This window comes from Brachyistius frenatus, unplaced genomic scaffold, assembly GCF_029030835.1.
Source record: "Brachyistius frenatus isolate BFR_SWC_R1_liver_20210118 unplaced genomic scaffold, ASM2903083v1 Contig_77, whole genome shotgun sequence".
In the NCBI taxonomy this organism is placed as follows: domain Eukaryota; kingdom Metazoa; phylum Chordata; class Actinopteri; family Embiotocidae; genus Brachyistius; species Brachyistius frenatus.
This window is the reverse complement of record NW_027210676.1, coordinates 1,189,521-1,261,353: the sequence shown is the minus strand read 5'-3', so window position 1 is coordinate 1,261,353 and position 71,833 is coordinate 1,189,521. Positions and strand designations below refer to the sequence as shown.

General features: G+C 40.3%; 4 protein-coding genes across 4 annotated transcripts; 2 read left to right on the top strand and 2 right to left on the bottom strand.

The window, feature by feature from the left end:
- Positions 1-28,403: 28,403 nt before the first annotated feature.
- On the top strand, positions 28,404-35,663 carry znf710a (zinc finger protein 710a). Its single transcript, XM_069708690.1, has 5 exons — positions 28,404-28,465; positions 30,700-32,190; positions 33,005-33,196; positions 33,287-33,461; positions 33,860-35,663. The coding sequence occupies exons 1-5, from the start codon at positions 28,421-28,423 to the stop codon at positions 34,027-34,029; spliced, it is 2,073 nt and encodes a 690-aa protein (XP_069564791.1). The 5' UTR covers positions 28,404-28,420; the 3' UTR covers positions 34,030-35,663.
- Positions 35,664-35,720: 57 nt separating this feature from the next.
- idh2 (isocitrate dehydrogenase (NADP(+)) 2) lies at positions 35,721-49,195 on the bottom strand. Its single transcript, XM_069708692.1, has 11 exons — positions 49,006-49,195; positions 42,712-42,803; positions 42,091-42,256; positions 41,361-41,521; positions 41,064-41,207; positions 39,635-39,771; positions 39,256-39,407; positions 38,993-39,105; positions 38,642-38,739; positions 38,467-38,559; positions 35,721-36,130 (listed from the first exon to the last, which is right to left on the bottom strand). The coding sequence occupies exons 1-11, from the start codon at positions 49,121-49,123 to the stop codon at positions 36,046-36,048; spliced, it is 1,359 nt and encodes a 452-aa protein (XP_069564793.1). The 5' UTR covers positions 49,124-49,195; the 3' UTR covers positions 35,721-36,045.
- Positions 49,196-53,465: 4,270 nt separating this feature from the next.
- On the top strand, positions 53,466-58,535 carry LOC138626785 (retinol dehydrogenase 13-like). Its single transcript, XM_069708693.1, has 7 exons — positions 53,466-53,715; positions 54,796-54,936; positions 55,021-55,212; positions 55,346-55,507; positions 55,661-55,777; positions 55,936-56,140; positions 57,943-58,535. Exons 1-7 carry the CDS (start codon positions 53,631-53,633, stop codon positions 58,037-58,039), a joined length of 999 nt encoding a protein of 332 aa, XP_069564794.1. The 5' UTR covers positions 53,466-53,630; the 3' UTR covers positions 58,040-58,535.
- A 93-nt stretch (positions 58,536-58,628) lies between these two features.
- On the bottom strand, positions 58,629-62,085 carry ankrd34c (ankyrin repeat domain 34C). The gene is made up of 2 exons (XM_069708691.1): positions 61,755-62,085; positions 58,629-60,850 (listed from the first exon to the last, which is right to left on the bottom strand). Exon 2 carries the CDS (start codon positions 60,800-60,802, stop codon positions 59,219-59,221), a length of 1,584 nt encoding a protein of 527 aa, XP_069564792.1. The 5' UTR covers positions 60,803-60,850; positions 61,755-62,085; the 3' UTR covers positions 58,629-59,218.
- Positions 62,086-71,833: the final 9,748 nt, after the last annotated feature.

Here is a 71,833-nt window from a genome sequence, read left to right as displayed (position 1 = left end):
GTTACAATTTTGTATTTTCCACTAACAGACTATAGGTTCTGTGTTGTTTGAAAATTTCGAAATACTATGAGCGGCTTGAATATGTTGGTAAGATACAGAAAACCATCCATATATCCTATCCATATAAGTATTCATCAGCTATTATTTCCTTAACCTTAGTTCTATATTATACCCTTTTAAAAACATTGGAGATTAATTTGTTATTCACACAACTCGTAATTTTAAGCATATACAATAGCACTTGTTTTACTATTTATACTTTTCATGTCATGGTCTGACAAACAAGCTAAGCTGGAAGAGACTAGAGTGATGCAGCTTTTGATTATCCATATATCTATTCTATACTATTTTAAGAAAGAAATAGGCAAAAAGTCGTGGCCACCCTTGGAGCACAGATTACTGAGTGCAAGCAGTGATAGCATCAAATTTTGCATCAGAGTGTGAGACACACACGCACACACACACACACACACACTCACGCACACCCCTATATCAAAGAGCCCTTCTTGAGGCTTTGCATAGCAAACAGGTGCTAGATTAAATCAGAAGGGTAGACAAAAGCTTAGTGTCTTTTACTTGCCTTGTCACCGCAGGAGTCAAGTTAAAGCCAGAAAGGATAAATCTAGTCTCATGTTAAACGTAAATCGACTTAAAAGACAAATATGAGTTCCAAATAAAATAAAATAAATCATATTAACTGCCTGCACAAAGGCCAAGAAAGGGAGGTACTGTAGAAAAGGTGAAATCCAAAACTCCACACAATGAGCTGGGTAACATAGTTTTGTTTTGTTTTTGGCAGACACCACACAAACAGGAGTAAATGGTGAAGTTAGGAAAAAATGTCTGCTTTAGATTAAAACACATTAGAGGTGTTAGTAAGTATTTAAGACAGCAGGACAATGTAGCATGTGATTAATTCAAAATAAAGCTACAGTGTCCACCAGAGTTCATGGTATCATAGGAGCATGTTATGCGGTGCAGTATTGTGGCCCACTGATGTGTTTTTTAATATTTCTTTTAACAAAAATAGAGGTATGTGGTGCAGAAGAATTAGAATTCTTTTGGCAGTAAAAAAAAAAAGAAAAAAGAATATTGCAGCTTTATGAGCTGGTCTGTACTACAGGCGACTCTATTAGGGATCTATTAATGTAGGCATATAATGTTTATATTGTTATATGTAAGTGTATGATTTAGCATTAAAATATAAAAAAAAAATTATAGTTATATGTGAATGTATGTGACACACAAGGACAACCGATGACGAAATTACCTTTGTTATACCTGGTGTAATACAGTTATTGCGTACAGTCTCTTTTTCAAAGGAACCACATAAAAAAGGAAAAAAAGGGCCTTAAAATGTATTTCCTCAGTCAGCATCTTATTATCATGTCCTCCATGAATACACTGTTTTCTGCTAAAGTTAGAACAGTCTGGCTATTGAACAAGAGACATTTCTGTATTTGTGTTTCTTTCTGTGCTCTTTTAACTGGTATGAAAGCAGGCAGTGCTTAGCTGGAAAAAATATCAACTATAACTGATGTCAAATGCAATAAATAATCCAGCACTACCCATCAAATCTGATCAAGTCACTGCTACACTGTCCGGATGAGGGAAGCTGAGTGTTATATTCTTAATTTTTTTTTTTTTTTAAAAAGGGACGGTTTAACAGGTTCATAGTTTTGTCTTTGAACTGAAAATATAAATAAATACAATAAATATAAAGCACTATAGTCAAAACAATCCAAAATCCACAGATATTTAGTTTACTATCTGCAGTATGTGACAAAGAAAATGTATAAGCTGAAACTAAATCTATAGTGTGCAAATGTGTAAATGTATTGGGGTGCATCAGTGTAAATGGGTATCGACACATTGGCAAAGCTCAGGGTACAAAACGTGAAGGTAGCAGCTTCTCCTTTCCGACGCTGATGCTGGTTAAAATAAATATTAGGTTACATCAGCTGACGGTAACTAACATTAAATCCATGACTAACTTGATGATAGGCTAAAATGAAACTTTGGTGGTGACGTTGTTGTGCTCTCTGTAAGCCTGTGAGAAAACAGGCTTCGACACAACACAGCTGTCTGCACTCAGACAAAGATTGTTTGAGGTAAAAGAAGTATCATTCACTCTGTAACACTCCTGCACAAACAGAGAATACTCAGTGTTTCTGTTTTACTACAACAATGCGGCATCCTCTCAAGTAAAACCATCAACTTTCAAGTGTTTCTTTGTGAATCATTTAAATATAAATAAAAATGAATGAGAATATGGACTTTCAATATTTGGTGTCAATAGCTATTGGAAAAAAAAGGTTTTCTAAAGTCAGGAGGTGACTGTTGTTACAGTGTGTAAGTATATCAACATTTGATATTGTGTGTTCTCTCACCTTATTTTCAGGTTGTAGCTGCAGGTTGTGAACGTTAATCAAGCTGCCACATATCATTGCCCCTAAAAATATAAGAAAGCACGGAGCCCTGTTAATCAATCATTAAAGTATTTTTAATAACAAAATGAATGTGCACATGGCCTTCCCAATAACTTAACTTCTTTTGATTTCGGCAGGGCTCTTTAGCCCTTTTACCTCCATGTGCACACTTAGAAGAAAGTCCCCGACATTGTGATCGTAAAAATATATGTATTAAGCTTTATGGCACTGACTTCTCCAAGAACAAAAGGAGTAAATCAAGAACAAAGTCATGGGCAAGACAGGTCTGCACCTGTACAGCTGCGCTGCAGGCCGTGACATCATGTAGAGTAATACAATCCCCAGACAGCACTGTTGTGAGCAATATCAGCCCCAACAGACATTGCCCAAACCAGCAATAGTAGATAAAAAGATTTGTGTAACAAAACAAAATTAAAACTGCAAGCAGTGATATGTGGCCCCTCGCACGCTGCACGTCGGGGATCCAGCGGGTCGGGGCCGCCGGCTCCCTGAAGTGCAGCACGCGAGGGTCCGCATATTCCCGCTTGCAGTTTTAATTTTTTTCTCGATCTCATTCCTTAGTCTTCAAAAATACTACATACAAAAATTCATTTTGGTCACTTTTTGGACGACATGCTATAGTATGACTCTTTTTTTCAATATTTTGGACGACATACTACGGTATGACTTTTTTTTTTATCATATTTTGGACAACATGCTATAGTATGACTTTCCTTTGAATATTTTGGATGACTTTTTTATCACTTTTTGGAGTATGACCTTTATCTGAACTGACATGCATGCCTCAAGTTACTTCTCACTGAGGCAACTGCTCTAACCAGTGCACCACTGTCACGCTGTCCGAAATATGAAAAAAAAAAGTCTCTTTTTAATTTTTATTTGAGTTTTGTATTGTTGTTGACCTTCGGTTTGGTATTAGTATGACCGCATGTACAAACCCGAACCCGTGTGGCTTACCCTTAGAGGGACTCGCCCTCCGTGAGCCATGTGTGATACCTGAGCGGGGCTCAAACCTGTGTCTTCATGAGGTCGTTTCCAGCTCTGAAGCGGTGTCATAGACTGATATGCCGCCGCCGGGGCATCTGTTTAGGGGGTGCTAGTGAGCCATTTGGCCACGCCCACTCGCGACTCCACTAGAATACGAAATTTTTCGCCGGGACAGATGTGTTTTCCAACTTTCATGGGTTTTTCAATATGGTAAAGCCTCCGAAAAGGCAATTCATTTGTAAGAACAAGGACCGAAAAGAAAAGTAATTACTTGGATAACAATAAGGCTTTCGCACCATTGGTACTCGGGCCCTAAAAAAACAGCTCTGTAGTTTTTAAGTCTTTCATCCTTTTCCTCTAATACTACATTTTCAAGCGGCAGCACAAAGTGTGGGCTGTTTCCTTGTGTCCAGTGGTTTTCTGTCAAGGTTATTGTCCCACTTTCATGCAGAGCTGCATCTTGAAAGTAGCCAGACCAATGAATTTTCTACTTCTATCCTGCCTCATCTGTTCAGTGTCAGTCTCAGCAGTGTCTCATGTATACCAAAGCCTCCCTAAACACATCAATCATGAAAGCACACAGAGTTTATCTGTGACTCCCTAGATTTGTACAAGCGGCTGGAGAAAATTTGAATTATTTACCCTTGGTTTCTGGATAATATGATTAAGACGTTTCACTTCTTAAAAGATGATGTGAATCGCAGCCTGTCTAAAACAATATCAATAACATTTGAAAAAAATTGGGCTTCATAAAGGTTAGTGTTCATAGCATAGCTCTTGCATTTGATCATTCTGTATTGTACAAAGGTTGCCTCTATTGTGTCCACCCCTGCAAGATACGGTCTTACATCTGATGCTGCACCCACATTTCAAAGCAGACTGCAGTGAATTATGTCATGTGATGATGGATTGGGTTCCCCCTAGTGGCCTCCTGAACATACCTCTGACAACCGCCTGGATATTTTATTTACAAATGGATCCGATCATGCTGTGATATGCGCTGCAGAAAAATATTTTAAATCAATGTGTGATGCAATCTTGGGCAGACCAGGATGAGAGCATTGTGGCAATTGAGGAGGCGGCTGGCTCCTCCACAGGTGAAGCTGTTCATTTTCCATTCCTCAAATTATGATATTTTTTTCTAAATCACAGCAATTTCCGCAAAAATAAATTAAAACCAGTAACATGAGAAACATAGTAAAAGAACATTTAGCTGCCTTGTTTACAGTAATTGTCTCTGAGCACAGACAAATAAACACCAGTTAAACTGAAGCCTAAAAAAACAACCTTGTCTTGTAGTAGTGAATATATGCAATAATAAATATGATCGGTCCAAACCTTTACCATGACACAATGTTCCTGTTAACGGATCCGAGGCTTTAAGGCAAACAATGGCACACTGAAGGCACTGCTCGGGCTCTGTGGACTGCATTATTGTTGGTAGATTTAAAGGTTAAACACTTCTGCCTGAATTATACTTCTCTTTGCAGCACATACAACTATGTGCGTGGCTCACTCAGTTACATTTGAGTGGCAGTTTCTCATGCACTTGAAGAGTTTTTATCACTGTTTGGAGTCCAAGTCTTTGCCGAAGTCAGATCAACCAATAAGCTTTATTTGCGTGCAGGTCTACACGATGTAACTGTGAGCCTCTGCAACCTGGTTGCCCTTCTGCGTTTAGGTCTGCAGAGATTTAATGTGCATCTTCGGAGAAGCCTTTATTGCTATCACGTGAAAAAGTAATTAAGAGATTAATCAATAATAATGCATGTCACTTTGAATATTTCTTCACATGAAATAAATTCTCAACTGTTCTGTAATTAAAAGGACTATGAAGCTGTTAAAGTTAATTACACACCAGATCTGATGTATTAGTTTGTAGTAAAAAGACCAACTGACTGCACCACTTACCATCATTTAATTAGCCTAAGATAAAAGTAAGGAGGAGGGCAAGCAGCTGAACTCCCTGTCACACACAGAAAAACACACAGGTTCAGTGTTTTGTGTGTGTGAGATGTGTGTGTGAAATTCTGAATGCCCTAGACACTGTCTCTCAGATAAGACCAGCACCGCCATCTCACTAATTCCTCCCCGAAACACTTAAAAGATGATTGTGGGCTATTCTTAACCGTCAGGCTGAAATTATTAGCGGATTAGTTGAATTGATGGAAAGTTAACAGTCATTTATTTTTTATAATTGATTAATCACTTGTATTACAAGCAAAAATGTCAAACATTATCAACTTCTTAAATGTGGGAATTTTCCCACTTATCATTGGGAACTGCGTTTTGGAAACCCTTTTCTAACATTTTACAGATATAAGGCATTTATTGAGAAAGTGATCCTCAAAAATAGACTTTGCTAACGATCTAACATAGTACTTCTCACTGACTCAGTTAGTCTTAGTTTCACCACACCAACAGGTGTAAGCAAAGTTCCTGTCCGTCACTACAGAGACCCGGGTGCAGTTTTCACCAAGGGAAGCTGGTTAGGGGCCATGTCCTTGACACTGCACTAGCTGATTAGAGTGCCTACAAGGAGGGGGTGGTGTCTGGGGGGGAGGGGGGGGTTATCAGGGGATAGACCTTTGCCTGTATGTGTGAGTTACTCGCCCCCTGCTGACCCCCTCGCTGGCAGGTGAAAAGAAGCATCTGGCATGTGTAAAGGACGGTGTAGCAGGTGTTCAAGTGTGTGTTCAGACCGAAACTCGAGCTAATTTCAGAGGCAGTGGAATCGAATGAAAGGTGGGAATTGAGGTGAAAACACATCTTCTTGAACTGCAAAGTTTCTTTGGGCAAAAAATGTACACTTTTTTCAAGTTGTATGACTGACACCTTGAAATTAGCAGATATATTAAATGGAAGTCTGGTGGCAAGTTAGTTTAGTGCTGAATGGTTAAGAATCTGCACTAGTGAAACAAAAAAGGAACGTCACTGGGAAAATGCTGATGAATTTGAGTTCACCATAACAGTGATGAATAAACCTTTCGGAAAACGATGTCAGGGGAAACAATATTATATTATTGCTCAGGACTAGCCTCCCTGCCATTAATCTTTTTGTACTACTCAGGTTCTTGTGCAACTCTTTCAGTTAAGCTGATATTTAAAGAATAAAGCTAAAAAATTCACCTGTGAAGAAGTGTGTATTAACTATTATTTTAAACCCGTCACTGTTGATATACTTTCGATTATAAGGTGTATGTTTTTCCATACTGACATCTCATGTTACAGATAAAAAAAAATATCATATCCTATATATAGTATCAAGTGTTTGTCATATTTTTCAGCAAGAAAAACATGGACAGTGTCTTTACAAGTTGGCTGCTTCATGCAAAGACAAAAGGACAAAATATTTCCTGGGTTAACTTGCTGGGTTAAGTTGGGTGTCGGGTTGGTTTTAACTGGGTGTGATATTAAATACCTTACATATAGTTTTTATTATTTATGTTCAAAGTGCAACTGAATATTTCTTTGAATTGACCCATTCTTACTCAAACAAGACCTCAAAGATGGATAACAATTCAAAGAAACTAGACAGAAAGACCCAATTGCTGTCCACCAATAGCTTTCATATTTACGTGCAATATTGAATGCACCGCGGTGAAGTTGGATATTCTGACTTTCATTTCAAAAGACGTCCAGAAACATTAAGTTAGGGGTCATTTGTAAATTAATGTCTCACTGAAATGTTACATATGATAGTTATCAATCCAGATATGATGACTGGCACAACATCTAACATAAAAGTATCCACTCATTTTCAAATTAGTCTCTCTGTTAATTTACTTAAACATTAAACTGGAAAGTTAATACATAACTAATGGTATCGGTGCTCTGATTCTGTATTAAGTGAATTAAAATTAAAACGTTTCTTTTATTATTAGTAAGTTTCTGCATTGGTATCCCCAGTTTGGTGCGTTCAAAGGGATTAACATTCACACTAACATGACATACATGTAGCAATGTAAGCTAATGTTTGCTTTCTGTTTATAAATACAAGACAAATGTATAAAAACCTCAAACTAAAAGACACTCACCGCAGACCCACAATCTTTGTAGGTGCATTTGGTTGATGGCCGTTACGTCGCAGACCCCTCTATTTAACGGGAAAGAAAAATGTCCCGGTTTGAGAAGATTTTAAGAAAGTTGTCAGTGCACTTTGTTCAACCAACCACGTTTCCTCCTTCAACCGAAAAAAAAACATGGCAACTGGAAGTGACATCTGTCTTTGCTCATTCACAATCACACGTTTGTGAGTCTTTTCTTTGCCTTTTTATTTATTTATTTTTTATGTTGATTCCATACCTCAAGCCGTCTTTCCACTGTTATTGAAAAGATAAACCCCTTTTATTTTCGAATTTGTAAAGTAAAAAAGAAGAACAAAAAAAGTTTGTGAGAGTCATAAGTATCTAACAAACTCTTATTTTATACTTCTAGTTTATAATCAATGATTGCAGTACCGAAACATATGCGAGTGTTTTTTTTTTAATGTTAAGATTATCCTGCCTCGTGATATCAATAAAGGGGGGAAAGTAGCCTATTTGGTATCAACAAGAAGGCAAGAAAAACATACTATAATGATTTTTCATCGTTTATGAAACGTAAAAGTGAATTGATCTTGTATTTGTCAATTTTTTTTAAAAAAAATTTGTTATCTCGATCCATCAATCCATTCATCTATCTATGTAGTTTCTGATCCTTTCCCCAGTACTGCAGTCAAAAGCAAACTCCCACTGAGCCATGTGCAGTTTTGTGTTAAACAGAGCACCAGTGCCACCCACTGGCATATTTTTGAAAACACATGTTGTCTGTTGCCTTCAGCACAGTCAACAGCAACTGGGAACAATGTTTGTTCCACCATCTTTTGTCAAATCAAAGACAACTCAATAATATTTTGGCCCTAATCAATGGAATACAGATTGAAATGTGCTTACATGTATATATTGACGTTCTGATGTGAAGCTGCTGTTAGATAATTGGCCATTGTGCTTGAAAAGCCTGCATAATCTTTATTATGGTTAGATTTGGCCTAAAATAAACAGAATCCCAGTCATTGTAAGGCATAATTTTTGTCGGGGTTGAGATCTTACTTACAGGGAAAATCCCTTCATGCTCAAACTGAAAACCTGAGGCGGAAAACATTGTCAGGGACATAAAAAATATAGATTTGCATTGTTAAAAATTAAACTAACTCAAAATACAGTTGTAATTATACAGGAGATAATGCAATAAGGCTTTAAATTAAAAAAAAAAAAATCATAGTGCCTGTTGAATGAAATAGATATTTTTTGTTCTTCAATTCAGACTGCTTTGATGCATAGCCTGAGCACAAGACCTGGGAAGGTAGAATTACTAATTTAAAAAAAAAAGCAGATGAACAGAGAGGTGTGTTGAATTTCAAGAAGCTACTTTTAAACTAGGCAAGCTGAGCAGGATTCAAGATCTACAGGATAAGCAGCCTTTTTCTTTTAAAGTCTAATCCTATAGTTACGCAATAGTATTTTACAGCTCTTAAAAATCTCAGACAAAACCAGTGAGTCCCATACAACAAATAATCATTCAAAGCCTGTCTGTTTTATCTTGAGGGGGAAGTATGTCTCCAGCCCTTCAAAGAACTAATCTACCACCTCCCTTCATCATTACTTTACAGGGAATGGCAACACCTACAATGAAAATGGCAAAAGATGCACATTACCTCCTGGAAACAGAAATAATGCACACTGTCTTATTGCATACAGATTCAAAACCCATTTTGTTCCCCTGTGCACCCATTTTTTGATAACCAATGAAATATCGCTTTCTGTACATAAATGTCATGGATTAAGTCATTTATAAAAAATGACACCAAAATAATGAGATAAGTAATTCTTGATATATTAGGGCATCGTGGCTCATAAGGAAAGAGGAAAATTCATAACAAAACAAGACTCCGCTATGCAATTTCATTCACTGCAAACATAGTTCTATGTTTTTTTCAAATGAAACACTGCAGTCCCCAATACTGTATTTTGAGATTCACTGCATGAACAAGAGGCAAAGCACAAGAGTGGGGGATCTAAGCCATTTTGATGTATCTCACACAAGGTGAGAGTTGGTAGCCCTGTCATGTTCAACCAATAGTAGTAAAGTTTTTTCTCTCTGTCTCTTTGTGTGAATCCTAAGGGAGCAGCATTGCTTTGAGTCGGCACTAGTAGCCCACAGCAGGTCCTTCACAACATACAATGGTCAGTGCTAAAAGGTAAAGCAATGAGAAGAGAGATTTTATGAAAAACTAAGAAACTTTACTGTTACTTACTGTATTTATTTTAGCTGAATATAGTGCAAGTTACATTTAATGCCCCATTGCACAAGACTATTAGGCATGCATGATCAAGGATGGAAAAAAAATATTTGATTCACACAATATAAATATGATTGTACATAATTCTTAGTGAAAATTACCCAAGATATAGAAATTATATTTATGTAAGTGTGTGCTTTGCTCACTCCTGACACAGGGTTACAATGGGAACTGTGACTGAGAAACAGGACTGCTGAAAAAAATGTCATAAAGTCACAGGAACTGTTCCTCACACAATAACTAAATTATCAATTGATTTGTTAATTAATGTGAAACAACATGTTTTAAGTTTCTAAGGTTTAAGGTTTTAAGGTTAAGCTGATGCATAATTTTCTGGAGTTGTTGTCTAGTATCAACTTGATGTTGTGTACCAAGTCCACAAGAAAACCTACAGATTATTGATTTATATTTAGCTGGATCATGACAAAGGCTTTGTAAGGTAGAACCCACATCACCTTATTTGATATTTGATGATTAAATGTAAGTCATTGAGAAATTGATTGAGGAAAAATCAAGATCTGTTTCTGTAACTATCAATAACTTTATTTTTACAATCAGTCACATATTTCTTGTACACATGGACCAGGCCATGCAATAAAATGAATCTGATGTGTCCTCTTAAAAAATAACCAGTCTGTTAATTTTTTGGAAACTATGACCACAGCACATAAAGGTCTGGGCTGTTAAGAGACCAGAGGAACCAGAAAACATGGCATTTCATTAAGAAATTTTGAATTAGGTATGTCAAATATACTGTACATTAAATACATTAAATGCACTTGCATCATCATTGGACTAATGTATTCATCTTTGTTCCTTTTGAGCCTGATTTAAATGAAATTATGAGCAAGATTAATTACTGAAGTCAGTTTTCTGGAAATTTGCCATATGATGTAATCTCTTTCGGACTGCCTTTAATCTGCTTGATGCGAGATATAGTCTGTTACTCTATTTCATAGCATGTTCAAAGTCTAGTTTGAAATTAAACCTCATAAGTACTGTTCGTAACCACACGCCAACCAGTCATGTGTGAATTACTCTCACCAGGACAACACATTCATCAATCAATGTTCATCGTAGTTTTGTCATTTCGCTCCCCTTGCTTCTTTTTTTTTTTTAAATCAGAACACAGGGTTTTTCAAGATTAACAGGCCCATTATCACCTGTATTAACATAAATACAATGGTTAATGAAAGTAACAGTATTAGTTTAGCCAGATGAGATCCTGAGCCTGGATTTGTTAAGATACATTTGAAGAATGGAGCGTATCATTATCAAGGACTATATTACATCATGGGATTGCAATAGTGCCCCGTGGCTAAATCCTGTTGAGAGGTCTGGCTAGATAGTAAAGGTAACCTGCAAAGTTTTGTTGTTAACATTCAACACTTCTCACCAAAAGACATTGTGTATCCTTAAAACACCACAGACATGTCATGCTAACGCATTTGATGTGCTGACATGTTTTTAAATTAATTTGAGCCTTACAGCCTTCCTCCTCTTTTCCATTTGTGTTTCTCTTTGCAGCAACGCCATTAACTGTCTGTCTGTCAAGTCACCATTTTGTGTATTTGCTGATGTTAATGAGAACAAAAGCAATGGGTGATAATGAATAAAAGGCTTTAGAGGAAGTTGTTGAATTATAAATAATTAAAAATGAATCTCAAATTGATAGTCTGGTGCCACTAAAGTAAAACAGTCTATGTCAGCACAGTGTGTCTGTAAAACCCAGGATTAGTTTACAGTCTGCGGACCTGCATCCTGACATTATATATAGTGGGAGATTGTCCATTAAACACGCCTTGGATGGTATCTGGACATGAGGAAAGAAAATTTAGGACTGAACACATTTGATTTCAAAATTATTATTTTTTTTTAAAGACTCTGTACCAGCAGCCAGTGATTAAGATTTGATTGATGTGATAATAATATAATGACTATGACACAGCAATTTAGTGTAGAGTCAAAACTAAATTCTCACAGAAATACATTGAGATGCTAAATTGCTTAAAAGGCAGATAAGAGTATAGTGGCGGTTCATGCATAATACAAGTTATTTTTGTTCCCTGTATTGAAGAAGGCTCTAGGTCTATCGAAATAATTATTGTGTTGTGTATAATTAAAAAATAAATATTTTTTTGACTTCAAACAACGAACACACTTTTTTTCTTTACAATTATATTTTATTATAGAATAGAAGCTCAATTCATTTTTTGAGCACAATGAGCACTTATGTAATTTTATTTATTCAGGCAGTTCAGTGGGAAGTACACAGGGAACAGAGTAGAGGACACAGTGCAGAAGACGGGTCTAATAGGATTCAATCACCTGCCAGCAAGGGACTGTCATAGCAAAATCTGCCCCATCTTCCTCTCTTTGCTCTTCTCTTGTAGTTCATCAGATTAATTTACGTCCTGTGCATAATAAACTCTCCCACATTGGCAAAAAAAAAGCATCTAGGATAGCTCAAACTGCAAAGAGTGTCTTCAGGAGTCCATCAGAATCCCAACACTAAATGACTTTTGAGTTTCCCTCTCCTGCTCCTCAGCCTCCCTGTGTGTCTCCTGTCTGTGGGCATCATTGACACCTATTTATGGTTTCAGCTTCTGAGAAGTGGTTATCCAGGTGCATAATGACCAATGTTTTTTAGTAAATAGTTTAAAGTGGGCAAATGACAGGAAATCTCGGGGACCGACAACGGTGTTCAGCTAGATGTCAACTGAGGATGTTGCTGTTCATTTGTCCACCAATATTACAAATCAGAGTATGTTTTGAGGTCTTGGAGAATATTACTTAATATGTAAAAAAAATAATTATAGCATTTTATACAGGTTTTTGTGGCTCTAGAGGGAGCTGTATGAAATTAAGTAACATCACTTTAGGCAATTCTGAGATTAGTCTGTTTGTATGCAGGCACATTACCTCTTCCTGTTCCTCATGTCTGTTCTGCTTCCTGTTTCTAAGACTTGCCTTCCTCTGAGTTTTCATCACGCTCTCCGAGGCTGCGTCCACACTGATAGGTTTTTACTTTGAAACAGCATTTTAAAATGAAATCCACAAGCGCTTTTGCAGTCAAACAAAGAATTCGTCCACCCACAACACGTTCCACATAAATAGATGGATGGATGGATGGATGGATGGATGGATGGATGGATGGATGGATGGATGGATGGATGGATGGATGGATGGATGGATGGATGGATGGATGGATGGATGGATGGATGGATGGATGGATGGATGGATGGATGGATGGATGGATGGATGGATGGATAGATAGATAGATAGATAGATAGATAGATAGATAGATAGATAGATAGATAGATAGATAGATAGATAGATAGATAGATAGATAGATAGATAGATAGATAGATAGATAGATAGATAGATAGATAGATAGATAGATAGATGCATCAACAGTTCACATAAATTTCAAAAATGCACATAACTTATATAACATTACACAAAGAGGTATCATCATTAAAAAAAAAAATCATAAATTTTGCAACCCTGACGTCATCACATGAGAAGGTGCTGCAGTCACATAGTACTTACAGCTAATATTGGCGAAAGAGCTAACAACTAGCTTTGCTGCTATTGTTATGCACCAAACTAATCTAAATTCCACCCCAAATGACTAGCGTCCAGGCAGTTTTAAACTAAAAGCTGCCAGAGAAAAAAAAAAAAAAAAAACAACAAACTTCGAAGGCAAACAAATTTTTGAATTGCTACTGCAAAGTAAACAGTCCGACCTGTCCACAAGCGCTCGTGGCTAGGCTAGTTGTGCATCACTTTTAAACCCTTAAAAACCTTTTGGTTTTTCCACCAATTGAAGGCCACTCAAATATGTAGGCTTTCCAAGCATTTTCTTTTCTCCTTCCCTTAGCCTTCTTAATTTGCTTGGCATGGTTCATTATGTTAAGTGATACCTGTAAGTGCTGAAATTGGTGTGTCCCCCCTGTTCCGCCGGGGTCAGGACACAATGAAATCCTTCTGCCTATTCCAGGGTTTTCAAAGTAAATCGGGGTCAAAAGCGTTTTGAAAATTTCTCTGATTTAGGGGTTCGAAAACGCCAGAGTACTGTGGACACTTAACGTAGCTGTAGCAAAGTAATGTGTTTTAAATGTATATTTCAGGTCTGAATAGTGAAGCCAATGTGGAAGTGCCTTGAAGTGCAACACCTTCACTCATGAAACACAAACTCAATCAATTTTTTCCATGAGTCACAAATGGTATCATTCACCAAATTCACGCCATCTGATCAGTGTTCTGGTGATCCATCTGAAAATAATTCCATAATTAATTAGATATTAGGCCTCAAAGGGAGTTATGTTTGGGGTGGTCACTACGCTGACGCCAAAGGACACCTTGTGCATATTTCTGACACAAGCAGCTTTGACAGAACAGCAGTATTTGAATTCCTGTGAGTAAGAATGGGGTTAAGGCAGGTGGGGTTAAGGCTGATTCAGTAGGTCAGCACCTTCTTCTTTCAGGAAGTTTCAGAGGCTTTTACATTTTGACATTTTTTTTGCAGGGGATACAGTCCATTGGCGAATCTCTTTGTATGTGCCTTTAATTCTGTTTCCTAAATGCCATCGTAAATGATCCCAAGACCTCAAGGAGCAAGCATTTGGTCTCAGTCCCAGTCCATCTCTGTCCACTCTGATGCAGCCAGGCAGTCTGCAGTCATACAGTTGACATGGGGTCTGTTTTGCTCAAGTGTTCAGCCCAGAGGCCTCTCGTACTTTCCTCTCCGGTGAAGCTGGAGAAGTAACCCGCTGTTGCTGCCAACGTACTCCAGTGGCATTCCTACATTGTTTCTCTTGGTTTACACAGGCCTCTGGAAGCTGACACCAGGGAGTATGTTGACACCTACCAAGTCTGCAGGGCTGTTTATTCCACATGTCTGTGGTCGAACATACAGTCAGCATGTACATACATTTTGGGCTGCACACAGACGTCTGCATGCCCCGTTGTGGACATGTGCAGATGGGGAAATCTGACGCATGTGGACCCTAGAGGCTATGAAAGACACAGAAACGGTCTTTTACAGTTCACATGGCACAGATGGCAGGTGGACATCAAAATAACTCAATGGACTAAATACCACTTCTATGCAGGTGGTTGGTGCTTGGTACCTTACAAAGTGAAAACAGAAATATTCCATCAGGTTCAAATAACAAACTTGTTCGGAGTCCTAAAAGTTAGTTGTTATCTTTCCCAGAGAATACAGATCACCTTACCTTAGAGTTATACCAATACTCGGCAAAAGTATCTTTGAGACTTGCTCTTCTGAACTGAAGTTTTGTGTCTGCTCTAAGGTCAAAAGGGTTGTTAATTTTTTCCTGAAAGTCATCTAGCATGTTATAATGTGCAACTAGTGTTTAAAGTCACAAACATAGACTTCCCATCCAGCAAGAAAACCAGAGAACCACAAACAATTGGACAAAAGAGCTCTCCTGAGATACTTCTCGAGCTGCCAAAATGAGCCATGCCAAACTGTCCTTCCAGTCCTGTGTCATTTCAACACAATATGCTCTTAAAATTTATTTTAGTGTGTAGTGGAAGTATTCAAGGACTCCCCTGACCTGGGAATTCAGCTATGCCTACCTCGATGTACTTTAGCTCCTGTGCTTACAAACAAGATGAATAATTTGTCCACTGGTCAAGTGAATAACTTTTAGAATTTCAAATACAAAATGCACTCACTCAAAACCTTCAGTATAGACTGAGTTGATATGGACATATGTGATATAAAGCAGAACAGCATCGGGTTAATCAGCATATTGCTGTAAGAAGAAAGTCACTACCAGTCCTTAAATGTGGCAACTTGGTCTACAAGATGAGATAGATGTTTTAAAAGCCTGGTAGTGGCCTGTATGAGATACAGACAAGCAGACATCAGCTTTTTGTTTAGTTTGCCAAGCATTTTGAATTTGTGGCTCAATTTGATAAAGGCAGCTCCATCTGTGGAGATCTTGCCAAAATTTCTGTTCCCTAATTTGCTGTCCACATGATCAGATTTCTCACTGAACCATAAATAAGTAATTTTGACTATATAGCGGTATCCAAAAGTCTGAGACCACATTGAAAACCTGTCATATTTAATGTAAACATGGAAATAAAATCTAGAAACAATTTAAAAAAAAAAACACAATAGGTAAAAAAAGCATTTAAGATTTTGCCCTAAACTCAGTCTGCAACCAAATTTGAGAAGATTCATGGCATGTAGTACAAAAGGCCAATGCCAAAACGAAAAGAACACAGCTTCCATTGAAGCAGTTTTTAGATGACACTCAGGTTTATTGTTCAAGTAAGTTAACCTGCAGCATTGTTCAGGTCTTGAAAATATGGCTGTGCCTCAAGTTTCCAGCAGAACAAGTGAAAAAGTAGCATTGTGGTTGTTGGAAACATGACATAGGAACAAGGGGAAAGTATCAGAAGTCAGATTGTTATGAGCAAAGAGGGGCTTTCTCATTGCAAATCATGGCCAGACTGAAGGTTTGGAAGGGGGCAGTGCATGGCACTCTCAAGCACTTTGTGACCACACCATCAGAAGGTCAATACATCAAGAGAGGTCAAGAGATGATACAGAATTTGCTAAATAAAAACCACAAGACTTTGTCAACAAAGGCCTGACCAGTGGTGATCTCAGAGGAGTGGTGTCTCTGAATCACTTCTCAGGAGGGGAAACAAGTACAATGGCTTGGTATGGGCTAAGAGATACCAACATTTTAGAGTGGATAAAGGGAAGTTTCAATTTTGAAGCAGTAACAGAAGAGTGTATGTACAGAAACAAACAGGAGAAAGAATGATACCACAGTGTATCGAACCCACATTGAAACATGGTGGTTGGAAGATTCAACTCTGGGTGGATTTGGATACCTGCACAGAATCGACTCCACCCTGATGCTCCACCCTCGGGTCTGCACCTTTGTGCAGAGGAATTGATACTGCAGCATGATAATGAGTCCAACCAAATCTCAAAGCTTTGAAGAACTTCTGGAAGAACAAGGAAGATCTAAGGAGTGCTGATTGTCTTGAACTTTCCTTCACAGTCACCTGGCCTCAACCCCACTAAACATTTAGATTTTTGAAGACTGAGAAAGCCAAACATTCCTGACATCACAAGAAGCTTTATACAAACTTGTGGAGTGCATGCCAGAAGATCCACTGTCATTAAAGCAAATGGAAAGCGTACCAAATACTAAGATATTCTGAAATTCATGTAGTTCTCAGGGATTCAACTTTTACCTCAAGCAGGTATTGTTATTTGTAATGAAATATTTTTTTAAAATAAGTATCTTCACTGGTGGTCTCAGACTTTTGGACCTGAGGCGACACTGTGCACTTGAGCAATAGACAGAACTAAACAGATTTTTTTTTTTAATGCTGAATTCACTGCATCTAACAGGGAAGTTAAGCATTTTGAGATGTCAGACATTGTCTGCAACCTAGCCTGGCTCTGCCCGTCTATTGCTCACAGCCTGAGTCTTTGCTGTAAAACATCTAGGAACCCAGTACACATTAAGGTGTTCTCAGAAACTATGAAAAGTGGGGCAATCAGCAACCAGCAAGTGTGACTAATTGATGACTTTTAAGTCAAACGTTTGTTTCAAAATCCAACAATGGCAGTGGTGAGAAAGCGAGATGATGTGGTCCGAAAAGTTGCAGCAGAAATTGAGGAATTGAAGCTGCACCAAGAACAATGCTCTTTGTACCCTCAAATCAACTTTACGAATTCTGCAACGGTCATTTTATACATGGCATAATCTTTCAAATTATTCTTGGCATGTTCATCCGTTAATCTGGTTTCTTTCTGTGTTTTGATTCTGCGTGTGTGTCACAAAGGTAACAGTATAAACTGCAACCTATTTTTAACCAAGGCAGTTATGAATAGTAGAGGGGGAAAAAAACAGTATTTTTGAGAAACAGCTTTTATGTTAAAAGTAATACTGTAACACTTGCCCTGGGTACTCATAAAACTAATCAATACAAAATACAAACACACATCAGCCAGCTTCATAAGGATTTGTTATGAGGTTATTATTGGCTGCCTGGAGATACCTTAAATAAATCTGCAAGATCTGCCTTATAGTTGAAGATAATCATGGATCAAAATGAACAATTAAGCCTCCAATATCTAAATATTGTCTAGATCTATAATCAGCCCAGTAATAGCTGTAGGTCTGTAACAAACTGTCTGAACTTCCCTTGATTAAAACGAAGCGCTGATCTATACCCCAGCTCTACTGATGCAGTGCTAATATGGCTCTGTAATGCTAGTGAGACATGATATTTTCTTGGAAGTTGTAATGATTTGACTTGAAATGGCCACATATTCTGATAGCAATAGATAGAGAGCAACAAAATGATAATTTAATAATGTGAATAGATGGAAAACTGTATGGTCCACAATTTAGTTTGCTCTTGTTCTGATTATTTTCACAGTTAAAACTTAAACTCCGTGAAAATAAACTCTTCAACTCTCGAATTCACCACTCATGCATGTAGGGTGACTCTGGACTAAGATTTGAATTATGCGTCGAGCGTATAAATGGTATAGTTGTAGCTCCTCATTACATGATCTTTCATATTGGCCAACACAATTATTGTTCCTCACATGCATCTTTGCTGGAGTAGAGGTGGAAGGTCAGTGTTTTCAATTACAGATTGTATTACTGATACACAGTATCAGATTCTTGACCATGACATCACTAGTGCCAGTGAACAGAGTTAACTACCGCAGGCCACATAAGCAGAAAACTAAGCACTGCTCTAACTTGAGTCCCATATAAAGAGTCAATTAGGGAATAGGTGAGCTGTATAATAACTTCTCTAAAGCACATTATACACATAATCCTTACAACTCCATTTTTCTTTCTGTGGGATGATAATTGTATAAATAACCTTTTTACTTGAGAGAATAAAAGGAAATGGCATACATAATTCTTAATGAAAAATAATGGCTGTTGTTTTTAAAAATGGCATTTCATGAAAAACTAAAAATATACATTCCGATTAAAAAAAATATTAAATGATTTGCTTATGATGTGGTTTAAAACTTAGAAGGGAAGAAATAGTTTGATATTTTAGGAACTTTTGGCAGACGCCAAGAAATAGTCCGGCTTATAAGGCCGCTTTTCCAAAACATGGTAGAGCTCAACTTGGCTAGATTCCACTTGCTTTTGGTACCAGTCAGTTTTCTGGATTTTTGTTTTCCACTACAGATAGTATCCCCTTGGAGTCGCTGGTCGTCGTAGCAACACCGTTTGAAAGTACCCTGACGTCATGTTCAACACCACACACACACGTTTGCATTTCTTTGGCAACCAGACAAAGGAACGGCAACACCTCCTCAACTGACCAGGGCGTGGTTTTGCTGTTGTCATTTAATCAAGAAGTCCAGTGAATACAAATATTGTGGCTGTTTGACTGTTGGGTTTGTGCAAGATGTCCTGGGTTGTGTTATGACAACGCAGTGACACAATGATGCAATGAAACAATGATTTGACCAGTCGGTGATCTGCTGTATTTTCAAATCATCTTTTCTTACCACAAAAAGTACAAGACACCAGTACCCTATTCACAATTTTCCCCAATGGAAAGCCATAAATTTGGGTGGATTTGAGCCATGCCACGTGGTGGAAAAGTGACTTAACTTCCCATAAAACCTGGGATGGTACTATCAGATCCAAATTCAATGCGCTAACATATGGGTCTGGTTACGCTCCACTGAAGATTGTTTCCACCTGTGGAAATACAATGAGCGTAGACCTCGGGTTAATTTTTAAAGTATTGGAGCAGCCTTTTACCAATTGGCATTGACCACCATATCACGTATGTGGTATGCCGACACTCACCAAGCGGTAAACAACAGAGACCATCTCCCAATGTGTGAAGAGTGCAACGCCATGTCGGTAGATGACAACTGCAGACTTTAACTTTGCAGCTTCACAGTCGGGGTGCAGTGAAACTAATCAATTTAGTGCAGTAAAGTCGTGATATAACCATTAATTTGTCGGACTGGAAAAGCAGAAGCAAACAGAGAGAATACCATACCAGAACAAACTCCAGGGACTGTTGTTTGGCCACAATGTTTTCTATTAACGTTGATTAATACAATCTCATATGACCACAAACAGCTGCAGCCCAAACCCTGTATTACTGCCTCCAAACACATTCTTGGATATTCCCATCTTGTTTACGGTATACGTGTGTTTACCCATGAACACTTTAGAAACTATAAATCATTTTAAATCCACAGACATTTCACCAACGGTTGGGCGTATCATTTGTTTACATTTCGAACGAAGGACTGACACAACACAATCACTTACTTATGTGCAGATAAAGTACACTAAGAACTCTAATGAAATGTATAACTAAACATACCTATTTGTTTAAATGTCAAATACAAATATTCAATGTAAAACAGAAAGAAAAACGTCATCCTTGTTTTTCTTAATTGTTTTGCTTAAATCATCTTGCAGAGCATACAGTGTCTTTCGTGTGATGGTTATGTGGCCCAGATGTAGGGATGATGCCCAGTTTGGGTTTGTCTTCATAATCTCACGTGCAGGTTTACCTGCGATGACATGAAAAAAAAAAAAAAAAATTGGTAGCTAGCTACATATCATCGAAACTATTGCATGACATTTGGTTTCGACTGCCCTCACTGGGTGTTTGTCACTTGCTAATCTATAACAATTCATGGATACGATGTTAACGGTACCCTATTTAAAAGACAGGCAACGAGTTAATTTAGTAAGGTTACAAACGCTCCCTTACTTACCTTCATGAAAAGTAAGTATCGAATAGATAATTATGAAGGCCAAGGCCTCAGCCTGAAGAGAAATGTATCGTCTGAGTCGACGAGGACCACGCCCACAAGAGACGTATAAATACTGACTGTAGACGCTCATACTCTGAGCCTTTTACTCTGTAACCACATGATGTCGGTGCATTGTTGAAACGCTCCTCTTGTACAAGATTAATCAACTGCTGATTAAACCTTTTAACTTGTATTCTGGCTCCGGTCTCCTCTGTCTAAAAGTCAACAAAAAAACTCTTTTGACAATAATAACAGTGTTTTGACAGACACACTGATTATGAGTAATGTGAGGTAAAACACAGGGAGGTCAAATTATGTATTCAATTTAAAAGGTCAAATCTGTTTGGTTCTCTAACATGATATAAACAGTTTCAAATAGTAAAAACATGGTATAGTGTGTGCTTTGTCCGCTATTTGTCTTATGATTGAAAACAAGGGATCCAGACAGTCTGATTTTGTGCAAATGTTCATTTATCACAAATCAAAATAGATTAGTCTTTAGCATTAGCAATATCTGCTGTATTCATTGATTTTTAAAAAACATTTTGACCATTTCCAAATAAACCTTTTTCTTTCCAATATATTGCTCTCCTCATTTTCTTCTTAGAATATATTTTGACTGAAATGTTCTTTCAGAGCTTCCAGTGTTTTTTTCCTTCCTCCTTTTTCTTTGCTATGCTCTTCTCTCCTTGCTTTATGTTCCTTTTGCTCTGTATCTTTTACTGTCTCCCCTCCCTCTCTCTGTCCTTCTTTCTCTCTTTCCTTTTTTTTTTCTTTGGCTGCTTTTCATTCTGTTTTCTTTCATTGTTTTTCTTTTCTTTCTCGCCTAGGGACCCCATTTTTTTTCTCTTCCTCTATTCAGGTTGTCTTTATTCTCTTTTCTGAATAGTTGTGGTACTTTAAGGGGAAGGGGAAGGCGAGAGAGAGAGAGAGGGGAGGGAGGTTAGTTTCAGTCAAAGCTGCAGAACAAAACTTCCTCCCACACCACATGCAGTGTCTCTTGGAATGAGTTTGTCACTGACTTGAAGACACACTCCCCCTCCTATGTGTACCACCATGGATGACAGCCTTACAGTGAATTGGTATGAGGCCAACAGACATACACATGTTCTATACCGACTATTGTCCCTTTAGATATTAATGGGGCATGTTGTGAAGAGCCCCTGTGTCCCAGTCTGTGTTTGTGGTTAAAGTGGTGTTGGTTCAGTGTGCAGTATGGTGAACCATGATGTGGTGGTGCGTTTAAACCTACCACAGCTGTGTGTGAATACGATTATCTCCCAACTGAGTTGCGTAGAGGGAGGCATTTGTGCTTCACAAGAACATCTTCATCACTGCAGAGAAATGACAGGTTACCTTACAGGAGGCAGCCCCATGTCGAGGAGCACTAGCTCCTCAACGGCTTCGGTCTCAGTGGGGCTCCACTCAGATAAGCACGAGTGCAGTCCACTAGTAAATCAAAAATAATAAAATCATATGTGCCCGTCCGTAAATTTGTTGACATACCCGAGCTGTTGATATGAAAATGGGGGGCGGCGAGAGGGGGGTGGGTGGACGTGGGAAAAAAAAAAAATCCATTACTGCACACCTGAGAGACAAAACCACAGCATCCAGTTAATCTCCAGCTATCATGACAGAAATCATTCCTCTTTCTTTATGACAGTAAAAGACTACAGCCTCCTGCACCTATGGTTTCCATCTCACAGTCACACACACACACACACACACACACACATATTCTGCTCAAGACAATTTAATGCATGACTCAATGGCATTGAAAGTGGGTTGGATAAATTGGAAATGATTAAAAATGCAGAATTGACAGGGAAACCGATAAAACTTTCTCTCTATAAGTAAGAACCAAAAACCAGCATGATGGAATGGCAGGCTTGAAGGGGAGAGAAAGGTGAAAGACAGATGAAAGTGAAGAGAGATAAAAGCCAGAGTGAGGAGGGTGTGGGATAAAGCAGGAGGAAGGGAGGCAGAGATGAAAGCAAAATGAGAAAGATAAGAACAGAGTGAGAGAGACAGAGAGGGAAACGGAGGAAGAGATAGATAGTGTACAGAGCAGAGAGAGAGGTAACCATGGAAACAGGAGGAAGGTACAAAAGAAGAGATAGACAAAGGGTTTGATTTAAAAGAATGAAACTTGGACGAAAGAAAAGTAATTCCGACTGAAATTTGTTACCGGGAGGTGGAGGAATAATACAAAGGAGTGACGGCCATAGAGGGACAGTGGCTGTGTCCCCACTGTCTCCTGCAGCCAGTTTGAATGTGGTCGCCTCGAACCAGCACATAAGGCACTCCAGAGACCTCTAGTGTTAATAGGCTTCTGTGGTTCATTGTGGGCCTCACCTTGAGTAAATCTGGGGCCATTTCACTATGTAGGACAGTTGCGAGACGTTTCCTTTATGTACGTCTGTCTTGTCTGTCTCTGTCTGTCGCACCAAGATTTTACACACAGCACCTACAGAGAGAATACGGTGAGACTGAACAGTATATTTTATAAGCATATTTTTCCACATAGCAGGAAGAGACTTCAGAGCGACTAAAATAGGATAAAGTACCTTGGTAAAATTCCTCTCCCACCTTACTGCAATGAAAAACTGCATTCCTGATAAGAAGATATGAGTTCTCCATGGTCCTACATTGTGTTTGCCGACTTATTGAATGAACTTGAGGTGCATGTTGAATTCTGTACAGTTGCCTATGCTCTCCCATTGAATAAATGCAATGTGCCCATATATTAAGATTCATATTTGTATATCTATATAGAGTTACAGACAGACAGAGGGTTTTTATTCTGTGGTTTTTGAGTCTCTTGTGGCTATCCCTCCTTCTCCCTTCCCCCTCTCTGTTTTTCTCTCCTCTCTGTCTTTCTCTTTCGTCCTCTGTCTCTGTTTCTCTCACTCGCTCCCCCTCCCTCCCTCCCTCCCTCCCTCCTCCCTCTTTCTCTTGATCTCTCTCTCCTCCTCTCTCTCTCTTGCTCTCTCATGCCCCCCTCTTTTTCTCGCTCTCTTATGCTCTCTCTCCCTTCTCTTTCTCTCTTTCCTTCCATAGCTCTCTGTCTCACTCCCTCGCCCCCCTCTCTGTTCCTTTTATATCCTCCTTGCTGAATGCTCTTCTCCTCTCCTCCCTCAACTCTGTCTTTTCTCCTTTATATTCAGTCTTTTTTTTTTTTCAAGCTCTCCCCACACTCCTTTCTCCAATGTTGTCTCCAAGCAGAGCTATTTCATTGGTAATATTCTGTCTTTCCATTTAGTACCCCAGCTACAAAATGGGGAGAGTAATCTTTTATTTAGTTTTTTTTTTTTTTTTTTTTTTGCTCTGGCCATCTCTGCATCCTGTCTTGCAGTTTGAGTAAGAATGATCTGTTGAGTGAATTTACGACTTGATTTGTTTGAATTTTAGAGCACAAAGACGGTGGGAATACAAGAAAATGTGGAAAACATCAATGCTGAATCAGAAATGCAGAATATGCTGCAGATTCGTGTTTGTTTATATGCAGGAAGTTGCAAGTGAATCACCTATAGTCTACCTTGTCTGATCATGTACACCTCACATATAAAGTTCTCCTTCTCAGCAGTGAGGGAGGCAATACCGATAAAGACTGAATCTTTGTTTGTTTTTTCAGTCTGTGTCCAGTCTGTTTCATACTGACCTTAATGGAAGAAGCTGGAGGCGTGCAACTAGGGTGTGGCAGCTTTTATAGTTTTGCTATATTCCATCTGCATTGCTTAGATTCAAGCTGTGTGATTGTCTGTTCTGTGCTTACGAAAAAAAGCCTGCTGTGCTTTTTTTTTTTTTTTTTTTTTTTTTTTTTTGGTGAAAGCTTAATTACAGCAGCTAATCATGCTTGAGACTTACTATTATATCAGCATGCCGAGCAGAGGTGAGACTGATCCAGCACTGGAAATCACAGAAGGTGTGTGGGCTTGCTGCCTTTGACACCGGTCTGAGAGAAATGGCCAGCTAAAACATCAACATCAGTCCAATGACTCAAAGTTCAAAAGACAGAGCAAACCCATTCCTTTCGTGTCTTTCTCTTGCTTTGTGGCAGTGAGGAAAATCCTCACCTGAATACTGTGGCTATAACATCCCTGTACACAAACCTACACGGCTTCCAGTTTGCCTGACAGAGAGAGGATGTTGAATTATAGCCATCACCCAGCACAGCATCTCACACACACACAGTCAGAGCAAACTGTATGCAGCCTGTCACTGGGCTGGATGAAGAAACAACACTGACAATGTGAGCTCCCTTAATGTGAGGAGTGGGGTGTATATATCCAGACTAACCTACAGCTCATACACAAGTCAGAGTCTCCACTAGATTGGCATTTGCATTTGTCAGAATGTGTACTTGCATTTGTTTTAACCACACACACACAAAAAAGAAAGAAAGAAAGAAAACAGGGAGTTGTCATCAATGAGTCCTCTGCAGTTGTATGATTCATTGAGCTTTTCTCAGGGGTAAAACAGACAGCTGATATCTGAATCTGTTGCACCCCACCACCACCACCACCACATTTTCCCTTTCCCCTCCTCGCACTCTCTCTCTCCGATTTGCTCTCTTTCTCCCGTTGGAAGGAAAAAAAAAAAAAAAAAAAGTTCTAACTTTGACCTATATCACAGAGGATTTGACGCGGGTTGTTGTCCTATAGATAAACAACGACGAACAAGGCCCAGGTTTGGAAATGGACGAGCAGTCTTGGGTTAAGAAATACAGTATGTCATAGGACACCGGTGTTAGAAGTGTGTTGCTTTCGGGGTGTGTTGAAGTTAAAGCATGTTCTGTGTCCGTGGTGTGTGTGTGTGTGTGTGCGTGCGTGTGCGCGCGCGCCTGTCCCTCATCTCAGACATCAGACAAATACGCATACGCAACAACACACATTTGAAATCACAGCTGAGGGTTAGTACGCTTGAGAGCAGGGCAATAGCTTGCTTCCCCCTCTCTCTCTCTCTCTTTCTCCCTCCCTCTCCCCCTCTCTCTCTCACATGCACATAGGAACCTGTAGAAATCTAAGGACTGAAATAAAAAATTTTACGCGTGTTATTCAATGTAGCCTTTCCCACTATTAGTTTTGCGCAGCTCCACACATGCAGATGCACCCTAAGTAAATGGACGAGTGAGCAGGTTTAGCTGTTATGAAGATTCAGGCCTGGAAAGGAGCCAGTGTATTTCTTCCCCAAACTTTTGTTGTCTGTGTCTTTTTCATTTTCCCCATAGGCTAGTTCTCTGTTGTTTTATGTACGTGTCCCTTGTTGTTTCTTCCATGTGGTTTCTTTGTCTTTCAGCCTCTTATCTCTTTGTTTCTTCCCTCGCTCTCCTTCTATTTTCTCTCTCCCATTCTCTCCCTCGACTTCCTGCTATCTCTCCCCCTCACTCACACCCTCACTCAATCTCTTTCTCTTTCTCTCTCTCTCTCTCTCTCCCCCCCTCCACCCCCTCCCTCCCTTTGCGCTCACTCTCATTCCCTATCTCTCCCTCCTCCTCCTCCTCCTCCTCCTCCCCCTCTCCGCTCCCCTTTCTCTCTATCTTTCTCATTCTCGCAGCACTCCCAGCTGCTGATGATTGATCAAGGTTTTCAAGGTTTGCCCTTTCCTGTTATTTAGTAGGAAATGTTTATGCACGGTCCTCCGTCTTACAGTCACAACTGGCATGTGTCCTCACAGTGTTTGTCGCACTTGCATCCACCTTTACCTACAATGTCTCGGATGCACTTTTTTTTTTTTAATAAAATAAATAAATATATATATATATATATATTTATTTATTTATTTTATTTTTTTCCCCTTCACACATATTCCCCCTGTGTGTACGAGTGAAGGTAAGGTAAACTCAGGTATAATAGAATACCTGTCTAATTATCAGGACCGTCTTTAGTGCCGACTACTTAAGCACACAACCTGTACTTAGCCCGCAGGTACTCTGCCGCACTGTTTCTCAACACAGCCTGAAAGAAATCTGGAAGTTCAATAGTTAATGTCTTCCCTTGCTGTTTTTCCTTTTCCTCACTCTCTCCGTCTCTCTATCTCCTTTCCTCTCTCCATTCCCTTTGCTCTCACCCCCCTCCTCCTCCTCCTCCTCCTCCCCCTCTCCTTCATTCTGCAAACCCCCCCCTCCCTCCTTTCTCTTTTCTCTTGCTGATGGACTCTTCTTTTTTATTTTCACACTCCACCATCCCCCCTTTTTTCTTCTCTCTTTTTCTCTCTCCTTCTTTCCTCCAGCACACCACCACCACCCTCCCCTTCCTCCTCCTCCTCCTCCTCCTCCTCCTCCTCCTCGCTCTTCTCTTTCACTGCATTTTCTTTCAACCCTCCTTCTATCTCTCTTCCCATCCCCACCCCCCACCCCTCTCCACCACCACTCCCCCTCCCCTCTTTCTTTTTTCTCTCTCTTTTATTCTTTCTCTTTCTTTTGCCACATCCTTTCTTATGCCCCTGCCCTCCCCAGCCCCACCACCGCCCTTCCCCTCCCTCCCCTCCCCTCTTCCTCCTCCTCCTCCTCCAGTTCTCCTTTCCCTTCTTCCTCCTTTTTTTTTGCTGCATTCTCTTCTTCCCTCCCCCACCCCGGCTCTCTTTCCTCTCCCTTTTTCTTTCTGTCTCTCTCACTCACCCCCACCCCCCCCCCCCTCCCCACACACACACACACACACACACACACACACACACTCATACACAACCACCCCCCTCTTCCTCCTCTCAGCTTCACTCCCCCTCCCTCTGCTTCTTTCTTCCTTATTCTTTCTCCCCCACGTCTGTCTCCCTCCCTCCCTCTCTCCTAACTGCTTTTCTCTCCTTTCTTTCTCTTTCTCTTCTCTTTTGTCACTCTTTTTTTTTTTCTTTTCTTTTTTTTTTTCTTCTGAATTTCTCAGACAGTGTACTTCAGGCTGTCTCAATAGTTAATTAGTTTGAATCTAGAAATAATGGCAAAAAAAAAAAAACTACACGGCCTCTGAAAAGTTTAAAATTTTTAGCATTTCTCCAACATTATCTGCCTGACTGTTTTGCTATTGACAGACGCACCTCCACCCGTAGTGTCTCCGAGTGTTTGTGTGTGTTGTGAAAGTGCGTACGTGCCTCTAAGTGCGCGCGCACGCACGCACACACACACGCATATATATAAACATGTTTGTGTGTGTTTTAACGTATATCTGTCTGCATGCACGGAGAGGAATTACTGATTCGATTTTTATAATTGTTTGTGCGTTTGAGCACATGTTCATGAAAAAAAAAAAAAAAAAAAAAAGGAAATGCAAAGTACGAAGTGTGATCAAGAGAAGATAGAGCTTGTATCTGTGTGTGCCTTAAAGAGAAATGTGTGTTGAAGGGTCATGCTGAATTGTGTGTAGTGAGAAAGGGAGATAAGATGTGTGTGTGTGTGTGTGTGTGTGTGTGTGTGTGTGTGTGTGTGTGTGTGTGTGTGTGTGTGTGTGTGTGTGTGTGTGTGTGTGTGTGTGTGTGTGTGTGTGTGTGTGTGTGTGTGTTTGTAAGAGAAAAGAGGAGAGAAAGAGAAGTGAGATGGGAAGGAGAGGGTGGGAGGAAGAGAAAGAAATGGGGTGATGCTGTGTGTGTGTGTGTGTGTGTGTGTGTGTGTGTGTGTGTGTGTGTGTGTGTGTGTGTGTGTGTGTGTGTGTGTGTGTGTGGGGTGGAGGGCTGGGTGAGGAGGGACGAGGTGGTGGGGGGGGCAGGCACAGTCAGTTCTGATAACAGCAACAGTAGGAGGAGGATGAGCCGTGGGACCGCCCCACTCTACCACAGATATAAATAGGAGGTGGATTTTTTTACTCCACTCATTTCTCCTGAAGGATGAGATCCCTGAAACACCTCAAACATCACTCCAGGAACAATGTGGTGAGTTTGTAACTCTACAGAAAGAGAAAGATGTGAGGGTAAGGGTGTGTGTGTGTGTGTGGGGGGGGTGCTACTTGTTTCACAGTTTGTTAGTGAGGTGATTTACTCTCTTGTTTGTGTGCGTGTTTTGGGGAGGGAAGAGGGGGAAGGGGGGGTGGGGAGATTACTTTTCACATTCATGTGAGTGCTGCAGAGGGAACATCTTTTCTAAGAAGAACAATTGTGTTTCCTTCTGTGCTGAATGCTTTCTGCTCTACTTGTTTGTCCTTAGGTGTCTTTCAGTTGCAACTTTAAATGTAAAAGTATGGACTCTCGCAATTATTACCCTACCTTCTCTGTCTACTTGTCATTTGTCTTTTTCTCTTTCATTTAGTCAGCCTTTCATTTTGCTGTGCTTTTTTCTTCTCTCTACAGCTCCCCCCCTTCCTCCTTCCCTCCCTCCCTCCCTCCCTCCTTCTCTCTCTCTCTCTCTCTCTCTCTCTCTCTCTCTCTCTCTCTCTCTCTCTCTCTCTCTCACTCACTCACTCACTCTGTCTTTCTGTCTCTCTCCGGCTCCCCCTCCCTCCTCCTCCCGCACACCCCCTCCCTCTCCTTTTCCTTTCTCTCTTCCCTCCTCTCACATGCTCACTCAATCTCTCATTCCCCTTCCCTTCCCCTCCCTCTCCTCCCCTCTTTCTTTATCTTTCAGCCCCTCCATCTCATTTCTCTCTCTGTCTCCCTCCCTCCACTCCTCCCCCGCCCACAGCTCTTTCTCCTTCTCTCCATACCTCCCTCCCTCTCTTTTCTCTCTCTCTCACACACACACACACACACACACACACACACACACACACACACACACACACACACACACACACACACACACACACACACACACACACACACACACACACACACACACATGCTTTCAAATACACACCCAGTCTCTTTCCTTTTCTTTTCTCACAAACACACAGTCTGTCTCTGTCTGACTACTTTAAAAGCAGTAATTATAAATGACGTGGTTATCAGGGCATCCAGGTCTACTCCCCTCTCCCAACACACACTGACACCACACACACACACACACACACACACACACACACACACACACACACACACACACACACACACACACACACACACACACACACACACACACACACACACCTTTATTCTTGCTCTCTATCTCCTCTTCCTCTCTCCATCCACTCTTTTCTTTTCTCTCAGTATTGTGTCAAGAAAGGAAGCAGCTCTTTCTTATGTGGCAGAGTGATGGCTAGAGTGCTGTCTGAAAAGAAACCAGGGGTCAGAGCTTCTTTCTATACATTTGAGAGCCATGCTGAGAAATAACCTGAAACCGGTGGCATGCAATACTCGCTTCTCTTTTTGTCTCTTTTTGGCCAGTTTGGCCACACAACAATTTCTTCCCCACAGTTTGACTGTTCTGCTTTTTACAGGGTAAACATGCGCATGTGGACCTGAAACACTTCCGAACTATACCATTATGATAGCGAGTCTTTTGCATTGGTCTGGAATTCAGAATGAGCTGGAAGCTCAATCGAATGTCTGTTATGGATATGAGACAGCCTGCCGGCATATATCATCTTGTTAAGGAAGCCTGTGTAGCAGGCATTATGAAGTTGGCTACGAGTCTCTGAGTGCTGAGCTGAGACGCTTTGCTCCTCATGAATGGGACAGATAGCTCCTGTGATGAGCTGACTTTGGTCAGCCAGGCTGTCCCAGGACCCCACAGGAAGTGCTGCGGACAGTCCACGGAAGTCAACTTCCTGGCTGGACCTGTATCCCTTGTTGTGTTCTTTATTATTCTAAAGCCTGTCAAGGAAGGAAGCGGGGTGCTAACACAGATCTGCCTTATCTCCTCAATCTAATGTTCTGTGGATTCAGAGCAAAGGCACAAGGCGTAGTCTGAGTGGGGCTTTCACAGAGCAACCCTGAAAAACATTATCTCAATATTCTCCTGAAGTCCTGGGAAAGAAGACTCTATAGCTTCGAGTGTCAGTCGGGAACGCTGAATCTTTAGAGCTAGATTGTATAATAATTCAAATCTTTGTTTGCAATCATGGAAAGGTCACCGATATCATGAGGTTACAAAGGGGAAATGAGTTGAAATGAGGAAACATTGTGTAAGGCATGTTTTGTAACAACAGAATAAAAAGCCGACGCAGACACTGTAGGATTGCTTCTCGTTCATTTCTGACTTATGTTGTATGTTTGTGTGTGTTTTCTTCCAGGAGGAGGAGAGTGGCCGCTTGGTGCGGACCTACCCCAAGATGATTGAGGGCCAAGTGGATGTGGGCACACAGACGGAGCCTGTGGTGGTGCTGTCTCTGGCTCAGGCTGCCGTTCTTGGCCTCATCTCCCAGAATGAAATATTTGGGGCCACTATTGCTCCTAATGGCTTTTACACAGGGGAGCCCAGAGAGTGCCCCCCACCTCCACCTGAGTCAGTGGAGTACGAGTATGCTGACCAGCTGATAGGGGCCAATGGGGACTACCTGGCCGAGCCTGCTGGGGAGCCGGAGCCCCAGCCCCACTGCAGTGAAAGAAGACGACCCGGGCCCCGCGGGAGGACCAAGAGGCCCAGGAGTGATGGAGATTTAGAGGGTCACCCACACAAAGTACCCGCACAGGCTCAAGTTAAAGGTGAAAGAATTGAATCTGATACCCCACCTTCCTGCATTCACATGAACAGCAGGCGCAGTCCTGCCAAGTCAGAGGATCCAGTCACTCAACAAGGTTCCCTGAAAGAGGAGCAGGTCTGCAGAAACTGTCCATCATGTGTGACAGATAAATCCAGGCCGCAAACAGACAGACAGCCAGAACAGGAACAAGAAGAAAACCCCGGCAGAGAAAGAGAGAAGAAGGAAGAAGAGTTAGTGGTAGAGGAAGAGGAAGAGGAGGAGGCACTAAACCTCAAGACGAGCGGAGACAATGGCAGTCCTCTGGAGAACCGATATTATGATTCCAGTGAGGTGGCCTACGAGTCCGCTGACATGGCTATACCAGGAGAGTATGAGGAGAACGGCCAGGCCATGCTGTGGTCAGACCCGGAGGGCCTCGCCAGACGAATGCAGATTGACCGACTGGACATCAACGTACAGATCGACGAGTCTTACTGCGTAGACGTGGGAGAGGGTTTGAAACGCTGGAAGTGCCGCATGTGTGAGAAGTCATACACGTCCAAATATAACCTTGTCACTCATATCCTGGGCCATAATGGAATTAAGCCCCATGAATGTCTACACTGTGGAAAGCTTTTCAAGCAGCCGAGCCACCTCCAGACTCACCTGCTCACCCACCAGGGAACCCGGCCTCACAAGTGTACCGTTTGTGAGAAGGCCTTCACGCAGACCAGCCACCTGAAAAGGCACATGCTGCAGCATTCAGACGTTAAGCCGTACAGCTGTCGCTTCTGTGGCCGTGGCTTTGCCTACCCCAGTGAGCTGAGGACCCACGAGAACAAGCACGAGAGCGGTCAGTGCCACGTCTGCACCCAGTGCGGCCTCGAGTTTCCAACATACGCGCACCTGAAGCGCCACCTGACCAGCCACCAGGGCCCCACAACGTACCAGTGCACAGAGTGCCACAAGTCCTTCGCTTACCGCAGCCAGCTGCAGAACCACTTGATGAAGCACCAGAACGTGCGGCCTTACGTTTGCCCCGAGTGCGGCATGGAGTTCGTCCAGATCCACCACCTCCGACAACACGCTCTCACTCACAAGGTACTGGCACCGCACGCTCCCGCACTTCAGGTACTGAAACCCAATGATGTGCCTTTGTGTGCCAGCTTACGTGTCTAAAACAACCCAGAGTAGGCAGGCCTCATGCGACTACACGACACCACTAAACCTTTATTTTATGGAGAAAAATCTCGTCGTCAACATGTAAACATATAAGAGATTTAGAAAGACATTTTAGCCTCTTTCACTCAGTCTGCTGTATGAATGCTCATGGAAAATGGGGGTATATGGCACATTTGCAGCACAGCCTTTTCTCCAAAACCAGTTGCTTTGTAAACATAGCCTTCAAAGGCCTTGAGTTTTTTTTGTGTGGCTCAACCCCCCACTTGCATGTGTTTTGTGTTGTGCGTCGTTCGCAAAGCTACTTCCCTTACTTCCCTTTGTGTCTGATGAATCACTCCGGTCTTTCTCTCTATTTCATTATATAGTCTATTTTATTCTTGAGGGAAAAAAAAAAAAGCTTCAATTCACGACGTATTCTTTTTTGAATATTTCAACTAAAAGTCTAATAAATGTTGATACTAGAAAAAAAGTAAAAGTTTATTCGTTCCATTGTTAGACTTTTTCCTCTGTGTCTTTCAACATGTGGAGGGGACAGAAGAGGAGGAGGAGCGGGGGGGGGGGGGGGGGCAACGTAATCTACATGAGGGGGGATCAAAAGCCAGAATGCAAATGCTCAAACACATGCGAGCTTCTTGTGTGTTTCCTCCCTATGAGTCATTATTTATTTGCCTCCAAGCCATATATTTTAGCCAAATTAATTAAAAGGCCCAAATACTTTTTTTTGTTTCCCCAGGGAATGAAAGAATTTAAGTGCGATGTCTGCGCCAGAGAGTTCACCCTGTCTGCCAACCTGAAGAGACACATGTTGATCCACGCCAGTGTGAGGCCCTTCCAGTGCCATGTCTGCTTCAAGACCTTTGTCCAGAAGCAGACCCTTAAAACGCACATGATTGTCCACCTGCCGGTCAAGCCGTTCAAATGCAAGGTGGGTAAAGCAAGTGGAGTTTTTCATTTGAAAGTCAAACTGGAGCCCGCTGGCATGGAGCAGGTAGTGACTGACTGTTGTGTCTTTCAGGTGTGCGGCAAGTCATTCAACAGAATGTACAACCTCCTCGGCCACATGCATCTTCACGCCGGCAGCAAGCCCTTCAAGTGCCCTTACTGCACCAGCAAGTTCAACCTGAAGGGCAACCTCAGCAGACATATGAAGGTCAAACACGGCATCATGGACACCACAATAGATGGACATGGTGAATAACTCTAATTCTTGTCCTTAATTAAACTCTTGTGCTTTGAAACCCATTTCAATCTGTTGAAGGGTTATGTGTGGCAGATTTCCAAGACGAACTGCTCGGAGGGCTTCATGTCGCTTTATTGTCACTCAGTCTGTCCCTAATGCACTTTGACTCAGCATGTGCTGTAATCTATCGGCCGAGTATTTTGATGTTTCTTTCACTCCCTCCCCGTGTGTTTAGTAAATATAGCATTGCCTGGATTAGACATGCCTGTCTCTATCAGTGGAGGCTGATACTGAGGATGGGGCAATGAACTGGCTGTCCTCAATGTGGCCATATGTCATTAGGAGGAGCTCTGTATGGTCAGACGACAAAGTAGGATCATATTTGTGTCTTGCCTCCTTTTTCTTCAGAACCCCCGCAAGAGACAGAAAGCCAGGAGGACTACGAGGAGGAGAGCTTTGAATTCAGCGAGCGAGAAAACCGGGCGAACAACAACAACACACCAGACATTGCTAAACTATCACAAATGGAGTATTACAGCACCTATGGGAAGGGCGCAGGGCGCTTCAGCACTGCATGATTTATTAAAATGACCCCAAAATGAATATAAGTGTGAGCTAATGAAAACAGGATTGTTTTCTTTTTTTTTTTTTTTTGCTGTTAAAGGCATAATGCTTGGGATATTTTTCAAGGACGCGAAGAAGCCCAGCGAACTGCACATCAGTATGCACTGGAATCACTCGTAATAGTACAAAATTTGAAAATGTATACTTTTTATCTAATTACATATTTTTCATCTGTAAAACATAAACAATTTACAGAATAAATATATTTGAGAAAAAAAATGGACAGTCTCAAATAGATGCATTTAGGTAAACAAAAAAGAACCCGACATAAATTGACATATGTTGTCAGTTGCTTAACAACAAGGACATCATCTGAGCCCGATGTGAAAAGCACATTTTTATCTACGGTCATAAACGCATGTTATCCTGCAGTTTCTTATTCAGACAATCCCGGTCTCTCTCTCAGTCTGCTGGGGTAAACCAATGTGAAGGATTTAAGAACGGAACAAGGGTTACTGTCCATCTCACTCGCCAAAGTTAATCAAGTTGCAGAAGGTTAATGATTCACTTTGATTTGTGCTGTAATCAATTAGATGCGAGGTCTGCAAAATGACTTCAATTCCACTGGATTTTGCGATCATATTGTATATTATTGTACAGAATGTATCAGTCCTCTTGTACGTCGGCTGGTACTGTAATCAGTGCGTTGCACTGAGGACCACTGTCTACTTTTTACATTTCTGCATTAACAAAGCGTCACACTGTATTGAGCTCTAGTCTATGAATGTAACTGTTTCTGTGGAATGTTTAAAGACGCTAATGAAAATAAAATAAAAACACCCTTTTCAAAAGGTAGGACCCCTTTACCAAAGAATCGGATCACATCTTGCCGCTACGGGCACCGTCACTCTCTTTTCCTTGCTGTTGTGTTGAGCTGGGACATTGGATTTCTTGGGGTCCAATCGCAGACCTCATGAAATTACTTTCAGGTTCCCCTCGCACCCATCTGTAGATCTCTTCAAAAGATTACCAGAGAACAGACTGTGGTGCAGCATCTCTTTCAACAAACCTCGTCGTTTTCCCCGGTCCGAGCCTTCACAAGACGAGACTGCAGCATTTTTCAAAAGCAATGCAAACCCTGCATTTATATTGCTTCTGCTGCTGTTGTTTTTTTTTTTATGGACGAATCTCAACAAGAATTGTCCCAAAAAACTTGGGACAGAAATATTAAGTGCCCCGGTGTGTCTACGAGAGCATGCCATCCATCATGCTGTACACTGGTCTCAAGTGATGAACGACAACCTCCCAACATGTGACAGGGCCATGGACCTTGTGGAAAATGATTTGGAAATGCTCAATATATTCAGTTTCCCAGTGCTTAGCTTTTCAAACTTGTACCCTGCAAACAAGGTATCCATTTGCGATGTTGATAGTGCATTTCAAATTTAAAAAAATGCTCATTTTTGTGAAACTTTCAGCTTCTGTGTTCACTCCCGTCAACATTTGAGCGATGATACAAAGGGGAAGATGTTCAGCTTAAATGGCTTCTGTATTAGACATTAGTGTGGAGATCATGTGGAAAGAATTGTATGTACAATGTTGTGTACCAGACAATACTGTAAAATAATAAATTTATTTACCTTTAAAATGGTTGGGCTTCTATTATTTGTCCTAAAAAAAGAAAAAAGACCAGAAAAGAACGAGATAGTGGGTCAAACGAGATTTATTGGCAAACATGTTTGACAGGTTTCAGTCCTGCCCAAGGCATTACATAGTTTTGAATACAGTACTTCACATTACAAAAATATAGCCTTGCGACTGACAGGACAGATAGTTAAGGGAGCATCAGGTGTAAGGACAACTCCTAAACATTTAATGATCTAATAGAACACTACATAATTCTATAGACAGTACTTTTTTTTCCTTCTGGTGAAATGCAGGTAGATGTATTGACCTTAAGTTAAAAATGAGGTACAAAAACAGAAGAGTGACATTGGCATCTTCAAGCTGACTATTTTCTTCCAAGTCCTTCACTTGCCGAGGGCTTTATCCAGATTTGTCTTGATGGCGTCGAGGAAGTCTGTAGTATTGACATAGTGCTCGTTCAACTTGACACTGAAAGGGAAAGACAGCAGAAAATTCAATACCACACTTCAGGAAACAAAATCATAAAAACACAAAGAATAATTATTTTTACTAATAGTCTTCAGCTTCAATTTCTCTTGTTGGTTTGTAACACCGTTATCAATAATATAACATTATTCAACATTTGAACAGGCAAGATGCATGATATACACACTAAACAAGATAAATAGGGTTTTGATATTTAAAAGGTGGTTGTTCTTCTATGTTTACGCATCTCTAGTTTTTAGAAAATAGAGCCTTAAATAGTAAAAACAACATCTATCCATTGGCAGATGTGACGCGTCATGGATAATAAAGCTTGAAAGAAAAAGGCAAGCTGGTGTTCAAGCCAACAGGTGAGTCAGTGCAACAAATAGATAATCAAATACAAACACCCAACGTGTGCAGAAAAAGGTCGGTAAACAAGATGACACATACCTCCAACAGGTAAACAAAATCCTTAAAGACAGGCTTTTAAAAATGTCTAGAAATTCTTTTATTTATAGATTGATGTAGATGGACAATTGTGCAATGCTTTACAAGTTTGTTATTCGCGCATGTTCATTAGAAATCAGAAAAGTTCACTTTTCATAAAAATGCACTTTTAAGATTTCATTTAAGAATCCTTTAAAAAAAAAATCTCCTGGATGAATATCTTTGAAATCAGTTACATGTTTATGATAACCTGCTAAAGCAGTAGATCTCTGGAAAACATGCGCAAAGATGAGGGCACGTTTCCAGCGTGGTGTTAAGTTCCCAACCTGCGTTACACGCTGGTAATATCAGAAACAGGGCCAATAACACTCCGTCTCATGTCAATGTTTCAGATTAAGACTAGATGGTTTAATCAGAGGAATATTTTTTATTGAAAACTAAAGTGAGGAAATCTGACAGTGAAAGTACCAAATCTTATTTATTTTCTGGCTGCCATTACAGGCTTAATGTCCCAAAACACAAAAGAGGCGACACAGACTAAATGGATACATACTTCAAATTAAAGCTGCAACTAATGAGTTTTTGTATGATTGATTAATCTGCAAATTATTTTCTAAAATTGTTTGTTTTGCAAAATATCAACGGGAAATGGATGTCCCAATTTCGCAGAGCTGAGATGACATCTTTAAATAGTTTTTGTTTTGCCCGACCGCCAGCCCAAAACCGGAAGATATAAAAGCAGAGAATCCTCGCAGTTGAGATGCTGAAACTGGGATATGTTTGGCATTAAGAGGTGGGCCATATCACGTCGCTCACAGTAAATATATATAACATTTTTGAATATTAAAAAAACAAACAATTCATGTCGTCATGATGGCAATATTCCAAGTTGTTGACATAATGACGTCGTAACATTATGCAGCGAAACGGTATGACATGCGTAACGGTTTCGATGAACATGACACGTGTTGCTTATGCATCGACTCTACATGCTTAACAGCTGCATTTCATGCAGAATCTGAATCTCACTCCGAGGTTCTGCTGTTGTTTGCAAACTAAACTATTGAAGGATCATATTTAATCTTTACTGAATACCGTATACGTGTGCTGACATGTAAAACTAATTCACTTATTTTGTAGCAAGTCTATGTTTTTTTAAAATCCTGACAAAAAGATTTTTCAGTCCTTTTTTATATTGTCAAGAATATTGTTAGTGCACAAAAGCCCTGAAATATCGTGATCATTTTTAGGGCCATGTTGCCCAAGATGATGATCACTAAAATAGTTTCAGATTATTTTTCTGTTAATCAACTATTTGATCAAGTAATTGTCTTCACTCCACTTAGAATCGTATTTACCTCTTGTGTATTAAGGATACACTGGACCCGCAACGTTTTCTAAATGACTTCCTAATTCTTTAAAATCTAAACCCAGCACATATTTTCCCCATACATTTGAGTCATGTACAAGCAGGAGCCTCGCTTCCACCATTTTTCCCTTCCTGTTTTTTTTTATTCTACCTAATTTAGTTGTGTTGTCCCACAGATACGAAGCACGGTTCACTCTTTATTTTTAGTCGTCTCTGTGGCCAAACCCCGTCTTACACCTCCAGAAGCCTCCCAGGTAAAACTTGCTTATGTAAGCATGCAGGAAAGACATTTACGCCTGCGATTTGAAGCACTGACGATGCCATTCAAACTGAACATATAAAGAGCCGTGGACGCGCTGAAGGAGAACGCCGTGTCGTAGGTCTAATCCCTTTTCATATCAATAAACAAATAAACAAAACTGCTAAAAGTAGCAAAAACCAAGTTCACCTTTTAAAACGGAAATTGACGGTTCATCATAGTCGTGCGTCAACAACTACATTGTAAACTTGGCAATAAACTTACTTGGGCAAGCCATGGATGCAGCCTGCGAGGTCCTTGGTCATAGTGCCACTCTCAACGGTCTCGACACACACCCTCTCCAGAGTCTGTGAGAACCTGCAGAGAAACAAAGACAGTTTTGTTTGTTTTTTTGACGTTAAAGTTAGTATGTTTCCTGAAAAATCAAGACGTCTCTTACTTGATCAGGTCGGGATTGCCGTCGAGTTTTCCCCGGTGCTCCAGGCCTCTGGTCCAGGCAAAAATACTGGCAATGGGGTTGGTGCTGGTTGGCCGTCCCTGAATCGCAAGAATTGAGGACAACATTACCCTATTTAACCTCCAGGCAAGTTTTCCTTCTCAGACTAACGTGCATTAGAACTAAGGATATATGCTAAATTGTTGTTCTCAACCTTCACCACACGATGGCAGTACAGCTCCACAGATTACACAGTCTGTTTGCAAGAAAATAATTCGGCCCCACACATTCAGTTTCACTTTCCCTGTTGAAATATTTTCCGATACAGAGCTTGCAGGACTGACAGCTACTAACCTTCTGGTGCTCGCGATAGTGCCTGGTCACAGTGCCGTGGGCTGCCTCGGCCTCAATAGTCTTGCCGTCAGGACACACGAGGACTGATGTCATGAGTCCCAGTGAGCCAAAGCCTGAAACAACAAACACAAAATCCTTCTTTAACGCAACCCACATCTGTCAGAAATCTGGCAAGCACCCTCACATTGCTTACAGGTTTCAGTATTTCATAACAACCTAGTTTCCAAAGAAGAGGCAGAAGTGTTATTTTACTAAATTCTCACCCTGTGCAAGGATATCAGACTGAACATCTCCGTCGTAGTTCTTGCAAGCCCACACAAAGGCTCCAGAAGACTTCAGCACTTGGGCGACCATATCATCAATAAGCCTGTGCTCATACCAGATCTTCAGTTTGTCAAACTGAGGCTTGTAGTTCCTGTGGGAGGCACAACCAACATCATCAACTAAAGCTTCTTTATGTTGTTCTGCATTTTATGTTCAACATTTCAGTCGCAATATTTGCATATAAATGAAATACATCTTCTGGTTTTGAGATTTTACTGCGTTCCATTTTACCAATCACGTCGAGCAAATAGGGGGTTTAAAGAAAAACATGCGCGCAGAGAAACAGAAACACTGAGCACAACGATAGAGGACACTCACTTTTGAAAGATTTCCTCGAAGATGTCTTTGAATCTTCCATCATAAGCTTTCAGGATGGTGTTCTTTGTGCTCAAGTAAAGAGGCCATTTCTTGGCGATGGCGTACTGGAAGCAACTGTGCGCAAAGCCTGAAATAGACTGATGAAGGGAGAAGAGAAACAAACAGTTCATGTGGGTCTTATCTGTAGTATAGGAGTTAACAACCTTCCCCTTGTCAAGTTGAAAGTCATCTAGTGACCTCTGATGTTGTTAAATCAAACAGATCCCGATGGAGGCAAACAAAACAGTAGCAAAGCGGGTTGAAAAGAGGTTAGTCTACTGTAATGGCTGCTGTGTCAATTTTACAAAGCACCCGAGGCTAAATGAACAGCAGTCGCGTTTCGTGAAGTCTAAAGTTTAGGTATTGTAATCTCACAGTAATATGAGGGAGATGTATCCGTATAATCCCGACGGAGGCAGAAATTGGAACCAACAGCGAGACTTAAGCAAATTTTATGGAGCTCTCTGTGCTGAAAGAATATTTCTTAAAGAACAAAAAAAAAAAAAAATATCTAAAGCTTACACCTACAACACTTTTTTAACGAACAAATTTCAATCTGACCGTTATCTTATTTATGTAATCAACATCTCTTGTCCAGAGAGCTAATTTTAGGACACAATGGCACTCATAAGATTTTTAGAGGACGATTGATTAATTAAAGCTTAAATGCCACATAATCTTTAACTGTTGATCAATGAGTCACTCCGTTATATTACTTTTAGGATGAATACATTCCTTTTTGATAATGTTTGCAGGTGGAACTGCTTCGAGTGACCCTGAACGATGCCTTAGTCATGCTGTTATAGGCCAAGGCTGCTGAGGGACCTCCCATGAGCTCTTCTCTTCTCTCGTTCACTTTCGACGCATTTATATTACAACCAGTCATCGATTACTATGCTGTTCTTTCCTCTCTCTCTCTCCCCTCACCCTAACCAGTCAAGGCAGATGGCCGCTCACCTCCCGAGTCTTGTTCTGTCGGAGGTTTTTCTTCCCAGCTGTCGCTCGCGTGGGAATTGTTGAATTGTTTGGGTTTTTCCTCTATAATGTTGTTTGGTTCTGTTAAGTGCCCTGAAAAATCTCGTGTTGTGATTTTCCGCTATGTAGATCAAATTGAATTGTTGCACTGTTGCATTTGGTCCATTTTTTATGATGAATATGGGAACTGTAGTTTATTTTGAGTTCATTGCACACGACATGGAACTGCTGCTGTACATATTCACCAGTGGAGGAAAATGCCAACAAATGCTCTTCTTGAACTTCCTTCCTTCGGTAGGAACTGCACTAAGAGGCAGACCACTGTTGCTGCTAGTCTCTTTAATGGTATTTGTTGACTATAACGTTAATATACAATATCAACATTCCTATCCTATGAGTAGAAGTGTTTGCTCACCTCGTCTGTGTTGTACATGCCCATCCCACAGCCGCCTGCAGGGAAGTCATAGACCTCCCATTCCTTGCCTGCACTGCCATCAGCAGGTGAGAAGATCATCTTAAATTTGCCGGGCTGGTCCACAACAAAGTCTGTTGCTCTGTACTGTAAAAGAAACACACAGAGTCTCATTTTCACCAATTGAAACTGCCTGGTTTGTTGCCACTTCACAACCAAAAGGTGAAAGAAATATTACTGTAATCTGTACATCATCATCATCATCATCATCGTCTTCTGTAGCATTAACGCGAGACTTGCCTGATCACCAAAGGCGTGTCTGCCGATGGTGATGGGCTGCGTCCAGCCTGGAACCAGCCTGGGAATGTTCTGGCATGTGATTGGCTCACGGAAGACGGTGCCCCCCAGGATGTTCCTGATGGTTCCGTTGGGGCTCTTCCACATCTTCTTCAGGCTAAACTCTAAAATGTAAAAACGCCAAAATATAGGATTACATGGACAAAGACCGCAGACCTACAAACAACTCAGTCGTCACGTCATCTTTATGTGCACCGAGAGTCAAATGTTTTTGAACACCCGGGTTTAAAAAAAATAGATTTTTAACTCTATTTGTGTTTAATTTGATGCATTTTATCTGTTCTTATGCATCTCATTTCTTTATGTGAAACACTGCAAGTAATTGTCTCGCTGTAAAGCACTTTGAGCTGCATTTCTTGTATGAAAGGTGCTATACAAATAAAGTTGATCAACATTATTATTATTAGAAAGGGAGGGGTACAACTTGCAACAAGGTCCCAATGCCAGGAATTGAACTACAGACATTACAGTAATACGAATATGAGCCTCAGCCATCAGGCTACTGGAAGCCTCAGTTGCAGCTTTATATAAAGTTCAATCAGTTCAGCCGGCTATAAATCTTGGCATCTGCTGAAAGAAAATACACAATTGTGTAATACTCATTAAAAACCTCCTGGGATTAAAGGGTATGGGCGAGTCTAAACTGTTCAGAAAATAGAATTCTGTTAAAGACCTTCCACTCTGGCTTCGTCAGGTGTGATGGTGGCACACTTAACAGCCACATGGTACTTCTTAGTAGCCAGAGCAGAGTCGATGGTGACCTGGTCATTAGTCTGGTCACGGTATGGCAGACCCAGGTCGTAGTACTTCAGCTCAACATCAACGTTGGACAGAATGAGCTGAAAGAACCAGAAACAAAAACAAGAGTCAGCATGCACAACTTCGTCCAACTACAGAGGGACATATTTTTGCCGTATAGAAAACGTTATTATTTATTTTTTTTTTTAAATGCAATGCATTCTGGGATGACTTCTCAGGTCAATACAAGACATCATCGGTGTCAGAAAACGTTCAGGGAACTGAACCACGTGCGTTGCTGTTTTTCTTCCTAAGCCAATAGCAATCTGTTCTCACTGGAGGCAAATCAGCCAGTGTCTGAATGAAACATCGCAAATGCCCCTCCCCCCCACATCCACATCCATACATAATCCTCCACATAACCCATCCCACACATTCACGTGTCAGTCCCTGTATAAAAATAGGCGAGCCAGACAGCGTGGGCTTTTCCCTCCCTCGGAGACTCACGCCAGCGTTTGTGCATTTACCCTTCCACATCTGGACCCCACTTTATCACCTTCTCTTTGATGAACTCCCAGATGATCCGGGTCATCTCGTCTCCGTCCATCTCCACCACCGGCTGGGCCACTTTGATGCGTTTGTCGGCATCTGTTAATCGTACAAATACAAGGGTCATGAAGACGGGAAACTACACTGATTGGAGGGATGGAGGGAGGGGGGGGGGGGATCTAATAAAGTTTAGCCTGTTCAACGTCATAATTTTCCAACTTCCCAAAGAAACCAACTGTTTACACGACAAAAGATATTTAGTTTACTGTTAAAAAGAAACAAACACACATATTTTTAACACTAGACCAAGAAAATTAAAATCTCTGCTTGAAAACAAACTGCCAAGTGATTTTCTGTAGAGTGACTAATTATTCAATCGACTACTTGTTTCAGCTCCACTCTGGACCTCTCGCCATTACTATCATATCAATCATTTAAGCATTTTATCTGGTGCTAACATAATTAGCTAACTGAGCAAAAGTTAATGAACCATTTTAATACTAAATCAGTTCAGTAAAATACCAAGATTAAAATGTGAGGATTTTAAAACTTAATTGCCAACAATAATTTTTTTCCATTTAGTTTCACAGCCAACATACTTTTTTGCATTTTCTTCACACCTCACTCTTATTTTTTTCCCACATATTACTGCTCTAGATGGCTGATTACCAGAATACCCTGAATCTGGCCTTGTAAATCATGTGCACACAAATGAATCAGGATGTGCTTCCTCCGACACAATACCAGTTGCCAAAAACTCAACATTGTACTTTTAAATCAGTAGTTGCAGCTCACTTGACCAAACAGAAAATCCCAATTCAGTGCCTACAACTACATTTTTGCGAAAATTATTATCGGTGTTACTCCATTTACCATAATGCTAATGATAGGATAAAGAGTATTTCACAACACACTATTTCAAGCTTAAAATTTAAAAAAAAATTCTCATGTTTTTAAACACATTAAACTTAAATAAGAGATTGTGCTTCATTTTTAATGCCAACTTTGACTTCTTAAGAAAGTCTCTTAACGTCTTTACTTTGCATCAGCGTGGATTAGTATCTCTAATCATATCTGCTCAGTATGCGAGAGTCCTGCCAGCAGGATCATTTCAGTGAATAGAAGAGTACAAGGGGAGGAGCAGAGGATCAAGCGACTCCCAGATTTCCCAGCAAAGTTACCGCTCCCCCACTGCTACCAAAGCCTTCTCAGAGTAATGCAAGTAAACACAAGGTGTCCTGGGGAAATGTTACGCAACCATTAGTGTCCGAGGTACAAGATCTTATAGGTGAACTTAATTAAAAAAAATTAATAAAAAAAAAAAAAAAAAATCTATGAGCGTTTGAGAGAATTTGAAGAAACTGAGATTATGAAGTCTTGGTAGCATCTGTCAAAACAGCCGCTGCACTTGTCCCATGCTGCAAACATGACACGAGCCCTGCTGACTACAGATGCATGGTGACCGTGTACTAAAAATATCCTGAAAGGAGAGACAGTCGTGACCTCTGTGGTACAATTATGTTACGCAATACCATAATAAAGACAGAAAAAAAAAAAAAAAAAAAAAAAAAGGCTAAATCTGTGACAGCAGTGTGAAAACCCAACAGTATTTCTGAACATTTTCCTAACTAGGTATTATTGGTGCTCTATCATAAGCCTGGCATCATAAACCTCTTAAACTACAGAGCAGTAATGACTCGGGCATTGCATGGGGAATGTTATGTTGGGAAAGTACATCACATGACAAAAGAAAATTAAAACTGCAAGCAGTGATATGCGAGCCCTCGCGTTCTGCACGTCGGGTATCCAGTAGGTCCGGCTCCCCGACGTGCAGCACGCGAGGGTCCGCATATTCCCGCTTGCGGTTTCAATTTTTTTTCTCGATCTCGTTCCTTATTCTGCTTTAAAACAATTGCTTTAACATCTTCAAATGCTCGTGAAAGTTGGTGCCTGACGGATGTGCAAAAGTCTCGTGAGGTTTGGAGAATCGTTTGACCTTAAACATCAACTTCCTGTGTCACGGCGAAACATCAAACTTAGCCGCATCGCCCTGGCTATACTATATAGAATATACTATAATTACTTTCAGGTCACTTTTTGGACAACATGCTACAGTATGCTTTTTTTTTTTTTTTTTTAATCTCTTTTTGGAGTATGACCTTTTTCTGAACTGAAATGCATGCCTTTTTTTTTTTTTTTGCCTTCTCACTGAGGAAACTGCTCTAACCACTGTGTCATACAAGAGCACGTCGTCCCAAATATGGAAAAAAAAAAAGTCATACTGTTCCATTAAAATGTATTAATGGAATTTTGGGGGATAAAATTTGTGTTAGTTTGGGCAAAAATCTGAGAAGATTAAGATACACCCTTTATTTTTCTGTTATTGATTATTATTAGAGTTTTTGTATTAGGTTTTCATTTTGTATTATATTGTTGACGTTTGGTTTGGTATTAGTATGACTGCATTTACCACGCAAACCCGAAACCGTGCGGCTTACCCTTAGAGGGAATCGCCCTCCGTGAACTGTGTGGATTACCTCGTGCGGGGCTCAAACCCCTGTCCTCATGAGGTCATTTCAGGCTCTGAAGTGGTGTCGTGGACCGCTGGACTATCTGCAGCGCTGAAGAATGAGTTTCACGGAGTTCACTCAGAGTTTTCCAGTGACTCAACCGACAGGCTGGTTAACTCAACAGGTAAAAGAGTCTACTTCACCAAGGTTGCTATTAATGGTTCAGATTCCACCTTGGTCTGTTGATGGTGATTCAACTTTTAGTGATGTTGAAACGTTTGGAGAAATTGAAAAGGTTTTGCATAACACTACACATTACAAGAAGATATTTAATATCACTGCAGACCCTCTTGAAAACACGTATATCTACTATCCAAAGAACGTCTGCGGCAATTTTGGTCGCATTTGAATAAATATTTGTGGACGGTGGAGTTATAGGTTGCACTGAGCCAAAGATTTGTCATAATACTGTCTAAGTCCTGGGAAGATTGGTGGAGCAGCGGTTAGCACTGCTGCCTCTCAGGAAGAAGGTCAAGTGTTCGAGCCCACAGACAGAATCACTTGAACAGTGAAACTGCCAACATTGTTGTCCCATGCTGACGATTCCTTTTATGGCAATTCTGTAACTACAGCTGAGACAGTTGACCGATCAGTCTATCGACAGCAAAATAAACAATCCATTTTAATCATTGATAAATCATTCAGGTGATTTTTTTTATAAAACAAATGACAATTAGTCCATATCAATTGTAACGGTGTGCAGCTTTTCTTTGTGAAATCTGACATTAAACTGAATATTTTGGGGGTACAGCCCGTTTCCTACACAAATGAGCAATGTGAAGGCTTAATTACTACAGTAATTAGTAACTGATATTTTCACCATTTTATAAACCAAACAATCAATTGAGACTGAAATGGTAAATAAAATAACCATTACTTGAAGCTCTATTCATCATCACTATGTACTAAGAATAGAAAGGGGGGGGGGGGAAGCTATCAAAAAGTTTACTTGATATCAGCTATTGGAAAGCAGTATAGCTAATATTAATATTTATACTGTTGATAACAAATACTGGCAGCAGAATTATGAATGATTATGTGTTAGGATCAGGAAAAAAAAAATGAAGCACCTCACAACAAGGTGAACTAGATATTTATGAAATTTTCATAACAGACTTTGTCCTTGTCCATCTCCCTGTGCAACAGCCGAGTCTCTATTGCAGTGCATCATGGGTAAGTCATTAGCAGCTACTGTCCGGCATCCTTTCGGACTAATCTAACCCAAATCTGCATAAACAGGATTCTGAAATCACAATGAATGGGGAGGGGAGCGCAGGAGGAGCGCCGAGCGGGTTACGCAACATCCGAGTGTATCAACAAGCTGGCCGCTGAAGGGGCGAGCTGAAGAACAGTCATGAGGGCCTGCCTGCCACATCATTTTTGCATGAGCTGAGGATAGGTCTGCAGGATTTGTTCTCCTAGTAGTGAGACAATGCCAGGCATGGGTAGACATGTACAACAATCTTAAACACTGCACGTGGGCATACATTTCATTTCTATGTCCTTTCAAAAATAATGTTTGGAATAATTACTTTCTGCTTTTGAGAAGGGTTCACTGTTAAAAAAAAAAAAAATGTGCCGATTGCATTCCAATTGCAAAATATGGTTTTCGGCGCACAAAATCAGTTTTATATCTTAAATGTGGACTTGATTAAAAGCAAGTGGGCATGAATTTGCCTACATGCAATACAAAATCTTTAAATTGTGGAGAAAAATAACTAAATAAATCAGGAAACATTTAATGAAAGAATAAGTAAACAAGACTAATAATATTACCCAGCCTGCAGGGCCAACTGAGTATTTGGGGGTTTTAAATACACCGCGTGTAGCACAAGGTACTAACAACTGACTTTAAAACTTAACTGCGAGGTGCTTAACATGACTTGTGCAAAACACATTAAGGGCAAGCAGTCAAAGATGATATAAAACAATGTGTGCCTTAACAAGATGGCCGGAATAACCATGGATTACATGTCCCCTCTGGTTAACTTTCAACACAGAGACAAGCCTTTAGCCACCATAGTGTTAACCGTTACCATGAAAGGTCATTTACAGGATAAACAGAAGTGTGGGCAAGTAACCATAGTTACTGAGTCACAATCACAGACACAAAAGGAAACCATAGTGACTGCAAAGTCTACAAGTTCAGATTTGGAGACTCATGGGAGGCATTACACCTTGTCTTTGTGAGACATCCTTTAAAACGCACTGTGACATTTTAAACTGCATCCAATAGCAGAAACCAAAGATAATGCAACATGTGACTGCAATCAAACAATCTCAGGCCGACACACCTGCAATTATTTTCAGGTATTTGCAGACCGTTGCTTCGTTTCATCTACGCGAGACATTCCTGGGCTACCATGATCATTAACCAGCATCAGCTGAGTACAACAAGAAGCTCAAATGACACGGTGATTAAAATCACACCCGAGTCAAAGTGCCCTTCAGTGAAGCCACTGTTTTATAAACAGGAGCCCATCAGGTCTTGCTAGTTTGGTTTGCAGCATTTTGGTGCATTTCCAGACCCCGATGCAAGAGTGGTGTCTAATTCCAGCAGTATGCAATTTGGGATGTCTGCAGGGCTCAGGGTATAAATTTAGATCCCTGCTCAGCATCACACACAAAAAAAAAGAAGAAGAAGAAAAAAAAAAGAAACATGGAGGCTGCTCTCTGGCACTGGTTCAAAAAAAAATAAAAAAAAAATCTAACGTTAAAAGCCATCATAAACCGAGTTTTACATTGTGAATGACAGGGTCAGATGAGGTCAGCTGTGCAGCAGCAGCTGTAGCATGGATGTAACCCAGATGGGAAACGGTATGTAGGACAGAGCACCGGCAGCCATTGCTCTCCATAACCGAGACTCGTATGCGCTTGGCTGACCTTGGGGAAACTTTTCCCCCGTCGCACTAATAACAGGACGACTCGAGAGCAAGACATCAATTTGCACTCAGACGAAGTATGTTGGGTCGATTTTGTGAGATATAAAAAATAAATAAATAAATAAAATTAAAAATTTTAAAAAAAAAGGGTTGTCTGTTCTCCCTCAATGACGAGCAATACAATTTCCGCGAAGACAGGTTTTAAAAAATAAAAAATAAATAAAAAACGGAAGAAGAATTTGATTCATTTGTTGCCAGTTTTGTGTCCCGCTATTTCCGTCCTGGGTTTGATTTAGTCTTTCAAGGAGAAGCTCGGTGGACACCCCCCCTCCACCCCCGGGCTGTTAAATCAGCTGTCTCGTCAGACTTTCAAGTCCATTCATTATTACAACATCGTATCTTCACGTTGTCGTCGGCTGCGCCTCAAAGTTTGGATGGAGGGAGACAAAGACGAGGCTAACCGGCCCCCCCGGGTCTATCTCGACGTTCACGGCCTAATTATGATTTAAAGCGACCTCCACTCGGCCGGTCATAAAACAGCCATTTTTGCAGCATCTTCGCCGCTAAACTCGGGAGAAGCATTAAATATATATATATATATATATTTTAGCAGCATCCCCCGCTGGCTAGCATCACACGCAAAGCTGGCTAGCGTCGCTTGCGCTTCGCTCGGCGCCGCCGGCTTCAAAGCAGGTTGGTTGGTATTTACTTACCAAATGCAAATTGAGGTACATTTAATTAAACAACAACAACAACAACAACAAAAAACATACAAACGCCATCTTAACACGGTTACGGTTGACATAAAGATGCCGGGGATGACACCGGTTATTATCTCTCCACACTCACAGTTTCTTTGTTGCAAACTCTGGAGGTTTGCAGCCGGCGCAAGGACGGCGGGGTTTCTGGAAAAAGCTGCGCCAGAAGACCTCGAAAGAGAGCTCAGGACTTTCAAGTATCCAGCCATGTCTTCCCCCGACCCGAATCGCTTTGCGGTTAAAACACCCGACGGAAACTCAAGAGCAAAGAGAGAGGAGGGGGGTTGGGGGGGGGGCAAGTGCTCCGTGGCTCTCTGCGATATAGTCGTCAGCACCGCCTCCCCCCCGACCCCCCCCTCCTCCTCCTCCTCCTCCTCCTCCTCCTCCTCTTCCTCTTCCTCTTCCTCTTCCCCTCCCCGGCGGGAGACGCTGAGCGCGCTACGTCAGAGTCGTGCAGGGCGGAGAGGAGGGACCGACACCAAACACCTATTTGCTCTCATCGCAGCCTCGTTTTTTTTACTGTCTGAGCAACTTTATAAGAACAGGGTGAACTCTTGCTTTCACGACGGGGCGATCCGCGGGGAAGGTCACCGGCTGCCATCACACGCGGTTATACATCAGATGTATAATGCTTTAACCACCCGCTTGTGGAAACCTGACGCACTTCCTCAACATGTTTGAAAATAGTTCTCCGCAACAAAAAAAAACAACTATAGGTGTACAATGAATAATTGTGACCTTGAGCAGGTTCAGGTCAACCCCCCCCCCCCCCCAAAAAAAAAATAAAAATAAAAAATAAAATAAAAAACACTAGATCACACGTTTCCAGTCATGTAACCTAGTCGTCTATCCCTGCCAGGTGAATGACCATGAGTTTAAAGCAGGCTTTGTGCCTGGAAGCCATTAAAAACCCTGACAATGTCATCTGGGTTATTTTCTAAGGCTTTGAAAAGCTCCTCCTAGAGACAAAGAAGTTAGATGTAATCACAGGCTGGGTGTCGCCGGTGTCTGTATGTTAGTGACACTCAATTTAACAGAGGTGGAAGAAGTATTGAGATTGTTTACTTAAGTAAAAGTATAGCACAACAGCAGTATAAAAATACTTACAATTTAAAGTCCTGCATGAAAGTAAAAGCACAGAAGTATTAGCAGCAAAATTCAGTGAAAGTAGTAGTGAAAGTACCGGTTTGGTGCCTCTAACTGATATATTATTACGTATGACATCACTCAATTATGAATACTGACGCATCCCTGTGTAAACACCATGTTACTGTTGTAGCTGCTGCAGGTGGAGCTAGTTTGAACCACTTTACAAATAATTTCATTTACAGCAGATAAATCCGAAGGGTCATCAGATGATTACTGGGAGAGGAAAGAATAAATAACAAAGCTCTGATCCACAAATCTGTTTTCAGCTTTTAGACTTTTCTCTTTTGTCTTTGATTCTTGTTTATATATGTAAATAATTTGAACATTTACTGAGATGAAACTTTGTGAGAAGTTTAGAGAAAAATCACTATTTCATGATGCTGTTAACAACTCTGATATGTGACTTCGACTATACACTGCTTTTTGACGTCAGAAGACAAAAAAGTTGGAACCCTGATTTAAAACAGCTTATTATAATATCCACTGTGTCAAATCTTCATCTTAAAAGTGAGTAAAGATGTCAAATTAATGTTGTGGAGTAGAGAGTACAATATCTTATCTGAAATGTAGTGGAGTGTAAGTATAAAGTAGCATCAAATGTAAATGCTGAAGTCAAGCAATTCAAAATTGTGCATAAGAACTTATTTACAGAAGGAAAATAGTTGCGTAAATATGCTTAGATGCTCTCCACTCCTATAATTTAGTGCTTAAAAAAGTATTACGGCTCTATTTTTAAAAATGATAATAATTTCTCACAATATGTGTACTCTGTGTACTCAACCACCTGCGCCTCTCCAGACCCTCAAGATCAATGAGGCCTTTGAAATGCATGCCATTAATTTGTGAAGCAAAATCAAAACTGACAGTGATGAGGCCTAAAGGTGTCAGTTGCACACATCTTGCATGGTTTTTCAAATTATAAACAAAATTTGTATTTCTACCTTTTGTTTGAGTTTTGATAGATTTGATTGACATGAAGTCCTGCAAGTGACTCTATGAATGTATTGCACTTGTAAAATTAAGTCGATGAGAACCCATTAAGATGAACACAAATATGATAATAACAAATTGATAATAGTAGCTTAATAAAGATGATATAGTAATAACTAAATAACACCGTACGTCCACATGTTAAAAATGTAACAATATGAATCATGATAATAAATCATAATGAGAAATTGTAACATGAAATGATTTAGAACACAATGAGAGTGTAAAATTGATGCAGTAACCTCACATTATCAAGCCCACACAGTCATACATACTTATTCGATCGCATAATCATGCTGTAATTTTTTTTAAATTATTAAACGTATAAAATATGTAAAATTTGGTAATGCAGAAACAAACAGAACCTTACAAATATAAATATATGAACATATAGTTTGCATTAACTTTTATATCAATATATGTACAACATCATTACATATGGAGATTACCATTCAAACAAATGAATATCTACTCACAGCACACTCAAAACACAAGTTCCTGGCTGACCAACAGATTTGCCTTTTACAGTGATTTGTCGGGAGAAAAAAATATCACGTTATTTCATCACAAAGAACAATGGTTTTATCTTGAGGTAGATAAAAACAGAGGAAATTTACAGCGATCCCCAAACTATCTGCAGGATGGGTACAGGATAGACGCATTCCAAAATGTCTCAGCAGAGGGCTCTCTAAATTTAGCAGGGGAAGGTTACCATACTGGGAGAGAGATTGGGAAGTGTGCAGCGCAGTCACATGACGGGCTTGGTGAGCCAGAAAAAGAGACAGCCAGGTCACCTCTGAAGCACTCTTACATGTGAGAAAAAGGAGGCTGCAGGGATACAAATACTAGAAAGACAGAGCAAAAATGCAGACTTGACACTGTGTCCTGAGCTGAGCGGCATGAAAAATAACAGTCCTCAATTTGTGTTTATAACATTATAAAGAAGGTCAATGAGGGTCGGCGGCTTTTGTCCCTGAAATACACAGTTTTGTCCTGCATATGTAATAACAGATTGTAACGAGGACTGCGGTTATTGCGGTCATGCGGTGGACAGTGGCTGTTACATAATCCTCCGACTTTCTTCAGCGACTTTTGAACTGTTGGTATGTAGACATGTCTACATGCTGGCCACCGCCTCAGACACTCGGAAACTCTCCACGGTGAGAACAGTCACTCTTAGATGTCACCTTGTAAACTTCAAGGTCAAATCTCTGAATATAGTCCCCGCCCTGAGTCATGAAGTTTATCCATTGTGGTTTAAAGTTCAGAGAAAGGCCTGACTTACTTACAGATCTGACAGTGAAACTTTTCTCTCACCAATAAACAAAGAACTAAGTGTTTCATTTCAAGAGTGAGTCTCTGAGCTGCAGCTCTGATCAGGCTTTAATTTAGATTTGAGGGTGTAGGCTGATGCTATTATTACTGTCATCTTGGTGCTGCTGGTGGGTTTCTTCTTTTGTCTGCTCATTCAAGAGCAGAGACACATCTTAATGTGCTCGTGGGAGTTTCGGATATCATTTGATTCTAAAGGACTTTGTATAACATTAAAAAAAAAAGTGTTCTGAACTGGTAATTGCTGATATAAAAAAAATAAAAAATAAAGTCTGGGGCCTGATGTGATGTATGTGCTCCATCTACTGGTGTCATTCAGGAGGCACTGAAGCAGCGTTGACGAGCCTGCAGTGACCTCTGCTGGACAATGTGTGAGAATTCTTTTCATTTCATTTTAGTGCAAAGCCTTTGAGGCGACGTGATGATTTGTGGTATATAATAACATTTTATAAAAATATATTCAGTCAAATAAAATGCATGCAAAATTCAAACTGTCACTTCAACTTTAACTTTATCATCAACAGAGAAATTTGTCTTGAAGCCAGAGGAAACACAAACGTGAACATACTATAAACCATATTGAAGTACATATAATAAGCAAAACATATTGAGCCACAGCAGAAGCTGACAATGCACAATAATGTGTCTATCCTGACAGAATAAATGAGGAGTACTTACAGTGGTTGAGTTGAAGATACTGTGTGCCTGGTACCTCTGTAAAAATTTAAAAAAAATAAAATAAATATATATATATATATATATATATATAGAAGCTGCTTACTGTAATCTCCAACGTAAATGTGCAATTCAGTGAACAGCAACATCAATTGACACCTTTTGCTTCTTTTTTTTGTTGTTGCTTTTATTCAGAATGCCCATTTTGATTTTAAGTTTACTTTTTTAATGTCTTTGATAAATTCAACTATTCCTTCAATGAAAAATAAAAAGTTGGCAAAAGTAAGTTCGTAAAAAATATGTGCTTTCAAAAGCTGCTGATTGATAAATTGCTTGCAAATATGTAGACGCTCATTAATACGAGGAACCAATGGGATTCTTCTGACGGTGACGGCAGGCGGTACTTCCGGGTGGAAGTTGTTATTTAGCTGCAATGTAATGCGGCTTTTACTGAGGACATTTGTTGATGTTAGTTTGTAGTGATTTGTGCATCCAAAGCGGGAGAGGACGTGGCTGAATAGAAATACACTGGAGACGCTGCAAACGGACTTTAACAGAGAACGCTTTATAATGGCAATGGCAATGCGGATCTTCTCGGCTGCAAGCTCGTTTGTTTCCCACTATCCTAAAACTATTGCAGTGGTCACAGTAACAGGTAATTCATGTACTGACCTGACACAGAGGCACTTTATTTAGAGAAGAGGGGGAAAGCAAGTGATTCTTATCGTCCGGTGTGTTTTCACTCTCTCACCTGCACTCTAAAAACTGATTATATGTGACTGTCTGTGATGTTTTATTATATGGACGGAGCTAATACATACACTGTGACAGTTTACAGGATTAAATGGGCGTGTATGCTAATTCAAATGTTAATAATTTTTAATATCAAAGTAACAATATGGTTAATGGGAATTTGTAAAAAAAAAAAAAAACAATTTTTTTAAATACAAAACCAGTACAAATTGTTTTTGTTCTTGTAACTGCAGACCTCAGGTGCAACTGAAATACTTACTATTGGGGCTGGATGCTATAGACAAAATCAAATATCACAATATTTTTTTTACCAAATAGCTCGATATTGATATTGCAAAAATATTGTGGGATAACTATTGGTGATTTCAGAGAATATTTACGTCATGAAATTTTGCAGAAATAATCATCAGTAATGTGGATATAATGACTAAATGGTTAAAGGCCAATAATACAACAGCTGGAACAGTCTGGTAAGTTTAGAAATAGACATCACTTTTCTGTAATGCAGACAACAATTATACAATCATTTAAGATTATGACACCCAAAATCTAAGATGACAACTAGTGTCGGATCACAATATGATCAAATTTCGATCAATTCTTTAAACTCTTTTTAAAAATGTTGTAAAACATATTTTTGCCAGACAGTCAAAAACCCAAAGATAGACCCGAAACAGACAAAGCTGCTCATTTCAATACACGGCGGTGATATATACGGCGGATCCAGCAAAGATTTCACTTTAAAAATGACTTAAATAATCTGGTCATTGATTTATTAATCAAGTAGTCATATAATTTCTAATTAATCTGATATGCTTAAAGCTTTTTTTGTGTTATATTAATTTGAAATCTTTGGGATTTGGAGGATGTGCAATAGTTTGGTACGAAACAATCTGCAGAAGCTGTGCACGGGTTTCTAAGTTCTGTGCGAGGTGGAGGGGAATCTGATTAGCAGACTGTCACCATGCGGACATTTTTACAGGACTTGGACTTTTTGGTGTGAAGAAATGGATGGCAGGTGGTGTTTGTCACAGCAAAGCCCGGTTGGATGGAAAGACCGTCTTGATCACTGGAGGCAACACTGGGATTGGCAAAGAAACAGCTGTTGACTTGGCTAGAAGAGGTTGGTGATTTACCTGGTTTTATATATTAGATTTTACGATCAAATTTTTGATCAAACTTTTACAATTTGTCTTCTGTGTTACAGGCGCGAGGGTAATTCTGGCCTGTAGAGACATGGGCCGAGCAAACAAAGCTGCAGAAGATGTGAGAAGGAGGAGCGGAAATGACAATGTGATTGTGAAGAAGTTGGACCTGGCGTCTCTACAGTCGGTACGCCAACTAGCCAAAGACATCCAGGCAAGTGAAGAGCGGCTGGATGTTCTCATCAATAATGCAGGTGAACGTATAAATCCCATCTGAATACTGATAGTGTGACATATCATATTACAGCAACTTTAAGGCAGAGTTTGGTGTTTACATAAACAGGTGGGAGGAGGTAAACAAATGTCCACTGGTATTCTTCCTTTCAGGTGTTATGAGCTGTCCAAAATGGCAGACTGAAGATGGCTTTGAAATGCAGTTTGGCGTGAACCACCTGGGCCACTTCCTTTTAACAAACTGTCTGTTGGATCTGCTGAAGAAGTCGGCACCGAGCCGCATTGTCAATGTCTCCAGTTTAGCGCATGAAAGAGGTACAGTTTTTCTCTCTCTCATTTCACTTCAAGAGATTTAAGATGTTTTATTTATGTTTTTTTTTTTTATCTCTCAGAAATATCTTCCTTTCAGTATCATTATATATTAAATAGCAAATCTGTGAATAAGTATGTACTGCTTTCACTCCACAGGTTATATCTATTTCAATGACATAAATCAGGACAAAGATTACCACCCTTGGAAAAGCTATAGTCAAAGTAAACTGGCGAATGTCCTCTTTACAAGAGAGTTGGCCAACAGGATGCAAGGTATCTTTTTTTTTTTTTTTTTTTTTTTTTTTATATCACACACTACATGTTACTGTATGCAGTATTTTTTTTTTTAAAAGTTTGTCTATTTTCAGATTAATGTTGTCGACTCTTAAATTGTGGGCTTTTTGATTGCATGATGTCTTGTTATTTTGCAGGTACCAGGGTAACAACATACAGCCTTCACCCAGGAGTAATCTGGACTGAGCTTGGCCGACACTTGTGGTCCACGATTCCCCTGTGGAAGAGAGTTGTTTCTACCCCATTTATGTTCCTCATCAAGACTCCAGCAGAAGGGGCTCAGACCTCCATCTACTGTGCTGTGGAGGAAAACCTGCAGAATAAGAGTGGCCTCTACTACAGGTCAGTCAACGTACATCAGTAGTCTAATTTGATTTAGGATGTGCACCAATATAACTATCCTCTCCCATTGCAGCCTATAATATTGCCACTAAGGGTATCTATAGATGTACTTTATCAATTCAGTGTCAGTGCTTTATTTTACCCCAGTTTCAAAATCTGTATACGTCACTGCATGGGACTATTTGGAGTCATTTTTATGTAAGGCAAGATGAGGGTAGAAAGTCAGTGTCATCACTGACTGATAACTGATTGTAGAACCAGGGAATTTTCTAACGACTGTCAAAGAAACAGCGTTTGATGTTGATCGGTCATGTTGTGTCCAGTCCACTTAATAAAGTCAGTTTCCGGTACGTTGCACTGATGTGCATTAACACATCCAGCTGACACAAAGCACCGTTAACATTCATTTGGGGTCTTATGCCTGGCCATCTGATGAATATTAGTTCAAAATTCACTCTCCTTTTAACTCTGTTTTTGCTCTCTACTGGCTCCTGAGAGACATATCTGCCTTTCTAGATGAATCCTCCACTGTGACCACCAGCTAGTTGCTAACTTTGTCTTTCAACCGTTGGATGCTGGGCATGTCATATACAGTGAATTTTTCAGAGCTTTTTTTTTTTTTTTTTTTTTTTTAGAAAATAGCTGCCTGCTTTAAACTATGCAGGTGAAAACAAAGTTTATGTGAGTAGAGATGTGGGCTGGCAAACCAAAGCAATTATCTAAAATAGATTCAAAGGCCCTGTGGAAGTGAGGGGGCATACAGAATTGGTTGATAAGTATCTGGTTTGCAATGACAAATGACCCTTTTTACATTATTGATGTATTATACTTGTGATTTGATTTAGAATTTAAAAAAAAAAAAGTGTATTAAGGCAACTCAAAATTAGATTTTGACACAAGAGCTCTTTTTAAGAAAGGAGCTCAGGATGAGGTCATAATGCATGACACATTTGAAAGGAATTATGTCAGTAGAGTTTGTGCTGTAGTATACAGTACCTATACCCAGACTTTAAACAAAATTATGGTTAATAAAATCCCCACAAACCAATTCTCTCAGTGAAACTGGGGCTTTTGGGGTAATCCTGACTTTGCATGAGAAGTATTTCCCTTTTTATTACTGCAGACATTGTGAACTCTGATCTTTCTGGCTGTTCAGCCATTTACTGAATGTTTGACATTTAAGTGTTTGCGCATGTGTTCATCCTGCTCTGCGTAAATTTAAAGAGGCTCAAATACTCTGCACCCATTTATTTTAATCTCCCCTATCAAACAAAACCCATAAGTTTCCCATGTTATCCACAAGAAACACATGTATGAGACATTTACCACATGTTGCAACATATGATAACATGGGGAAAATATGTGTAAAATTTTTCATAGGGGAATCTGGGCTTCATATGTTCCAAAATCACATGTTTTTCATTGGCATAATACATGTTACACAATACATGTGGTGTATGTGGTCACATGTAATCAATTGAGTGTTTTTTCTGTAAGGGTCTGCCGTCTTTAGATCTAAGAAACTAAAAATTCTTCATCATGGAATAAATGAATACAAAATATTCATTTATTCCTTTTGTGGTTAAAAAAAAAAAAAAAGATCTTGCCAGCAGTAATTGATATAAAATATCACAGAATCCTCTGAGTTACCATCATTATCTTGCAGTATCACTGTATTGTAAATTACCCTGTGATTGACTTTCTTATTCCACCTTTTTCTGAAGGATTAACTTGTTCCTGTGGCTGCACAGCAGGCACAGACCAAGTTGTGTGTTTAACACTACATTTTTCACTGATTACAGCGACTGTGCCCCTAAAACAGCAGCCCCTCAGGGTCTGGATGATGAAGCTGCCAAGAAGCTGTGGGATCTGAGTGCCTCTATGGTTGGTCTGACATAATCATCGGGGAATTGATGATGATGATGACGATTGTTGGTGACCTGGATGGTGGCCTGAGGAAGAACTGGTGCTCTTTCTAATGAGCATCTGTGTTGCTACCAGCAGCTGAGCTCCAGCTTAATGTGACAAACAAGTTAACTAGCGAAACACAAAAATAATTCACAAGTAATAGACATTTATTAGGAACGTACAACAAACTACTTGCAAAAATACTATGGAATAAATTAATTTTGTTCTCTTAAATAGAAGCAATGCTTCACAGGTAAGTTACATGGAAGCTGTGTGATCTTTAGTTTTGATTGCCATTAGCGTGAAATGACATTTTTGATTGACAAGTTTCACCACTGTCTGTGTTGACGAAGGGCTCAAATGTCATTCAGTGTTACTGGGATTTATCATATAAGAATTACATTTGCTTTGACAAGCTTTTGTAACACTGTTAATAGGGATATTTTCTGTTTTATTCCTTCTGGGCAATAAAGTGCTGTTATACATAGCCCATTGTTTTACCTGTTTCTTAAGGCATATCATGTTTCATTCACATCATGTTTATTCATCAAGAGTCTTCATTTAGTTCCACGTGAGACCAACAATATTCAAATATAACATATGTTGGTGACATCAACATGAATTAAAATAGTCTTAATACAATAAATGTATCTGCTTGTCCTTTTTTTTAGGTTTCTATATCTCAAAGGCACTTTGTACAAAATTGCTACAAACAGTCAAATTTCATCTTACTTGAAGCTACATCTCAGACAAGTGCATCACATTTTCCAGAGAAAGTCCATTAATGGTGCTAATTACATATGCACAAAGTGCACCCAAGTGGCCTGCTGGCTACAAATCAATCTTGTATGTTCCCTACACGTTACATGATCATGTAAGAGAGCTAGTTCAGAGGAAAAGTACCATGTCTTGGCATTTACATTCAAAACTGTTGTGAAGTCAAGAGATAATAAACTTTAAGGTTGGGTGAAACACAGGGAGGACATCTATTTATATTGCTCAGTGTCAATATATATATATATTTATTTTCTTAATCTATAAATTATACATTATTCAACATCTAGATGGCTGTGAGTCTACACAACTGAACCTATGGATGTACTTCCTGACAATTTATGGTGTTAACATTTTCTACTTCCACAATATTTGCTGCATAAACGCCAACACTAACTAATGAGCAACCTCTTCAAAATCAGAAAGCTGTTTCATCTGCTCCACTTGCATAGAGTGCCTTCTCACAAGCTTCTTCTTTGACTTGAGGCCACCTCTCTTTGGTGTGTTTGGTGCTACTGGAGCTATAGATCTAATACCTGTGGCCAGAGGGGAGGAGGGCTTGTTGCTAGCCCCAATATCAGGAATGGGAGGGTTTGGGTTGATGTTGAGAGGGGGCAGGTGGCCAGGCCTGGTGTGGGAGATGTGGTCCAGCAGCAGTGTGCCCGAGCCCCTCCTCTCCAGGAGGCCAGGTGCACGCCTGCGTGCTGTGCTGGGAGAGGATGTGCTGGCATTGCTGTCTAGAGATTCTCTGGAACCGGTCAGCATCGCAAGTGGAGAGGTGTTTAGTTTCCTACGCTCCACAGGGACTTTAGGAGAGTCTAACATGGCAGAGTCTGAATAGAGCTGTGAGTCTGAGTCATAGTGATCATTCCCCAAGCGTCTCCTGTGAATTGTGTCTCTCAGACTGGCTGGTCCACCGCAGCTGCTCTCCTGCTCTGTGGGCACAGTGCTGCGCCGTGCCAGCGGCTGGTGCTGGCTTAGAGATCTTTCATATGACTGTTTAGATGTTAGAGGAACTGATAATGAGGTTGTCATTTTGCAGGGCTGCTCACTTACTGGTGGGAATAAGCTATCCTTCCCATCCACACTGTTCTGTCGAGATAAAGATGACCTCTTACTCAGACAGAGTCCGTTTACCCCTGCGACCACATCCTCATCAGAGCTAGCTTTCTTACTCTCCTCATGGGCGGCAGCTGCAGCCAGGACAGAGGGAGCAATCAGCCCCCAAGGCTCTGACTGCAGCCGCTTCAGCTGAGGCAAGCGTGCACGTTTGGGGTTTGCTGGCCGGCGTGTTGGAGACGTCGGCCCGTTGGCAAGCTTTGCAGCTGCACTAGAAGTTTTTAGCTTCGTCTGGAAACTGAAGACTGTGTTTGATTGCTCTTGCTCAGGTGTGGGAGATGCAGTAACGTTAATATCAGAGGGAGAGGTGCAGTACGCCGAGGAAGACCTCTCGATCAGCTCTGGAGATGGGGGGACATTTAGATACTGTTTGGTAGTTTTAGTGCCAGATCGGGACTTGTCTGTGGTGATTATGATTACCTCCTTGCCTTTAGCTTTGCACGCATCCAGGAGTAATTTTAGTGTCTCTTTATCATCTGCGTTGATAGCGTAGACCAGTGCTGAGGCCCCACTCCTGTCCTCCAGACTGGGATCAGCACCGTTGCTCAGCAGGTGATCCACCACTTCATGTCCGGCCTTGTGGATGCAGGCGTGCATCAGAGCTGTCCGACCTGCTTTGTCCTGTATGTTGGGGTCTGCCTGGTTGTCCAGCAAATACTTCACGAGCTTTGACTTGCTTACACTCTGCTGGTCAGTGTGTGTGGACATGCAGGCCACCATGAGTGGCGTCTCTCCGCGTTCATTGCTCTCGTTGATGTATGCACCTCCTTCCAATAGGAGCCTGGTGAGTCTCAAGCGTTTGAGCCATACTGCTTTCAGGAGGGAGTTTCCATCTGTCCGCAGCTCCAGAATATCTGCCATTTCCCAGCCAATCACAGATCTTCTCTATTCAATTTACAGCTCACAGCCCTTTGAACAAATTGTGGAATTAGTTCAGCTTACACTGCAAAATCTTTCAATTAAGACTCATTTTGTTTATTTGCCTAATGTTTTTCTACATTATAACTGCCAGCAGGTGGCAGTCTGTTACAACATGCATAATATAAATATAACTTACCAATACAGATCTCGGATAATGGTAGTTAATTATTTATTTAATAATTTAGATGGAAGCGATACATACCAAACATTGCTTCCCTAAACTGCTCATGCACATGCCCTAAAATCATGTCCCTGTAGAAGACAGCATTACAACACCTGTTAGAGTCACACTGTTGAAGAATGATCAGACGGTGTTATTTGGATATCAAAATCAAAGTTGATATCTTCATCTCTGTAGAAACAGCAGCTTGCGAGTCTTTCCCGTTTATATTTATGGAACAACAAAAGCCTCTACCGTCCACTACAGGAGCGCAAAACGCCAGCCAGGTTCATCTATCTTTTTATGGGAAAAGAAAAAACGTGTCTACGCAGTATGTTATATCTACATTTAAAAAAAAAAAAAAGCGACACAAACATCTGTTTAAACTGGAGATATTAAATGACGGCACACTGTGAGCTGCAAGAGTCGCTGTCCATGGTTCTCATTCTAAATAACTTGGCGAAAGAGACGCGCTCCAATACAAATTGTTATGTTGATCGTCAAATTCTCCGTTAAATTCTGCATTTGACATTTTTATTTTCAAGGTAAATATGATTTGTTAACACTAGCTGTAAGTCTGATGCTGTGTATAATATAAGGTTAATCTATTTTACCTGACTCCTCTACCAGTGACGCCAGATAGCGACATAAAGTTGCATTAATTAGCCTTTTTCTATAATTTTATATTTAAACACTTTCACAGAAGAATTGAGTGTCTGCTTATTGGCTTACCTGGTCACAGAAGAGATTTTCCATGTTCAAAGTACCCGGTGCTTTGTTAGAAAACGGAAGATATTGGGGAAAAGTAATGATTTAAAAGAAAGTTTGTTGCAGTTCTTCGCAATATCCCTATTTTTCGGCCGTGACCATTCCCATCGACGCGTCCTTTAGGTTACAGAGTGCCGTGCCTCTCTGGCACCATAGCACATAAGCTGTGTGGCTTTTGTTATGGAGGCACACTACATCAGTCCAATGGGGAGTATTCCTTTCACTGCGCACTCAAGGATCACAACCTGGAGATGCTGAGGGTTATAAATAACTTACTTTCTTGCTTGTTGAATGAAACGTGTATTCTCTTGACGTCAGAGTCGACTAAAATAAATTGTGTCTGATGTTAAACCTCTGTCCTGATCTTTAGAGCTGCAGGACAGAAACAAAACAAGTGCTACTTCCTAAAGACATGCAAATGCCCTGCGTGTGTGTATATATATATTTTTTTAATTATTTCAAAAGAGCAATTTGGAAATGAAAGGCTCTATTTGTCCAATGATGAAAATGAGGGAATTGCAATTTTGTAGTGGCTACTGGTTATGCTCTTTAAAAATAAATAACAACAAAGAGGGAATTCATGCCTGCGATAATGCTATAAATGATACTGAATCTTTTTGCAGTGTGGATCATTATGTTAGACTAAAGGCAGGGTCTCTATTTGCTATAAAGGGCACATTGAAGACAATTCAGCTGTTAAATGTGACAAAGGAATCTGTTTTGGATCACCATCATACTGCCTCTTATACAGGAAATGCCAAGATAGAGCATTCACAAGCTGTTATTTTTTTTTTAAAACCAGAAATCATATTTTAGAATAGGTGATAATTTAATAAATAAGATCAATTAATAATTTGAGTTTAAGGCCACAATATGCAAATCTCCATCAATTTTTTTTCTGCTCATCAAATTAAGAGATAGAGCAAAAATATTTTGCAGCTACATATGTATTTACAGTACAATTAAAGAGACCAAAACTTGTAGCAGCCATCACAGCTATACAGCCTAATAGGGACATTTCTATTTTTAGGTTGCTATGAGACAGCACAGAAGCAGTTTCTAATGAGAACCGTGATGTTCTCAGCCCTGCAAGAAACAGGTAAATCAGACACATTCCACCAAGGACTGCAAGGCTTTTCTGGCATTTACGCAAATATTATTATTATTTTTTATTATTATTATTTTTCTTCTCTTTTTATGAGTAAGCCACCATCAATCATTAGTTCTTTGACCCCTGCTCTTTTCCTCTGAGACTGGGACTAATCACTTTATTACCCATCCGAACATTTGACGTCTCAGGACTCCAGTTGTCAATGCTGGCAGTGATTTCTCACCTGTGATTGCCTTCTCAGTCCCCGGGGACAGGTTGTTTACGAGGCACATGGAGAAGGTGGTCTTATAAAACAACACATTTTGTAGTCCCCCAAGTCAAAAGAGGGGGCTCCTCCCATTTAAAGGGTATTATGATAGAAATGCCAACACAAAAATCTGGTCAAATGTCTTTATTTGGTCACCATAAATGAATATAAACTTGTATGAACTATTGTTTAATATCTAGAAGAGTCAAACTTAGCGGTTCATATTTCAAAATCTGGACATCTCAAAGCGTTTGGTCGCAAAAAACCCAAAGTGCAACTGTTACGTAAATGGTATATCATGTCAAACCTTTATTATGGACATGAGAATGGACAAAGAATCAGACCAAGGCCAAAGCTCACTAGTTTAGACACATTAATTCGTACTGGAAGCCACAAGGACGTCAATGGTCTTCATACAGTGTGATCTTTGGCCCATCGATGCTGTCGTCAGGGGTATATTAAAGGGGAAAATAAATAATTAAAGTGGAGAGAAAAAGAGCTGTCACCCATGGGAGAACTTTCCATTTTCAGATATCTTACATCGCAGCTGCTGCTTTTCCTCCCCTCCGTTCTAAATATAACCTTTTCTTCAGTCTTCATTGTGAGACTTTTACTCATCAGACCACAGCAGGTCTGACACTATTTATACATCTGGAAAAATCATCAAGTTTTCAAATTTAGAGTCTGATCACAATATTTCCTGAAGCAACAGAAAACATGACATCTAATCCCAACTCATGTCAGGGTTTTGAGAAAAATTTAAATGGATTTGAGTGAAATAAAAATGAAAAAGGGCTCAAAGCTAACATATCCTGGAATTGATTATTCTGGAACCAAATATGTCTATTTTTAAAATCCTATGTTGATTAAATGTCTGGCTTTACTGACAGGACTCTAGGAATTCAATAGTGATGTGTAGCAAAGATGAAATACACTGTGTATTTTTAGACTTTTTAGACTTTAAATCATTCTACTTGCATGTGTTTGACTCTCAAGTCGTATTTGCTTAAGCTATAGAGAGATGTTTCTTTCTCAGGATAACAGGAAATACATGTATCACATAAGCATTATGATGGATTATATATACTTTTGGTTAGCCTAACAAGCTTATGTTACAAAATGCAATTTATTCAAAATCCTGAAAGTGCCATATATGACAGCTCATTACACAACAGTAATCTAAATAATCTGAGAAATGTGTCTGCTTTTTGGTGAAGCTGACAGAAATTGTGGGATCAGAACAGCTTCATAACCAATGAGCTCTGTAAAGTGATATGTGTATTTGAATCTTCAGGCACTCGGACAAGATGTTGGTAGAAGAAATGTTCTGGTTTCAGTTTGTAGTTAAAGTAGTTTTGACAAATCATGTTTGAGCAGGTTTTGTCTGCATGCAGATAAACAGTGTTGAGCTCAATAGAAGCAGAACGCATTGGCTGAAATGAAATCTTGGGGCCCCCCTTTTGACTATTGTCCAATGACAATTTAACTTTTTATTGGGTTTGTTGTCGGGTTTTGAAGCTGTTATCTGAGCGCAAACTGTCTACTGAACAATCCAGTCGCAGGCATCAAAACCAGAATTAACACAGAACTTAAACCGCCAGCTAACTTAGCATAAAAAGTGTAAACAAGGGGAACAGCTTGTCTGGATCTGTCCAAAGATAATAAAATGTAAATAAAATGCACCAACTAGAACCTCTAGTTTTTTTTTTTAATCCGCACAAAAAATCTCACTGTAAAAATGGCAAATTACTGTTTTATGGGGGATACACGGTTGGGAACCTGGTTGCTGGGAAACTGCTCAGAGCCAAGAAATAGTCTGACACATAACACCCCCAAAAATCGTTGATTTGTTTTTGTTTTTGTTTCCAGTCTTTGTGCAAAGCTAAGTAAGCCGGCTGCTGTCGGTAGCTTCACACCAACACGAGAGCGGTGCCGAACTCTCAGCAAGAAAATGAATGACAGAGGATAAAGTTTTTTATGATGCGCACTGGGTAAAATTGGAAAATTGTGTATATAGGAATTTGAATTGAGCCCAGGCACATCTCCACTGTGCTTGTAGAGCTGATCTTCTGTCATCAGAGGGATTTTGAATACAGAAATTTCTATATAAATTTGTTTTATAAAAAAGTTAAACCCATTAGAAAGATCGTTTAATACTCTGCTTTCCTTCCTGACAACAAGTTGATTTTTCCAGTGCACGTAAAGCCTGTTGCTGTGCTGCTGTTGTGTTTCTTCCTTTGTGGTGGTTGTCTCTTTAAAGACTGAGTTTGACATTCTCATGGCATTTGGTGTCTCTGCGATTGTATCAAGCGAATGTGTGGGCTGCGACAGCAATAAACTGGCACGAACCCTGCTGCAGCCTTGCACCGGACTGCTCCTTGCCTTCCCTCCTACCTCGGCAGATTTAGGAAAATGCCTCCAGTGCAGCTTAAGAACCTGCCACCCCTCACATATGCTGCAAGGAATTTTATTTTTCTCCCTCATCTACTCATGATTATAGCCCGTGAAGTATGACACATTCTCAGACACTTTGATCTTTTCATATTGAAAAAGTGCTACTTTCTCATACTTGAAATCTTGAAATGGTTCCACTCCTCCTCTGCCTCCTTCTCCTTCATCACTCCTTCTGTTCTTTCACATCTCGCAGTGCAAACCAACACCTGCCCTTCTGGCGAGCAGTAATTGAGATGAACATTATTCAGGAGCATTATACAGGCAACAATTTTGCTGGGTGATCATTGTGTATGTCGGCTGTATCCTAGGAGATTGGTGCATATCTAATAAGGAGCTTGTTACTCATTTTGCAGAGTGGGCACTTTGATGTCCGCCGTGTTTAATTTTCTGTTTTAGCTCAACATCCTCCTAATGAAGCAGAGTGCTTGAAGCTTCAGAAATGGTTGCTTATCAACTCTACACCCAACTTATTAGGGGTTGTTGTGAAGCCTTTAATTGGACACTGGAATAGGAGGCACCTTAATGGCCTGTCAGTAATCAAGTGGTCAAGATATATCCACAGATGATGGTATTGTTAACACCATTAAGTATTTTAATGTCAATATCCAAACTGAGCACTCATGAACTCTTCATTTCTCCTCATGTGGTCATGTTTCCTCCTGCCCTCTGAATCAACAAGTGGTTGTCGTTTCAGGCAGCATTTTAGATTCTATACAGCCACCTCTCCATCTATAGAAGTAATTAGAGGCAAAATTGATGTTTTGGAAGGATCTGTCACACCTCTGTTCACACCACCAAATCAAAAGCTTACCAATGTGTCTGCACCCACATTGATCGGAGAGCACAAACTCTCTCTGCTATCAAATAAGTTATCTAACCAAAGACTACAGAGCAAATGCTATCAATATACGTCCAGGGATATCTGTCACTGCAGTCATATTATCAGGTTTTAAAAACATTTTAATCCTTTCTAAACTGTTTGATAACTGCATGTACAGGGTTTTATATCAGTTCTAGTTTCCATGTAATTTATTGGTAGAGTACCGTGGAAAATATTAATGTGGCTTTAAATAAATTTTTGTTTTGCACTGTGAATTCATGACAGACTGCTTGAGAGCTGTTATCTGCCAGAAGTTTGGGACTGTCAGAGTATGTGGGTACATCAGTGTGGATGAGTGGATGTTCTGACAGTGAGTTAGAGAACTTCACTCTGCTTGCGGTTCACACCCCTGAGACTGTGACATCTTTGACACCACGAGGCACTCTGACCAAAATACACCTCCTCTGCAGCACAAAGTGAGGAAATATGCTTTTTCTGTGTATGTTGTTGTTGGGTGACGTCAAATCATTCATGGTCATTCAAGAGGATGTCGGCAGATGAGCAGAATCAGATGTGACAGGACCGAACAGGATCAGCCTGGTCTCTGCAAAATGCATCCTCTCTTGGTGACAGAACTAACAATAGATCTGAAGCTTCATAAATGTGGCTGTTAGGCAGGATACCTGCCACCTGTTAATTGGAGACTGAATCATCCTCCTCTGGGTTCATCCATAATTAATCACTGAGCGACTGAATCAACTATCAGTCTATAGTAGGCTGAATTTTACATCTATTTATACAGTATATCTACTCTAATGAATTTGTAGCTATAATCCAACTCCTTTAACAAAAGGCTTGTGAATGCAGCTCTTGTTCTTCAGGTTTCTGATGTGGCAAGAGCAAAACAGCACAAGTGTGTTACAGCTGGGTCTCATCAGCTGTATTAGGAGGTGGGAAGAGCTGGCAAGCAGCCTATCAGAGGACAAATACGAGTCAGTAATTACTGCTGGGTATTCTACAACAGGAGCTGTGAGACAATGAAAACTGTCTGACTGAATGCACACCAGCTTTGCAGAGATGAGCCGCTCTTACACACACGTTCTGGTTTTAAAAATGCCTGAAAAGAGTCGAGAGCCATGCTAGCAGCTCTTTGCAGCTGTGCAGTTATAGGCTAACATTTGCATGCTAAAATGTTCACATTTACAATGCCATCAAAATGAAGACGTGCTGCATATCTCCTCCTCAGTGCACCATAGTGATAATAGTTTACTGGCATGCCCATGACAGTGTTTATTACACATATTAGTAATGAGACATGATGAAAATATAAAAAAATCAATTAGTATATGCAACTATTTCCAGTTTTTAACCTATGCCTGGTTGTAATGCATCACTCCTGTCAAAATGTGGCGGTAATGCATCTAAAAGTTGTCCGCCAGCCTCCATTAAACAACATAAGGAGAAGAAGAACACGTTGCTACCAGGTTCTGGAGCTTTCAAGGTAAAACTGTGTTGTTACACTGTGAGATTAGATGCCAGATGTAAACAGGAGAAACATGCAAAAACGACTACAGTCGTCAGAAGGTTCTGTGTGGAACCTCTTCAAAATACAAACGAAGATGAGGTGCAGTACAAACTCTGCAGGTAAAGCTGGCAGATCAACGAATAGTCTCAATAGTCGAACAGCGATTTTTGAATAGTGTTTTGCTTGAAATGCCCAGCCCTGATCCATATCATATTCACCAACATGTTAGTAGGCTAACATTCACTGTTTAGTAATAAACACTAAGTATAGCTGAGGTTGATGACCGTTGCTTTAGTTTCGCAGATATTCTGTCAAGTGTCGACTAACTGTATGACATTAAGTCCCTAGAAACATAGCAACATCAAATCTCCAGATTGATAACGTGACATCACCACTGAGTTAGTCATGTCAGTAATCTGAACTGAATTGACTTAAAGAAAGGTTACCTCATCTTTACAACATTTTTATTTTATTATTTTAATTGATTGCATGTACCAGCAACCAATAAATTAGAAGGCGTGTGTCGGATTTAGTGGTGAAGTTGTAGATTGTTTAACACCCCTCACCTCAAACCCTTCTTCCAAGTGAGTAAGAGACTCTACAATGGCTATGAAACATGCAAAAAATGTGGAAGTCCCTCTCTAAAGCCAGTGTTTGTTTGTCCCCTCTGAGCTACTGTAGAAACACGGCGCCCTCAGTGGCAGAAGACCTGCTACCTGCGTAGATATGAAGGCCTCATTCTAGGGTAATGAAAACATGAATCTTAGTTTCATTGGAAACATAATTATGAATATTACATGCGATATAGCAGCATCATGGTGCTGAAAGCACAGTATCACCTGTGTAGCTCTCACTCTCTAAATCTGAGTGATTTAGCTGACACACTTGGCTGAGTTGCCCGTGTTTGTGTCCTGCTGTTTACACACACAGACCAGGCAGGACAAGTATCAGAGTTTCCAACAGGAGGAAGAGTGAGCGAGGCTCTCTCTCTGCTTGAATCACAACTCTGCTGGTTTGTGATCCCTTTTCCTGTCTGATTTCAATTCAAAACAGGCTTGACAACAATGCACCTCCGCGGTGATCTGGTTGCCAGTCTGTTAACAAAAATACTGCGAGGAAGTTAATTGACATAATTAATACACACAGTACACAGTTAAAGGGAGGGAGAATTCACCCACTGTCTGGTTCCCACTGTGCTCGTGTGGCTCGTTGTTAGTGTTCCCCTGGGTCAGGAGCTCTTATACCTCACTGAGCAGATCGAGATAAGAACCAGTTATCTTTGTCTCACAGCACTCCACATCCCAAAGGGAGATCACCTCTGTAAGTAGACACAGCAGCCCTGGATTCAGTGAAACAAAAATAATACCATTTACTCTGTGTCTTTCTAACTTCCATCTACACTCGGTTCAAAAGCAGGAGTGCTGTAAATTGTAATTAATTGTCTGTAAATGCAGTTTGCTGGTGCCTACTTTAAGAGCATAAATCCTTATTTGGCCAGGATGAGCTGTAAGTATGCTCTATAATATTACAATAGATGCACCAGCTGACTGTCAGTCAGGCACTTTGAATCCTCGTGGAGCAGATCAGAAGCTGAACAATAATCATGAGGCATTGAGCTGTGGAACAGTTAGACTTTGATGTAAAGTAAACACATTAAAATATCTTGTGCATTTGTGCTTGAGTGTTATCCTACAGAACAACAGTCCCTTACTCATACAGTGTATCCACCTTTAATAATTATCTATAATTGTCCGGAGCCAATTAAGATAAGAGTGTCCCGCTGATTTAGCATTGAACTCAATATGGCCACAAATGACCATTAAAAAAAAGGAAAACAATCCTGCAGACATCATCTTTTTTTTATTCATTACATTCTTCTACCTTGTCAAAACCTGGCGCCTACATTACCCACAACACAACTCGACGGTCAGTACTTTTGCTGTGTTTATGAGTAGCTGGGAAGTGGCTGGGAGTGATACAATTCAAAATGAGGGCCTTTTCTCATGTGATTAATTTGCACATCAATATCTTATTTTGAAATTTTGTTTTTGTCAGGAGTACTTTCACACAGAATATGAGTATTACGCTGCAAAAAAGCAGCTGTTTTTTTCTTTGGTGTTTTCTTTTTTCGGGGCGGAAAAGGTCTTTTTCCTTGAGCATAAATCAATCACAAAGTTTGGAAGTGAAACAGGCCTCACATCAATCCTGCTGAAGAGTAAAAGCCTTCAGAGAGTAGGAGGTTTTAGAGAGATATGAGAAGTAGGTTTGACATCTATTAACACAGCAGTGTTTTTGGCAAAAATAACACATTTTTGCTCCAAAAGTTAGGTGAAACATCCAGACTTGGTTAGCCAAGCCTGCCTTGTTTGATAGCAGCAGGACATCAAAACTGAGCTCCATTTCATCCCTGAGTTGGTTTATACGGACGATGACAAGTTTGTTTGTCACTTTGCTGTATTCACATAGTAAAAATAGACGACATTTCTGTTGATGGTCATGTTGTATGTTTGTGAACGCCTTCTTCTAGGAACTGGGACGTTCCCCTCATGAGAACTTTCCCAATCCCCTGCTGCCTGAACGCAAGATCAGGTTGGAGATTTGGGTGTGTTATGTCAAAAAAATGTATGCGGGGTATGTCACAAAGGTCTGGTAAACTCATGTCTTTGTCCAAACCCCCAGATTATTTTAATTTCAAACTTGTAGTCTTCAGCCTGAACAGCACCCACTGATTTTTGCATGTCGGCTAACTTGGCGCTCAATGCAGGTTATACAGCATATACTGTAGTTGGTATGTATATTCATACCACAACCACAACAATGGATCCAAAATATTGTAAAACTGAGAAGAACTGCAATTTCTTTCACAATAAACATCATCACTTGATCCATTGTTATCATAAATATTGATTAGTGCAGCTTTATATATTTTTAATGACTCAGTCTTTGAGCAGATGGAGGATGAACTGCTGTAAGCCCTTTTTATTACACTGGGTTCTCCCAACATTTGGGTGAAGTGGAGTCAGTTTAGTTTGGCTCTGAGCTCACAGACAGCACTCCAGTTGGCACACTTTGAGAACAATATCTTGTGTGATTGGATGACGGTATTGTGCCTCGGTTTGAAAGGCTTTCAGACGTATACGACGCTGTCCAGATAAAGAATTCCTATGAGTGTAGAGCTGAACTCGGGCACTGCTTCATTCTGCAGGGTCAGACAAGGGAAGTGTTGGATCAACCTTCAAACTGGCTTCAAGAGGACATTTTTAAATAAAGTTCAGTTTAAGGACATTGCCCCTCTTCTGGGCTGACTGATATTATTCTATTTATAATTCTGTTTAATGATGATGATTGCATAAATTCTAAAATTTGAACATTAAAGCTTTTATAAGGCTCTTATTTTCCAGGATTCCCAATCCTCTTTTTCTTTTAAGCCTCATTTCTAATGACACACATCCCGTGGAGTTGGAGTCACCCAGAATTCTGCTGGGATGTTTTCCATGGCACGACTGTGTCAGTATCACAAAGTGGTGACTCATGTTTATCATCTTCTCCCCTGTTGTGCCTCCTCCTCATATGAGGTTTGTCAAGTGTGGCCAACATTATGTGTGTGTCAATTTATCTGCATCAGTGTCTGTGTTTATACTAAAAACTGCTGTCAATTAATTAATTTAAAGAAAATCAATACTGACAGATATATATCTTCTTCAAATGAATAAAACAGACTATGTAAGATTACAGTGACATCTTTTAAAGATACAGTTTCAGAAAAGTGTGATGATCTTTTAACTGTTTTCAGTACATCAGCTGTGTGCTGTCCTCCGACTCAACCTGTGATGTTGTTCTCTATTCAGTGGGACTCGATGAATGCTGAATGGAGAGGGAACCTGAT

What these genes read in the sequence shown, in the direction of transcription:
- LOC138626785 (XM_069708693.1), top strand. Translation starts at nt 53,631, where the DNA reads ATGGCAATGGCAATGCGGATCTTCTCGGCTGCAAGCTCGTTTGTTTCC. An exon ending in CAGTTTAGCGCATGAAAGAG is followed by an intron (nt 55,508 to 55,660) that starts GTACAGTTTTTC and finishes TTCACTCCACAG; the next exon opens with GTTATATCTATTTCAATGAC. An exon ending in AAGAGTGGCCTCTACTACAG is followed by an intron (nt 56,141 to 57,942) that starts GTCAGTCAACGT and finishes CACTGATTACAG; the next exon opens with CGACTGTGCCCCTAAAACAG.
- znf710a (XM_069708690.1), top strand. Translation starts at nt 28,421, where the DNA reads ATGAGATCCCTGAAACACCTCAAACATCACTCCAGGAACAATGTG. An exon ending in AACACGCTCTCACTCACAAG is followed by an intron (nt 32,191 to 33,004) that starts GTACTGGCACCG and finishes TTGTTTCCCCAG; the next exon opens with GGAATGAAAGAATTTAAGTG. An exon ending in TCAAGCCGTTCAAATGCAAG is followed by an intron (nt 33,197 to 33,286) that starts GTGGGTAAAGCA and finishes TGTGTCTTTCAG; the next exon opens with GTGTGCGGCAAGTCATTCAA.
- idh2 (XM_069708692.1), bottom strand. Translation starts at nt 49,123, where the DNA reads ATGGCTGGATACTTGAAAGTCCTGAGCTCTCTTTCGAGGTCTTCTGGC. An exon ending in GCATGTACAACACAGACGAG is followed by an intron (nt 39,772 to 41,063) that starts GTGAGCAAACAC and finishes TCCCTTCATCAG; the next exon opens with TCTATTTCAGGCTTTGCGCA. An exon ending in ACTATCGCGAGCACCAGAAG is followed by an intron (nt 38,740 to 38,992) that starts GTTAGTAGCTGT and finishes CTTGCGATTCAG; the next exon opens with GGACGGCCAACCAGCACCAA.
- ankrd34c (XM_069708691.1), bottom strand. Translation starts at nt 60,802, where the DNA reads ATGGCAGATATTCTGGAGCTGCGGACAGATGGAAACTCCCTCCTGAAA.